The 72089-nt window shown below is 43.3% G+C and overlaps 1 protein-coding gene across 2 annotated transcripts; it reads right to left on the bottom strand.

The window, feature by feature from the left end:
* Nucleotides 1-46485: 46485 nt before the first annotated feature.
* On the bottom strand, nucleotides 46486-70231 carry LOC123028510 (ubiquitin-conjugating enzyme E2 variant 1). 2 transcript variants are annotated; one of them, XM_044440388.1, is made up of 4 exons: nucleotides 70125-70231; nucleotides 53820-53968; nucleotides 49555-49680; nucleotides 46486-48557 (listed from the first exon to the last, which is right to left on the bottom strand). In XM_044440388.1, the coding sequence occupies exons 1-4, from the start codon at nucleotides 70144-70146 to the stop codon at nucleotides 48411-48413; spliced, it is 444 nt and encodes a 147-aa protein (XP_044296323.1). In that variant the 5' UTR covers nucleotides 70147-70231; the 3' UTR covers nucleotides 46486-48410. The 2 variants fall into 2 exon arrangements, with proteins under 2 accessions (XP_044296323.1, XP_044296324.1); XM_044440389.1 differs by lacking the exon at nucleotides 70125-70231 and adding an exon at nucleotides 58292-58394.
* Nucleotides 70232-72089: the final 1858 nt, after the last annotated feature.

Below are 72089 nucleotides of genomic sequence, written 5' to 3'. Positions count from 1 at the left end.
AGCTTTCTTCAAGCTGCCACCTTCCAGATCTGCTGGATTGCAGTGGCCAACTCCTTCAGCAAATGTGCTATAGACTGGAGAACTTCCTTCCCCGTAGACCCCCCCCCCCCCGCAGATTTATTTTGTAGTTCTGGACAGCTCAGGAATCCCTCAAGCTACCTGATACCTCCCTGTTGTGTGCTGGTCACACCATTTTGCTACATAAGGAAGAGAACTCAGAGAAGGAGTTTGCTATGAATAAAAATTATATAGAACTTCAAGACGGAAGAGGGGATTGTTTCATCACACTAGAGACATTGCATTCAACATGTTTTAAGACCCTCTCATGGGGCAAAATCTCTGAACGAAACTAACTCAACAGGGAGAAAGTGCCTGGCCTATCCCACTCTGCATTGTGCTCATTTCAACTTTCAGAGAGGTTTTAGCTAATCCTTTTTTAATATAGGGAAGCATCCAGAAAAGTGGTTCTCCACCTACAACATGAGGTAAGACAATCCATTCTATCTACCCCCTGAAGTGGTACAGTCCGTTCTACTGCTGGGCCATTTCCAAGACTGGACCAGTCCAGGCATCAGGCAGTTGCTTTGTCCCAATGCCTGTGCTGTCTGGCCTGAGTCTGCCCCTGGCAACTCCCGTTTTTGCATCCTCCACTGGCTGCCCTTTACCCTCATTTGTGACCGATTGCCCTGGTCAAGACCTCATCTTTTGCCAGCTTGAGCATAGTAATCCCAAAGAAACCCACGCCAGGTGGACTCTGTGCATCAAACTCACACAGGTGACCGTGTTAGAAGGGGGAAATGGGTGCTCACCCTCAGAACTGCTCCTTGCTCACCCTACAGGTACAAGAACACCATTTAACCAACAGCTTACAGAAACCCCTGAACTGCTCGGTCCTTCTCATTGAGTTACTGTCAATTGAACCAGCAGGTCTTGGGCCCACACCAGGATCTTCAGCAAGGATGTGCGTTCAGTTCTTTTTGTTCATTCAGCTGGTTATCGGATTAGAGGCAGGCTTCCCTTCACTGTACAACTGCAACAATCATACCTTTATAAACAACAGTTTTCGTAACTACTAGCACAAGAGGTTGGTCCCACGACCAAGTGTGGCACGAGGACATCCTTGCTGCAGGATGAAATTGCAGTTCCCTGTGAGGATCACCTCTTTCCCGTCCTTTAAAACAGGCATGCAGAACAGCTTTTCAGAATGGAGCAAGGACTGCATAAAACCCAGGGCTCAGCCACCCTTCCTGGAGTCACCAGCTGACCCATTGCCCAGGCCACTCTCTTTCCTCACCCTGACCACTGACCATTTGGTGGTTTCCCAGGTTTTATGCAGTCCTTGCCCCATTCTGAAAAGCTGAAACGTGTCTCTAAGGGTTAGCTACTGGCAGTAAATGCCCTAAGCTGGAATGCAGCCCCCAAGAACGCATCCAAATTGGAATTTGTCCCTTGGGCTGAAAGGGGTTCTGTACCTCTGCTTTAAGATACAGCTAGGGCCTGGCACCGGTACCTGGCATGCTAGGGCAGCTGCTGAGGCTCCAAGGCTCCCCAGTACTGCAGCCGGCCCCCAAACCATGCAGATGGGCCTGCAAACAGCCACAGTTGCCCAGACGGGCTCCCTGTAGCATCAGGCATCGGATAGCATGGTGGCAAATTACAGGGGTGGCTTCCAGCTGCCCTTTGTCTGCTTCCTGTGCCAGCTAAATCTGAAGAACATCCTGCCCTAGGAGGGGGTGCCTCAGTCAGGATCCCCTTAAACCTGGAGCCAGACCTCAAAAGGGAAAGTGCCAGCCTAAATCTTATGCAAAAGCAGGGCACACGGTAGTGCGGCAGGATAATGAAGAAGTCTTTAAAAGTTTCCCAAAGTTTGACGTAGGTTTTGCACTTTGAAAAGTGACAGCAGTAACTCTCACTACATACGTCCTAGCCAGCATGGTTAATAGTCAGGAATGATGGGTGTTGTAGTTTGATAATACTTGCAAGGCCATGGGTTCTCCTCCCTTGGTATAAAGCTATGAAGAGCCCCATTGAATTGTGCCAGTGTTGTCCAGCACCATTTGCAATAGTGAGTTGTGCATAAGCAGTGTGTGCAAACCCCGCTGCACCATTTCCTTCACCTCAGAACCTCACATCCAACAACCACTAACCGTCTCTGAATGTGGCCGTTCCATTACCCGAACAAGGCGTTCCTGTCCTCTGAAAATCTGTCACTCCCCTGTTTTATTCCTCTGGCAAAACTGCTGCCCACACCAAGCCTCTCTTCTGCGATGGGCAACTAATCCAAATACCGAAGCAACATGTTTCAAAGAGGAGAGCAAAGTGCAGCTCTTTGCCATGAGAAAGAACCTGCTTCTCCCCCCCCCCCCCGACCCCGCATACATCTCGAGTGCATAAACAAGACGGATTTCTCAGTACATAAGGAGCATTGAGTTCCATCCGCACTGGCCTTCTCTCCCTCATTTTCCCTGCCTGCCCACCCACCCCTTCCCCCCAAATCCCTTCACATGAGCTTTTGATAAAGCAGCTCTGTCAAACAAGGGCTGAATAAATCACGATGTGTTACCAAGAAACATTACAGCTTTTAAAACAACCACCATGGCATTCTACCCCACAGACCGATGAGCCGGGGGATGCCAGATCCCTGACGCTCCGCAGCCACACTGGAGCCAGCGCACATCTGGAGTGCAGTAAACGTACCCAGAAGCAAGAAAGCAGCTCTGTCAGGGTCAGGAGTACAGAGAGCGGCTGCTGACACCAGGCGCCACCCCAAAACCCACATGCATTTCCTTATGTAAACACATGTGGGCCAAGAGGCATCCACAGCCACCTTTCTCCAAAGCAAGCCCCATAAAACCGCCAGCAAAGTGAGGAACAATGTCACTATTATTGTTTTAGAGGAATTCCTCCGAAAGCAGAAAAGCAAAGCTGGGCTGCCTACAAGTGTGTCTTTTTGAAAAGAAAAGAAAAGAAAAAAGAAAAGAAAGAAAAGAAAAGAAAAGAAAAGGGAGAAAAGGGCAGGCATGGAGACAAAGAGAGAGAGAGAGAGAAATAGGAGGGAGGGAGGGAGGGAGGAAAGGCAAGCGAGCGAGTGAGCATGGAAGGGCAGTTGACTCCAGAGATAAGGAAAAGCATCATTTTCTTGCTGCTTTGCCCTTTGCATTTCCCAAATTTCAAAATCTGAGAGAGGGATAGGAATAGGACTTTGCTGTTTTATTTGCATACAACACACTGCACTTTCAGCATGACAACTTTCTATTCTCTATTTAGCTCTCTCTCAAAAGTGCAGCATTCTAAACTGCAGGCGTTCTTGACAGTCCCTATAGCTGAGTCCCTATCAAGAATCCAAAAGTACAGACAGCTGTGTTAATCCATCTCTCTCCCCCGCCCCCACGCCCCCTTGGTGTATTCCTATGTCTTTTCCAAAGCAAATGTGTTGAATTGCCCATACAGTATCAAATCATCCCAAATATTTTGCACTGAAACAGGGTGACTTGCTTCAAGTTTCTGTTCAAGGTATAAAGGCAAAGCAGTCATCAACTGCCCTCTGGGAAGGAAGGAGGAGTGAGGGAGACTAAAGGATGCAGGAGGAACATCCAGGCCTACTTCAGTTGGATGCTGTTCCCATAGGAGATGAGAATCAAAGCAGGGCCCTTCCTCCAGTCTGCTGAAAACCTACTCAATCTGGCCCTCTCCTCTCCTCTTTTTCCTTGCGAGTTGTGTATTTTTAGCTAGGCAGCCTATGGGCAGGGACTGCAGCATTTACTGTCTTTTTCCTGAGAAGCAGGATGGAAATGCATAAGATAAAATAATAGAATAAAATAAAACAAGTGTTATCCCATAGCAATATGTCTTTGCTGGACAAATCCATTTCCCCTTCACTACTGTGAGGAAGTTCAGGGAGAATCCGGAATCCGGAGAGGGCTATCAGATGACATCATTGTCCCTGCTTAGCAAAACAAAAGCAAAAAACGAAAAAACTTGGTGCTTCGGCCCTGTGAGCCCTGGAGTCACTACACCACTGCTCTCTCACGTCTTTACATCTCCATACATGGTCATTGTTGCAACTCCTCACTTCCTTGAGTGGCAGGACATTCTAAGGTGGCCTTCTGCACGGTCCGTTTCATGGTGAGGAGAGACCAAGCATTCGTTCCCCAGCGCTTACCATGTGCTGAAAAAGCAGCCTGTCCTAGCACTAGGTCCTCCAGTGTGCTCATTCTACAGCTCACAGTTTTGCTGACACGGTTTACTGGGAATGGGAATCCAACTACATCTGGGGACCCAATGGAAACAGGAAGGGGTGGCTTAGGACCATCAGCTGGCTGCAGCGCTCACACTTTTATCTTCATGAAAGTGGGATGTGTCCTAACAGTTAGCCATCTGCCCTCACTAGTGACGCAAAATAAGTCTTTTGTTTGGCTATTTAGCCAAGAGGCTAAATAGCCAAACAAAAAACTTATTTTGGGACAAGATCACAATATGGACCCACCAGCTTCATGTCTGGCTGCTATTATTCGGCTGGAGGACCAAGGGGGCAAGAGCAGGAGGCAGTGCTCTGGGGCCTCCCTTTCCCCCATGCATTAGTTGGGTGCAGCTGGGCATCCCTGGCAGCTTTGGACCAGGCCTAACAGGTCATGCAAACCCACCCCTGAAACAACAAACCATTATAATAACCCAAAAGCAACCAGAAGCCTATCTGACCTTCACACTGAAAATGCTGAAGCAAAAAACACACTTTCTGCCTGCATCTGAAAGGATTGCACACCATGCTGGCTCCAGGTGTTTTGGGGGGCTCTAGCCAAGACACCCTCAGTGAATCTACCTGGGCTTCCTCCCCTGGTGAATCCACCTTCTCCGTGCTGCTTTCACACACTGCCCTCCCTTCTCTTCCTCATCCTCGCTACACTTGCTTGCTCGACAGCCAGAGAGCCATGGATGAGCATGTGCTGCACCTCCTGCCCTCCTCCTCCTCCTCATCACCCCCATGGTCTGGGTCAGGGAAAGAGGCAGGTGAGCAAGCAGGTCCCCAGGTTGCAGAGTTCTTGTCAGTCAGCCCCTGCTCAGGTGTCGGCCCCGGTAGATCACAACCCTGTCTCCTCTGATGCTGCATACACACCGCACAAAAGCCGTCTGACTTAGTCCCTTGCCAGAGCAAAAGTTTTGGGAGAAACACCTGGGAATAGAGAAGTGACAGCAGGAAAGAGGGGGCATAAACCTTTCCCTGGGAGCCACTTATTTGCCCCACATCATGCCTGCCAAGAATCCCCCTTTCTCCTTATGTTTCCAATGTAATAGTGTATTTACTATCACAAAACCATCTTTGAAGGATGAAGAAGTAGCAGGTATGGGAAGGGATGGTTAAGCACCCATTCCTCACTTTAAGTTTCTGCCTTCCAGTCCATTGGAAATAAAAGGCATTGGATAAGTCTCTCAGAAGTAAGGCAGCCGCTGACTCCAAAGCTGCAGGGCCACCGCGAAGAAAGCCCTGCCCGATTCCTGCAAGGTTAAACTGCTTGCAATGCAGAGGCTGCTCCAACCGATCTCAGCACAGGGAGGCTCACATCGGTGGAGGTGTTCCCACAAATATTCACAGAGGTGGTTGCTGGCACCATGAAGGGGGTGTTTGTGTTTCTGTTAACCATGACACCTGGAAAATCAAAGACAGATAGGCTTTGAAAGAGCTTAGGCTGCAGTCTTTTGTGGGATGATTCACAAAAGGCTTTCTGCTCCTTGTGGACACTGCTGAGAAGGCCTCAGAAGATGAAGAACCAGTTGTGTGATTGCCCCGATCAGTTTCCAGACTGTAAATGTATAACTCCCCTTATAACACACAATCCCTCTGGCATGGCCCCAAAGCACGCACACCTCTGCTGTTGTGTCCTTAAAAAGGCAAACAGGAATACAACTATCTGCGCACAACAAGGCTGCCCATCGAATTCTATTATGTGAGGACAGGATATCCTGCTAGTGATGTTAAATCTTTGCTACCAGGATATCATGCAAAGAGGGGAAATGCCATTTCTGAAGCCACTGGAAACCTCCTTTGGGAGGCACAGGCAACTGAAGGCTTCTGGCAGTGCCAGCAGGAATGGGGAATCTGACCCATGAAGACTCTCCTCCTGTTCCCAGCCTCGGAAGAATTCACACTCCCCTTTGACTTTTCAGCACTTTGTTATGTTGCCGCCTGGAACTGAAATGACGCTTATTGGCCTTGTTACTGTTTGATGTGCCCAATATATTCAACACTATGAAGGTGCAAAGCATTGTTGTTGTGCACAGAAAACACTGTTATTGTGTGTGTTATCAGCAGAAACAAACTGACACTTGTTGACTGCGTAAGTATTTACCCTCTTTTCTGTGGCATCCCTATATCAACTGTGGTGCAATCCACTACCTCCAGAAGTCACATAAGTACGATAAGTAGTTAAATGGAGACCTGCTGCATGCAATTCCAGTGCTACATGATCTCAGATTAAATATACTTTTTCCTGGAGGACCCCAGAGTTTGTAGGAGGGCCTATCTAAAAAAGTAGCATCATGAAGATCAAGGGACTTTCAGCACAACACTGGATAAAGTTGTATAGAAGCGACCATCAGTGTAGGGTCATAAAAAAATCTCAAACTATGAACATCCCTAGAGTGCTGTTAAACCTGTTATTACAAAATGGAAAGAAAATGGGTCAACTGTAACTCTGGCTGAAGAAGGCCATCCGCCAAAACTCAGCGATTGAGTAAGGAGGGCATTAGTCAAAGAAGCAACCCAGAGGCCAATAATAACTCTGAAGGAGCTGGAGAGATCTGCAGCAGTGATGGAAGAAACTGTCCATCATCCAGGCACTCCACAAAGCGGGGTTTCTGGAAGACTGACAAGGGGGGAAATGGTGCTGAAACAAAGCCATATCAAAGCCTGTTTGGCATTGCAAACAGCATGTAGGGGGCACGGTAAACATGTGGGGAACGGTTCTCTGATCTGATGAGATCAAAACTGAATTTGGGGGCATTGCTGCAAGACACTGTGTGTCCCAAAGCCAACAGTGCTTATTGCCATAAGAACACCGTCCCTACAGTGCAGCACAGTGCTGGAAACATCATGTTGTGGGAATGCTTTTCCTTTGCAGGGACTGGGAAGCTGGCCAGAGCTGAGGCCCGATGGATGGAACCAGCACTGATGGAAAAGAGAGAGTTAACCTTGTGGAAATCCGAGTCCCCCAGCACTCTGTTGCTCTTAGCCTTAGGGAGAAAGCCTTCTGTAGTCCCGATGAAAATTGTGCGACCACATCTATGACTTACTTATTACTTTTTTAAAGATGTGAATGTGCTTCCAAGTGACACTTGTCATTTAGCCCTTAGTGGGCAGAACCAGTGTTCTAGGTCAAGATATATTTCATCATATTTTCCAGTGAGGGCCCTGTGCCCTAAGGCAATGAGGGGAGACTTCAGGCTTGTGGGATCTACTTTGATATTTTACCAGATCTTGGAGAACTACCCAGAACAAAATGCTTAGAATTAAAGACCTCTGAGCTCAGGCATTTGTGGGCTGGATGTCTGCATGTTTCCTTTGAGTGCCAGAACTGAAGGGGCTTCCACCCAAAAGTCCACTATTACCAACCTACTATGACTGCTTTGCTTTCTTTATTTCAGCTGAATGATTCAGACTAGAAGGAGTCATTTTGTTGTTAGCAACTGGGACCGAAAGATCCTTAGCAATCTACTGCTACCCACCCAGGGATCTGCCAGGGGATGATGGTCTTCCTTCTGCCTACCCCTGCCCTGGGTGACATGCTTTAAGAATGTGCCTCTTGTCCTTCCCTGTCTCTCCCACTCCAAGCCAGTTCCCTCCAGATGTGGTCACTGGTTTGGGAAAGTCTTTTCTAATCTCTGCCTGCTTTACCTGCCACATTTTTATGGTCCGTTTCCTGCCTCTTCTGGTGTCCTTTTCATGATGTCCTTATCTCAGAATGGAGGCTTTCCACAAGGCCTGTTTTGTGTCACACCTTGAATCTTTGTTGTCCGAAATGGGGCGCTCCTAGCATGGGGAGATGTACAAATGAAGAGAGGACAGTCCTTCCTTTGAAGGAATCCTCTGTTCGAAGGGCTGGCTAACCACCTGAAGCTGATGAGCGCATGGGCACCGTCCGAGGGAACAGAGGACGCTTTCTCCCCAGAATTCCCTGTCCAGTCCGTGTGGCTTGCAGAAGACATTTTCACAATGTAAATGGACCCTCTGGAGCAGATGTATTCCCCCTGCCCCATCAGACAAGCTATTCTCAGGCTCTTGGGAAGAACAGCTATCCTTTTCCTAACCCCCTCCAGCCAGCATATCTAACCTAGGATCTTAGATTATTTCTATATTCTTGTGATATATCTTACATTAAAAAAAACAAGACACAACACTTGGTTTTCCATTAATCAGGGGACATTGTTTCAGTTGATCAAAAGATATTTAATGGACTCATTAAATGGTGAAATGTAACACCCTTACCTTAAAACCCAGTGCAAAAGCAGATTTATTGTAGAAAATAATGCTAAGAAGCCCAATGCAGTTGAAGCTGCATCCAGTTCTTCACATCAGTTCAAGGTTCCCTACATGATCTCTGGCTCAAAGGTCTGTAGACTTCATAATCCACATAGGAAGTGTTTGAATAATGAAGATGGGACATCTTATAATATTACATTTTAGAGCTGGTGGGGCATAGCAGTTAGAGCTTTAGACTAGGACTTTGGAGATCTGACTCTAATCCCCATTTGGCCATGAAGCTCACTGGTAACTTTGGGCTGGTCACAGATTCTTGGCTTAACCTACCTTGCAGGGTTGTGATGATAAAATGGAGAGAAAAAGGAGGGTTATGTTCCTTTCAGGAAAAAAAGTAGCTATAAATGGAACAAATAAATAACTTCTACATCAGATATGCTGTTCTTGTAGTAATGCCAACACAACAGGAAGAATAATCTAAGTGGCAATCTTTCCTGAGATGCTAGCTTTTTATATATAATAATGACAGAGAAGGAACTTTGAATGTGCCATTCCCCCTCTTGCATTCTTAACCTGGTATGGATGGGGTATCCCACTTGCTTTTTGGGAAAGTTGGAACTGGCCTTTAGATACAATGCAGAAAAGAAGAGGAGATTTGGGTTGAATCCAGGATCTGCTTTTCATGAAAGGAAGAGCTCTGCTTACAGAAAATTCCCCTGCCCAGTTTTGGGGGATCCCCCTCTTTCCATAGATCCATGGAAGCCTGTTTTCCAGCATTTTCAGTGCTCACATTCTAGACACACAAGATGCCCTCCTCTGGGCCGCACAGCTGATGGAAAAACAACTGGCCAGTTCCTACAGCAGGCTTCCTGCAGCCAGGGGTGCCCTGGAAGGAGACAACCTGACACTTCCTAGGCTTTTGGTTGTGCAGAGCTCTGACCTGTCACCCAGACCTGCCCTTGGGGCCTGCTCCAACATAACAGCTAGCAGCAAAAGAATTGTCTCTGTGGACTGATTTTTGCAGCTGAAGCATCCACATCAAAAACAACGATGCCAGTGACTCATCCACAGAAATTGCTCCTGTGATGCATATAGAACAGCAGTTCACAGAATTCATCCACAACCCACAGGACAATCACATAAATAAGCCATTTGCATGAAACATTTTCATGGATATGTGGCCACGGGAATGTTTCCAAGCATCATCCTATAGCCGTGCAAGACTTGAAAGGAGCTCTTTTGAATAGGAGAATTAAATGTCAGCTATACTCTCATAACAGACAAGGATGGGTCACAGAGCTGCTATTTTTATTGCACAGGGTACAAAGACACCTAGATCAGAGAGTTGGCCACCTAGAGATCCCCACCTTGTACCTTTTGCTGAAGAATTAGGACACAACACAACTGCAGCACCTCCCTCTGCTCCAGCAGTGATACTTATCTGCTCCTTTGCACCCAATGAGGGGCAGGGAAGAAAGCTATAGCCAATGTGTGTGACAGATCTTGAAAAGTGCTACCCTCCTTTAAGGCTCTCACAACTCAGAGTTTTTCTTGCCTATTAAATTCCCCACTTCAAAAGGGGAACCAGGTGGCAATTTTCAATTTGGGATTGAAATGTTGGTTGATGCATTGCACCAACTGATTTGGGATGCAGTCCTATGCATACGTAGTTTTCTTGTCGAAACACAAAGAGGGGTGTTCCTGCAGAATACACAGGGGTCTAAAAAGAAGAAGTACAGGGTTGTTGACGGGCCAGGGGAGAACAGACCCAGGTTGCTTATATGGCTTTAGCAGTAATTTGATCTATAGTCTCCAGGAAGGTAATTTTAAAAAATGCATGGAGATCATGGAAGTGTACCTGATCATCCGCTGATGTTTTCCGACTGGAGATGTTTTTAAAAGCACAGCTGCATCAGTTCTAAGTACAGGAGTTCTAAATGCAGGTGTTCTATAACATTGTATTTCTACTGCCTCCTCCTGTATGAATCTGTCCATGGCTTGCAGTCATCCCTTGATAACCCACCATCCAGAGACAGTAGGTTGCTGGGTACTCTTGACTGGGCCTTTTTGGTAGCAGCACCCCTTCTCTGTGTTTTAAACGGCCCATGGGCAAGCTTTTAATGCTGTTTGAGGTTGCTCTATCTTACTCTCTAACTTCAATTTTAAGTGCAGCTGTCAGATTTTATTTTATCTTATGTGTGGCTGTGCTCGTGCAGTCACTGTTTTATGAAGTGAAGTTTTTAATGGGATTTTAACTGTAGATCATCTGAGACAATATTTTTAGCTATAATCTCATTTCCTGTCTTAGATTTCTCTCTCAGTGCAGAAGGAAAAGGCACTCTTTGCATGCTCAGAGTATTCCAGCTGCCCAGGTTGCACACTGTTCCACTGAACTCTGCTGCCCTATCACTAATATTAACACGCTCTGTAGATGTTAGGAAGTGATTGTGGCTCCCTCCACACTGTGGAAGCCATGATTTTCCAATCCACTGCTGAGCTTTGAAAATCATACTGAAGATTTTAAGAGCCGAAGAGTGGACCAGGCGCGTATTTGCTAATCAGTTGGGACCCTCGTTTGCAATGCGTGAGATCAGAATCTAGCCCAGTGCCTTCATGGATCTCACAAGCTTTTACTCTGCAGCTGTGTTCAGCTTGTACATTTATGATGTTGTTTTCCTTGCTGACTTCAAGTGTTATTCTCATGGGCGAGGACGGATTCAGGAATCTTTACCCAGGATTACAAATGAGCCTTCCGCAACTTTTATCACAATAGGAGCGGAGTGGGGGAATGATGAAACAGGAGATACAAAGGAAATGGGGGTGGGGGGGCAATTTTATCTGGGTCAGGATCTCACACTAGCTAGTTCACTTCACAGTTTAAGTAAATAATTCTCATCTCCAAGTCTTCTTTGAGGGGGGGCGGTGTTCACATAAATGCACATTTTTGCCTGGAACAGACTATTTGGATAGTAGTTGGATGTCCAAGGAATCTGTGACTTTCCCAAACCACGGGTGTCGAGAACTCTTACTTTAATTTTCACAGGGAGATATAAAAGCCTCTCAATTAATCTAGCCTTTATTGTACCTCTGGGGCATGAGGAAGATGTTATTTAAACAAATGGTTTCTATTACCTTCAATTATTGCATAAAACGTTTGTGCACTGATTTATGGGCTTCTATTAAACGGATGGTGTACTTCTGTGCTCCTCAAGGGGGTAAACAGTTATCCCAAAGTTTCCCTGCTATGCTGTTGTTTTGTGGAAGCTTTGCCCATATGTTCAAATGATGTTGCTATTTAATTAGAGAGACGAGTTGTGGGAGCGACTGAGCCAGAGAAAAGCAGCCAGATACTTCTGGCTGAGATGTTGCACTTTTGATCCTGGGGACAGCTCGATTAGATTAGAAGGACCCTCATGAAAGTGCTTGTTATGCCTCCGATAAGAGAGGCACATTACACACATGAGCTCCATCGTGGGCAGAGGTAGCAGACAACCACTTATGAAGGTGTAAGCCACCACCAGGTGGTGGCCACCTGTTTTCTGTTCAGAAGAGATTAATACAGGCAAACATTTACAAAAGGAGAGTTTGCCAAATAGTCTCAGGTATACTGTGGTAAGACGTCAGCCATACAGTCCATGCAAATTGTAAAGAATTGTTAACCAATTTTAATTTCAGAGACAAGCAAACCTAACGCAGAATAAAAGTGGATTGTATATTATTAGAGCCTGTACAGGAAAATAAGCTGGAAACTTGCAGCATGGGCAATAAATTCAGTATCATATACACAGTTAAATAAAACTGGCTGAAGACATGACCTGGGGAATATTTTTATTGCCCTTCATTTTAAGTACATTCACCCTCAAATCTCATAGAAAAAGAAAGAAAGGTGTCACCAAAAGGAGGGCAGAAATGGGCACAGTTCTTAAAATTTTCACACGTATAGAAATAGGTGTATTTTTGTGGGGAAGAAAGTTACCAGATGAGCTGCATGCCTACTTAGTCTGTTGTCCATGGGTTAAGTTCATGTGCAGCTTCAAGATACCTCTGATGGTTCTTGATCTTTAAATGGTTTTGGCCCTTCAAATTAGTGGTTGCACTGTGTAAAGAAAGACTACCCTACCATGCCTTTAGCAGAGACAATTTTGCTTTGTCCAAGATCCCCAAATCCATGGTACACACACTGGGATTTGTGAAATCACACTTCCCACATCTCCCATATCCCTTGCATCTTCTGGAGAACTACTTCTAAACTTCCAAAACTTGGGATTTTGGAAGCATGAAGCACCTGGCAAAACTGGACTTTTCCTTTTCTATTCGAGGAAAAGATCTAGGGCAGCTCTATGCCTAATACGCAATGCCTGGACTTGACCTCAGAGGAGCACAGAAGCTGCCGTATGCTGAGTCCAACTCTTGGACTAGTTAGCTCAGTACTGCTGACACTCCCTGGCAGTGAAGGTTCTCCAGGATCTGTGGCAGGAATTTTCCCATTCCTACCTGGGATCAAGGTTGGGAGCTTCTGCATGCAACGCTGCTGGGCTACAGCACCTCTCGCTATGGAACCTCTCCAAATACCCGTTCTCTTAGTGCACAACATATTTGGGAGGGGGGCATTTTGAAGAGGAAAGTAGTAGGAAAACCATATCTAATTTTCCCCCACCGGCCAAATGCCCACCTGCTTGTCCTCCAAACCGTTTTTTCTAGCCATTAACCTGGAATCACCACCAGCAGTTTGGTAGGGAAGACTTGTGGCAGTAAAGACAAAAAAGAACATTGTCCTGCCCCTTCTTCTCAGCTCCATGTCTCCCCCGTGAAGTCAAGTAGAAATGATGGGTAATTCCACAGTCACAAGAATCCTTTCTGAGCACTCAGTCCCTTATCTAGGCAGAGGGTGGCCATGTGCCTTCTTTCATGGAGAACAGTCCTCTATGGAAGGGCTACTAGAAGACCATCCTTAATTTGAAAAGCTGTCCTATCCCATTGCAGGTTAAAAACTCAAAAGCTGTACAAATTGTCACCATCAACGGTTCATACCTGAACCCCAGCCTGGACAGGCAAGCACTTAGGTCACCTGGCCACAGTCACCCACCCTATGGTGAGATGCGCTGGATTTTTATTTAGATCATACCATTTTATTCTAAAATTCTAATCTAAATTAGCATGTGCACATGTTATGCAAATCACTGTCCTCTTTTGTACTCTTTTTGGCAATCCATACGTGACCAACGACAGTCTGGCCACATCCCAATCTGTTTGCTATTCCATTTTATTTGAATCAGAGCCTTTGAGAAACAGAACCGCCGCCACCAGCCCACGGAGGTCTAGCGTCAAAGCAAGCTTATTTATTATTGTTTTTGTAACTCTAATCCACCGACTATTAAATCTTGGCTAATACAGTGAACTGCCCAGAAATTCAATTTCTTCTGGTGTTATTAATTTGTCTGGGATTCCCTGGGATTTAAAATTATTCCCCCCTCATATACAAAAAGACAGAGAAAAAGTAAGTAAGAAAGAAAAAATACATTCCTGGAGGGGTTTTTTGCAGTGCTTACAAAGGCAATCTGAATGTGCTTAATGAATTTGTCATGGATGGTCCATCTAATGGCATGAGAGGTAAACACCAGGTTCTTGAAGGGGCAGGCCCTTTCCATGCTGATATTACTTTGTGGGAAAAGGACTGAGTACCTCTTCTCACTTCTCACAGTCGCAGGAAGCTCCACATTTATCTTGGGGTTGGAGATGAAACCAACTCAGAAATCGATAAGGCAGAGCAGCCTTACTAGGAAGAGTTATTCCAGAGGACCTGCATTTGAGTGTGCACTTAGAGGGTCTTTATAGCTTTATGACCAAAGATTTACCTTTCCTCTTCTAGGTGACCTGACTGGCTTGGCCTGGTGCTTGCATGCCTTTAACAGCAGCTTGACCTGCAGAAATCACTGTGTGAAGTTTTTTATGCCATGGACATAAACTTGATCACCAGCTAATCTCTACGGCAGATCAAACTGCTCTTTAAAGGTAGAGTTTACAGGGCTGGATTAGAATATGGCAGGCTGAACAAAGGATGGGTAGATTTGTTTGTGCAGAAGGATTCTGCACAAAAGAAAGAAAAAAAGAAAGAACTAGCTTCCCATCCACCATAACTCCATAATCACCTCTCAAGATAGTGCATGTTTCAGAATGAATGTTGCGTTCCAGTAATAAGTCCAATGAGATCCATCATGAGATTAAACATGATTAAGCTTTAAAAGAAGGAAAACTCTTGTGGTCTGTTTGGTAACTCACTTGCTTCAGAAGTCAGTACAAGACCAGCAGAAAAAATGAATGCAGCATATCACAGGCAGAGAATGTTTACAGTGATGGTAGAGTGGTCACGGATGCACTGCCAAAAAGAGGAAATACATCGCCCCAAAAAGAGCATGGGCTTACATAAAATGTGTGCATGTACAGTTTGGGACTGTCCAGAAATGTATAGTTCAGGAACGGAGAACATGAGGTTCTCCAGATGCTGTTGGATGATATTTCCCACCATCCTTCACCACTGGCCATCCTGACTAGGGCTGGTGGGAGTTGCACTCCAGCAACATCTAAAGAACAACATATTCTCCAATCCTGGTGTAGGTGCACATTTAGAATGGTTAGCATAATTCAAATGGACAGCCGATACATCGCTCGGGGAAGACTGTGGCCAGGTGAGACATGTGCTATCCAGGTGCTGACTGCTCGCATTTCCTTTTTAAAGCTGAACAGCCCTTCAGATGGTGGAGGGCTTCCAAAAGATGGTTGTCCTCTGAGAGTGCTCCAAATGGTTGCCTTCTGTAATGCAGGACACATGGCCCCATGTTGTGCTCATGCGTGCGCAGAAGCGTTGGCTCAGCTACTGTGGGAATCAGAATTCTGGACTGGCAGGACCTCTGCTCCGGCCTATGAGAGCTCCTCCCGGAGTGCATGAATGCAGCGCAATGACATTCCCATATGCAGCAAACAGTAGCATGGCAGCCTCTGTGACTGCTGCACATGGTCATTGGTTCATGAGTGTTCTACAGAAATATAGGTTTATGTTACCACTCAGAAGCCTGGAGAAAGGAAGCTCGACTGGCACTGGGAATGTCAGGGGGAACAGACATGGCAATTTATTTTTATTACTATTAACTAATTGTTTTCATTTTTTGCAATGTATTTTTTTATTCCACTCCTCAGCCAAAAAGGCTCCTGGGACAGCTTACATATAATCATTAAGAAGATGCAATAAAATGCTTTCCCAGCTTCAGAGAGCAATTAGTGTGGTTCTTTCTGCACAGGCTGTGAGGAGGCAGTGGGTTCAGAGCCCCCATTTCCAGCTCCAAGGTCAGAATGCTGTCTCTCAGCAACTTTACGCAGGCTATGGGAACTTACTTCAGGCACGGTGTCTTTGAACCCTTGGTGAGGAATACAGGCAGCTGTAGAACTCAAGTTCTTCCTTCTCAAGGAGCATTTCTTTCCAGTGAAGTGGCTCAAGTGTTATTCGGAGGATAAATTCCACTAGATACTTCAGTGGCAGTTTTCCAGTTCGGGGTGCTCAGCACAACACGCTTTGAAAAAGTATGACTCATTTCTTATTGAGTCTGGAAATGGGCAGGATTCCTGGGCCAGACCAAGCAATATGGCTGAACTCTTGAACCCAGTGACAGGTCCAGACACTGGTGTGGTAACAAAAGCAACAAAAATCCAACCTCTGTGCAGTGTGCACATTCCATCAGCTCTTGTCTCTGCTGGCTAATATGCTGATACATACTTTCCCCCCTAGATAATATGCACATAGCATTTGGCAACCGGCAGAAACTCGCTCTGCTGGTTTCTGAGTGGATGAGGTGCTTTCCAGGTCCCCAGCTGCTCCACTCCACAGTCTGCTCTCTCAAGATGCATGTCTCAGTGTCTGGGCCTGCAGATAGACTACCACAAGCCCTCTGTTACTGGCCATGCTGACATTCCCTCGCTAAATGGTGCTGACCAGCTTCGGCGGACTGTGTCATAAAGCTTGACTGCTGTAGCAGTGCCTCTGCCGGCTACCTCCTGGTTACCAAAGACATGAAGGCCTATTGTGTTCATCCTACAGGCTAGAGGCCTGCTATAGCCCTGGCGGATGCATGATCGGCCTCTGAAGGGGGCTTGTGTTGTGGCCAGAGTTCCTCCCTTTGTGGTAACCCCAGGCACTAATGCACTCCTGCCATCTTCCTTGGCACCTGCCTTTCACTAAATAAATAAATAACACATGAAGTAGGTGTCTTTTGGTCCTGAAACCTGTGGGCTCAAAGGGATGGGCTCAGCCTCCACCTCTGCCTTGTGCATAGTCTTTTTGGGGAGGTAGCTTGTTCTTTGCCACAGTCCCCACGGCAGCCATCTTGTGAGGATGCACAAGAGAGTGCCCCCAGGACCCCGTTAGTTTGCTTAGCCCTGTTCTTGGCAAATTGGCTGGGCAGCAGGGGGAAGCTAAGCACTTTGATAGGTTTATTTGATAAGACTGCATCTACCTCAATCAAAGTTACAAGATTTTATTTTCACAGTCAAGGTATTTTTTTAATGTTAATATTTTGGTGACAGTACAAAATGGAAATGGAAATGAAGTGGGTGTTTTAAGGAGAAGGCACATCAGACTTCAGGATGGTTCTATGTACACAGCCAACATGCACTGAGCCATCATATCCCCTGCAGAGGTCCTGGATGCATTTTCCTGTCCCATTGTGCAAGCAAGGGACCATCTATGGAGAGCCCTTACTGGGTGCATGGATATATTCATATTTTGCCACAGTCTGGGGGACTGTGGGTGTTGTAGTCCAAAGAATTGAGGGGGGGGGGTGCACCAGGTTGAAGGCAGCTGCATTAGGGCCTCTTTCATGCTGAACTTTGATACTCCCAGTGAATGTGCCAGTCTGGGGGTTTGACTTGAGCCGAGTCAAAATTCCCCTTTTGCACAGGGGTGGAATGATTATTCTCTTCCCGTGTGGAGCTGAATGATTGTGGGGGAGAGAAAGAGAGGCAGGAATGGTGTAGCACAAAGGTAATCACTAGAAGGAGACAGCGATGAGGACTGGCCCAGAGCACTTATCTCTCAAGGGTCACCCGGGGACATGGCTGCTGGAGCAGTGACCTCGGCCTGTCATTCCATCACAGGACCTCATCCATCTCCCGTGCCAGCACTTTCGCCTGTTCACCCTCAGTGCTGGCCATGCTGACAGACCCGACAGCGATTAAGTGCTTGCCGCTCTCGCTCACTTGGGGCTGTCTACATTTCAAATGGCTTTGAAGAGTGGCGTCTTGTTGGGAAACCTTTTCCGGTTTACTCTTCTTTGGAGAAGGCTTTGCTTTCATTGCAGTAAGATGGGAGCCTGGTGCCCAGCCCTGTGGGCTGCCTGGACACACAGCGAGCGGCACCCGGTTTGGCATTCTGCGAGTCTCCCTCTCCACTCTTTCAAAGAAGAGAGCAAAGCAAAACATGCATTTTTAGCCCATGGGCTTACAGGAAAAGGGGCTGGGGGTCCTGGGAAAGAGAGCTAGGGAGTTTTGCAAAAAATGACAGGTAAGGTGTCACCCCTAAAGAGGGCAAACAAGAGACAGAGTTCCATAAAAGGGCCACTCAATAGTGTACATGTATAAATCTACCTTTAGAAATGATTAGTGCAACTTCAAAAGAAATACTGTGCATCTCCCCATAGTGAGATGAACCATGATCAGGGGAATTGCCTGCTTGCCCAATATGCTGTTCAGGGCCAAACGGTAGGTGGTCATTTTCAAGGCCTTGTTTCCCCTCTTAATGCTTCTTTATCTTTCAGTAGGACTTGGACCAGACAACCCTTCAAACAGAGGACCATCCTCTGCAAAGAAGAACACGTGGCCACCCTACAACCATGCAGCAGTTGCCTGGTTCTTTCTGCCCCAGCTCACAGTTCCGTGTGTCCCTTTGACGCAATGCTGGCCAGGCCACAGTTCTTACTTTGCCCTGTGCCCTGGAGTAAGAGAACATGCTATAGCACTGGATAGACACAGGGCAGATAGAAATGTGTGTCAGGGAGACAATGTTTCATATACATTATTGCATGATTTCTAATTTATAAATAGAAATCATGCAATAATGTTATGCAATAATTACAAATAAATGGCACAAAGAAAGGCACAGGCACTGAACGCTGCTCAAAGCTGCTGCTTGGTGGCTGCTCTTTTTCTGCCGTCACCTCTTCCTCTTGGAACCTGAGGCAGCTCACACAGCCAGAGCCAGCAAAGGAAATAGGGACATCGCATGACCATGCCTCTTGTTCTTTCTCCAAGTGGGCTAGAAACTTTCATTCTTTTAAGTATAGAAATGGGACTCTAGGGATGCTAGATTTTTATTTTTATTTATTTATCTTAATATTTATATACTGCCATATTCTCATAGGATCTGGGCAATTTGCAAGACATTGAAGCCAACAGTGACTAATATTGACTAAGGCAACATATTTCATAAAACTGACATGAGAACTGATCTGGAAGAGCCTGTCAGAACTCCTTCTTGAAGGTGGGAATTTGGGAAATCAGATGCATCCCTTCTGGCAGACCATTCCACGGCTTGGGGGCAACCACTGAAAACGTCCTCTGGGTAGTTGACATTTATCTTACAGAAGATACGATTATCATCAGAGAACCTTAACGGCAAGGCAGAATATATGGGCAAAGGCTCTCCTGAAGAACCTTTGGATCCAAGCCATGAAGGGCTTTAAACACCTTGCACTGTGTCCAGAAATGGATTGGCAACCAGTCCAAAGACTTTAAAATAGGTGATATGTAGTCTCTCCCTCATGTCTCAGAGATTGGCTGGCTGACGTATTTTCTACTAGCTGCAGGTTCTGGAGTGGGCCAAAGGGTAGTCCTGTGTAGGATGCATTGCAGAAATCAAGCCCAGGAGTTGCCAATGAGTACATTACTGTTTTCAGGTCATTCTCCTCCAGGAAGGTCTCTGCTGGTGAATCAGCTGCAGCTGAAGGCAGACGCTCTTGACCACAGCTTCTGTCTGAGCTGACATCTGAAGGGTTGGCTCAAATAGCACCCCCAGCCTGCAAATGCAATTTGCTAGCTTGAAGGGTGGTTGTTCTGTATGATGGTAGCTAACTGTACGTCAGAATTACTCTATTGTTACAATAAAAGTAAAGGCCTCTCCTGCAAAACACACAATTAATTGAACAGGTACTACTTCTCAAAGCTTTTTGTGTGGGAATATGCTTCTTGTCTTGACAATTAAGAAATCAGTAAAAATTGAACATTGCCAAATTGTTTAGAATGGGATACCATCTGCCACGGGGGAGCATTTAAGAAAGCAAATAGAAGCAATGGGAATCCATGTCCCTTTGAAATCAGAATATAAACCGGGGTGAATTTGCAAGATTGACTCAATGTTCATCATTAAAAGAGATGAGACTATTACAGACCGGACACCTCCAAGCTCGGAGATGTTCCCAATTCATGACTACGTATAAATGACATGTTCTCTGCCTGTTCCTATGGCTGCTCCGATATGGAGTCTATTGGGTCCTATACCAGGTGGCAGTCTGTGGAGGAGAGCAATAAAACTGTCTGACAGAATGACAAGCAAAGCCCGAAGCATGGTAAATCACGTGGCAGAAAACCGCCCACCCCACCCTTAAGCAAGTGAGATGCACATTAGGAAAAGCATGGTGCCTAGAATCATAGAATGGTAGAGTCGGAGGGGGCCATGCAGCCCATCAGGTCCAACCCCCTGCTGGTGCAGGACACCAGTTTACACCATCCCCAAAAATGATCCTCTGCCCATTCAGATAACTGCTGGGCATATCTTCCTGTGCGACAGCGTCCTCCTTTATGGGGACAGTCCTCCAGTTCAGACTTCTTCACCATGGTGCTGATGGGCCCTTTGCACAGTGACTCAGAGGGCTCCTCAGTGCAGAGCCCATGGAAACCCATTTTTTTCTTTGAAAAATGGTTTCCTTTTTCCAGTACAAAATGTATTGTGCAATAGCCACATGAGAAAGGAGCAGCTTCTGGACTTTGCCAAAGCATGTTTAGAAAAAGCATTAGCTGTGTTGCAATGCCAACAAGTAGCCAAATTAAACAATCATATATTAAAGAGACATTGCCCTGCCCAGTAAAAAATAAATAAATCCAAGTTTTTGCAGAATGTAACACAACCTAACATTCACAGGCACGAAATGTTGATGTCAAAGAGGCACTTTGCGATGATGCTCACTGCAGGGGCTGAGACTCCTTTACATGCTCACGGGGCCAAAAAGGCTGGGGAGCCCTGATCCATCTGAAGGCATGTGATATTCGAGGCTGTTGAACCACTGTCAGCCCAAAAGCAAAATTCAGTTTTGGAGAAGTTCTTGGGAGCAACATTCCAGTGCTGGGCAAAATGGGGCAGGAAAAAAAAGCCGGCCTATTTTAGCTTAAAGCTCTCATTGCTGGCAGCGGAAGCATAGGAGAAACACTGGAATTGTTTAGAATCAAGGGACTGCACAAAAGCCAGGAAACCACCAAACACTTGGTTGCGGAGGAAGGAGCAAAGCTGTCAGAAGAGCCATGGGGGCTGGAGTTGGCCAGTATGCCTGAGGTTCAGCACATCTGTTCTGTTTGAAGGCTTGCCACCTCCAAGTCAGCTTTAAAGGTAATGTCATAACAGGGAAGACCAGGAGCCTTGGAGTTGCCCCATCAAGAATCAACTGCACCTGGACAACAGGCCAAGAAGACAACAGAGGTCACCTGGTTAGGCATCATGACCAGGGGAGAGGTACCTTATGTCTGTTGAAAGCATAGTAACTTTTTCCAGGTTTGTATCCATAGAGATACATAAACACCACAATGTTTTAATATACAGCTGCATCCTCTTTCGTCCTTTTTTGGATATGCAATTCCTCTTTTGAGGTGTTGTATAAGTAGTCATCCTAGATGACAGATAAACCAGCATCCAATTTATGCGAAGTCTGTTGTCATGTAAAGATGTACCCTCTAATTAAAACGGAAAGGGGAAAGTGAGGGAGACAAGTGGCCGAAGCTAAAGCCAAAATGGATCTTCTGCAATTACGTATGTAGTGCCTCTGTTTCATACCCTTAAAACCTGATTCCCAACCAAAGGAAGGAATGTAATCAAATCCTCTCACATTTCTCATTTGCCATTCATGCCTTTCCTTTTCTTATTCTTTCTCTGTTATCTCTCTTACTGTTAACACTTACATTGTAAGCTCCTCGGGGCAGGAACACTATTATTTTGCTTATATTATAAAAGGTTTGAGTGCATTGATCGTGCTGTATAGATGTAATGTTAATAATAATGTAGGTTGCAATTCCATGCATGTTTGGATAGAAAGAAATCCTACACCTTCCAGAATTTTTCAGCCAGCCTGGGGAATACAAGACATTGTAAGACTTTTCTGCTGTCTGGGTATGCATGGGATTGAGACCTAAGAAGAGCCCTGCTGGATCAGACCAAACGTAGGCCCATCTAGTTCAGCACTCTGTTCACAGGGTGGCCAACCAGCTGCCTGTCCCCCAAGTTAAAGGGGATAAAAAGGAGACTTTTGGCCCCAGCAGAACTGCACTGGTCACAGTACAACTGATCTTCATTGCATTGGACAAAGTCTGCAAACACTTGTGCTGTAATCTGTTTGTTAGACCTTTAGGTGCCAAAAAAAAGACTCTTTTGTCATTTGTGCTGTGATAGACTAACACAGCTACCCCTCAGGAAATGATATAATTGATGGTTTATGCTGCATCCGAAGAGCTGCGGGAAAGCCAGAGCATTGATGCTTGGGGGCATCTATGAAATTCCCAAACTAGTACAAAGATTCTTTTAAGCGGTTGCACAAGCTGTACAATGTTCACAGGTTGGAATGGAACATTTCTTTTTCAGGGGGTGTTAATTTCCAGGTTGCATTCATGAAGGAACTAAAGCATTCTCTCTCTCTGTCTTCCCAAAGAGGTACTCCTAATCTTGGGATCTGGATAAAAGACACGTTGTCCTTTAATTTGCTGGAAGGTCTGTGACCCTTATCCCAGCACAGTGGGAACTCAGGAGACTGACTCCTGCTGACCAGCCCTTTCGCACTGTTTAAACCAGCTTGCAAAATCAGTCACACAGCAAGGAGCTAATCCATTCATGACTGAGAGAGGAAAGTCAGGAAACTTGTGAGGCTTTCTGATGACTACAGGTCAGGTCTAACTTTCAGGCTGATGGTTGCTGTCAAGTATAAATCATTCATTTAGTTGGAGTTGAAAAGTCAGGTCTGAAAATTAAGGTCTGTAGAATGTGAATGTAGCTTCAATGGTAGCAAAAAGAAGGAAGGAAAGTTAATCAAGATATCAGAAACTGTCCCCCAGATACCACACTGCTGAATTCTCCATCGAGAGGCCAGGGAGGGAAAACCTGCTCGCCTTGGTCTAATTTTGTGTGCCCCTCAGCCCTGTGCCAAGAGACCTCTGTACACAATCAGTTCAGATCTCTCACCAGAGCAGTTGGTTCCTTCCCTAACAACCTGAATTGGCTGAAGGAATAGGGGGGGAGAAAGAAAAGAGAGTAGCAGGAAGAGAAAGAGGAAATGGTTTGCCCACAAGGACATGTGGTCCTCTACAGACAAAAGGATGCCTGCAAACCGAAAGTTGATCCTGCAAGACTGAAGCCTTCCCACTCCTGCTGCAGAGTTCTGCTATTTCTCAGGATGTTGCCCTTAACCCAGCTTCATATGTAAAACCAACTTACATTCTTTTAGACATCCAGATGGCTGCTCACTCTATCCTGCCACCGCTCAGGTGTTGAAACATCTGACGGGGCATTTAGGAAGCCAGATTCCTCTTTCAGGATGCCACCTTTCCCATACTGGGAAACCAGCCATGCCAGTGTGAATGTAGGGCTACATCTCTGGTTTGTGGCCATCAGACAATGAAGCTTCACACAGCCATCGATGGAGTGTGAGCCAGCTGTGATAGACCAGGAAAGAGATCCAGGGTGGTGATGGTGGCCTCCATGAAAACATCACTCAGGATGGGGCAGCTGTGAGAAAGGGAAGAGATCAAATGTGGTGTAGTGGTTAAGAGCATGGGCTGGGACTCAGAGGATGTGGGTTCTAGTCCCCACTCAGCCATGGAGCCACCTGGGTGACTTTGGGCCAGTCACAGACTCTCAGCCCAACCTACCTCACAGGGTTGTTGTTGTGGGGACAAGATGGAGGAGGAGAACGATGTAAGCTGCCTTGAGCCCTTTGTAGGAAAAAGGCAGGATATAAATCGAAAAATAAACAAACACTAAACTGCCAGTGTTGTGATGCCCTTATACAAATCCATGGTGTGACTGCACTTGGAATATTATATACATTTCCAATCAGTGTCACCATATCTCAAATAGGATATTGTAGAGTTGGAAAAACTATGGGAATGGGCAACCTGGACTGGAACTGAGGAGAGTTACAATATTTGGGTGCTTTTGACTTAAACAAAAAGCTAGGATGGGGGAGGGTATGATAGAAGTGTATACAAGTCTTTATTTTATTTCAATACTTTTCTATTGTTTATTACATTTCTGTACCACCTAACAGCCAAAGTTCTGTGGATAGTTCACAAAAAGTAAAACAATAAAATACAAGATAGTGAAATTCAAGTTTAAACCTTTCAAAGTTTGAAACAGAATAAAGCAGCAGAATGAAATATTCATAATATGGAAAATGATGTAGCCAATAAAATCAAAGGGTGGGGAACTGATGACAGATAAGTGTATGACATTGACTACTACAAGGTGTAGCAATGGGTGCTAGCTTGGATGGCTTTAAACAAATTCATGGAAGCTAAAGCTACCAGTGGTTACTACTCATTATGAAACCCCACTGGGACCCCAGGCAGGCCAGATTAGATCTCCAGGCCTGAGGTTTTGCACCCCTGAAATTGAGTACACTTTCAAATAGAGGGCTCTTCTCTGAGGTCTTTTTAAACAGAGGACTGTTCTAGATAAAGGAAGCTACATGGCCACCCTAAGCATCCTTTCTACTTTATGGTAGCCATTTTTTGAAATTCAAATGAGATTAGCTCTGTAACACTTCCTCTTCTTTTCCCCACACAGTCTCTTTTAAGTGTTTCACTTAGTTAAGCCAATAATATTATGTCTTCAACCTACCACCTTGCTTTTTGTTTGTCTTCAGCCAGGTTAAAGCTGGAAGGCAAAAAAAAAGTCTTGCTGCATGGAAATCGGAGCAAGGCACCGTACAAAGGCGAGGCTTGTCTCAAGAAGTTGGCAAAGAGTCAAAGCAATGTAATGCTAGCTATCTCAAACCATGTTTTGACAGCAGCAAAACCAGAAATCATATTTCTTTGGAGCAGGAGATACTCTTCATTGTGTTTCTCCAGATTTAGGTGGATTTATTCTTTTCTTTTTCTTTTGCGGTGAAGTTGTTGAAGAAGAAGAAGATGGAGAGGAGGAGGAGGAAACTTGAAACTGTTTCATTGTGTCCCTGGGCTAGCTATTTATTATTATAAACGAGGGTGTCAGGACCATTAAAAATAAATTGGAAAGCAAACAAGAGCGTACAAGGAGAGAGTGGCTGATTGAAAACATGCAGTGCAGTGTCCACAGCAGAATTCTCTGCTTTGGAATAATGCTTCGTCTGTAGTGAGGTAAGGAAAAAGGATTGAGGAGTGAGGGGATCTAAAAACTTGGCTCTGCAGAAGTCACTGACAGACCTTCCACTGACTTTGATAAGATTGGTCAAGAGATCAGCCAGGATCAAAGGTGTCACTAAACCCACCTAAGCTACCCACGCTGGCTTTTGCAGGTGCAATGCTGGGTAAGGTAGAGGTCCGTGAGCTTTTTGGGTCAGCAGGCACATTTGGAGTTTTGTGAGCATGTCATGGGCACCTTCACAAGGTGGCTTGTCCATCCATGAAGTGTCAGCCATGCTGGGCATGCTCATCCAAAAACATTCATCTCCCAGGAGACAAACTGGTTAGACTCAAAATGATGTTCTTGATGAGGATGGTGATGATGATTTCCCAAGAACCTAAATACCAAACAGAGGTCAAGTCTGTGCTCCAAAACACAAAATTACTCCTTTGTACTCAAATAAACATGGTGCTGGGGGACAGAACTTTCCCAGTTAAAAATAATTATGCCTTTATAATGGTACAAAATAAAATTAAAACCAGGAAAGGCAGAATGCCTGGCAGGCATCCAGGTATCTGTGGGTACATTGCTGTCCAAGTGGGCTGTGTTGCTGACCCCAGGGTAGGCATAGGGAAGCTTAGGGAGAAAGAAACGTCTAGGCAAGAGCACCAAAAAGCTCAGGTGTGGAAGCTTTTTCACATTCATGCACTCCGTATTTTGCCTAGATGGCTGTTTTCCACCGTCTAGCCATGCTGTTTCATAAAGCCTGGTATTCTGTAGACTCTGTTCTCCTCTCCTCTCACAAAATGCCCTTTCAATCCTCTCTGAGACCTCTATAATTTTTTCCATGCTGGCCACAAGGGGAACAGGCTAAACCTCAAACTCCCACCTCTGAACTGGAGTGCTTTCTCCTGCTTCCGAGTAGGGAATATGAACTATTGTACAGCCCCTTGGACAAAAGGGCAACATCTAGGGTCTGTATGATTGCTCCTCCCGTTGTGAAAAAGACATAAAGTACATCTGTTTAAAGCAATAAACTGCAGCACAATGAAGACGGGTCATTAAGACCCAATTTGGTGTAGTAGTTGGAGTGTTGCTTGAGACGCAGATCTGGGTTCTAGTCCCTGCTTGGCCATTAAGCTCACTGGGTGAATTTGGGCCAGTTGTTCTCAGCCTAACCTACTTCACAGGGTTGTTGTTTGTGAAGGTAACATAGAGTGAATGAAGATTATGTAAGCCACGGTGGGTTATTTGCTGAAGCAGAAATGTGGGGTATACATGTAATAATAAACAAATAAAAAGAAGAAAACATGACAACAGCTTTATGATTTAAAAGACCAGATTAAAAACACCAAGCATGAGGGCCGATCATAGTTCTTGAAGGAGCATGTTCCACTGTTCTGGAGGGACAGAGTAGAATGCCCTTTCCAGAACGCCCAATGGATGGGCCTCTGCAGGTAGTGATGTCCTCAAGATGGCGTCCCAATCTTGTGCACCATTAAAGAGTCCAGCTGGCAGATTTGAAGCTTTCAGTTGCTCTTTGGGGTGACCCTATGTAGTGCACAGCGCATTCAAAACATGGATAACTCTTGCCAAGTTGGACCAGCTCAGGAAGAGTCACAGTCAATGCACCAAAAATGATCATGCAAACACAATTCCTTACCACTGGACTGTCAGGCACAGCAATGATCAAGGAGCACAACTCTGTCCAGAACGTGTTGAATCCCAATCCGTCAGGACCACATGCTAGCTGTGAGTCGGCGCCGAGTCAAAAGCAGGCTCCCTCACCAATCTCTCTCTCTCTCTCTCTCTCTCTCTCTCCGTCTGTATTTCTGCCACCCCTTCCCTCTCACCTCCTCTCTCTCCTTTTCTGCCACCTTATATCCCAAATCCTCTGTTTCTTCCTCCCTCTTCCTTGCACCTTCCTCTTTCTTTCCCCTCTCCCTCCTTCCTAAACTTCTGCAACCTGCCCTACCATTTTTGGTGGAAATTCCTCAGGTGGGAATATAAAGTGACTGCAGGCACTGCTGAAGCTGGTCCTTTTACAGACAGAGCATGCTAGTCATTTCAAGATTTAACTTGGAGTTCTCTTCCTCCTCTTGAAGTCAGTGAGTTTGTTCTGCCATTGTAATGAAACATCTGGAAAAAGATGTTTGTGGGTTTCCCAATTTAGGCAGAAGACAATCTTTAACAACAGCCAAGAGCAAGGAATCCCCCATATGGGTTGCTGGAAAGGGACTGCATCTTCCTTCCCCAACCTGGTGTCTTCCAGATGTGTTGGACTGCAACTTCCAGGATCTCCCAGCCAGGCTGGCTGGGGGATGCTGGGAGCTGTAGTCCAGCACATCTGGAAAACATCAGGCTGGCAAAGCTGGATTATACTGACACAGCATCCTCTTGACTTCTTCAATGTTCAGTGGGCTCCCAAGGAATAATGCAAGATACGACATGCCAAAACTTGGTTGTTATTGCTTTCCATCAATACAGAAGGGCAACTCCAAGTTCCTGGGTAATCAACACAAGGGAGATGTGGGACTATAAAGAAATGCTTGGGGAGCTTTGTACAAGCATGAAGCTCAAACATTCCTTTATGGGGCTGCAATCAATTAAAGCAAATATAACCACAGGAGCTACAGAAATGGAACCTTGGCAAAGGCAGGGAGCCGCATGCTGGTCCTGGTATGAAAATGGCTAGAAGGACTCCATGTGATAAAATGAGCCTTCTCTGAAAATGAGAAGTTGCAGGGTGGGGCTGCGAGCAGGGAAATGCAGAGAGGCCGGGCTTCCCCCCATCGCCAGATCCTCGGATCAGTCACCCCAAAGCAGGAAGGCCATGCCAAGCCCAACCCGCTCTGAAGGCGACCCTCACGCTTGGAAGACCTTGGGAAGGCTGCATCACAGTGCTAATGATAGAAATACCTCTGCTGCCATTTCAGTGCAGTGCTTTAACCAATCTGGCTAATACTCTTTTTTCATGGGTGCACATAGTTCTTTCTTGCCGGAGGCAAGCACTGGGGGAGGCCCCCTAGGGCTGGAGGAGCTGTAAAACTTTATTTGGAGCCCCACATCTCTGGGAGGCCACCTGCCCCACAACACTGCTGTGCACGGGCACCTGCTGCACTAAAGGTCCAAGGGCCCTGTTGATTCTCTTGCTTCTGATCCCATGAGATTAGTGGGCTTTTTGAATGCGTGCCTCACCTCCTGCTGGCCCACACCGGAATCGTGTGGCTTGAGGGTTTCCCCTGCCCTGAAAGGTACAAAGATGGGAACCTGCAGGAGACAGGCTCCTTTAAGGACACACAGAGACACAGACTTTAGAGCATATGTAAATTAGCATATGCACATTTGCACGCGTATTTATTATCCTAAGGGACTGGGTCACTTTGGTAGCTCGCAAATCCCTGTTTCCCACCCCACCCCTTTATCTTTTATGCCCCTCGCAGCACTACTATAGCATGGCAGCACCCAAGTCTCTCTGTCCCCCAGTTCTGCTGCAGCCTTCCCTTTCCATTTCCACACCCCTGATATCTTATGCAGCTCCACATCTCTGTTTCCACCGTTTTCTCTCCCTCTACCTTGTCATGTTTGGAGGATATCAGAGCTCAGTGGTAACTAAATAAATGATAATAATTTTAATAATAGATCACCATATTTCAGGAAATCTTCCTTGATTGACCAGCCGCTGTTTTTGTTTACCTGATTAATTCTGTTTTACTGTAGTGTCTCACTCTTCTCTGTTCACTGCTCCAGAATCTGCTTAGATGTTGAACAGTGTGTAACCCTAACCCTAGCCAGATGAATGGATGGATGCATAGCTTAGGAAAACCTGAAATCTGAGCATAGTAGGAAAGACCAGGACTAATTGACTGGTCAGGTATATGTAGAGTCCCTTCCTCCTTCCTCAGGACATTGCTAGCGCAATGTGGTTAGCTGTGTAGAGGAGTTATTTTGGTATCTGGTGGAAAAACACATTTAAGCACCTCTCCCTTTCCCAAAATGCCACACTAAAAAATGGAATGTCCATCCATTTTGCTAACCTTTGGGATAATTCAAATCAGCTGCTAGAGACAACTGCCTCACCTGCTTATTAGCAGGGCTGGCCCTTCTTCCCTTCTGCTTGAAGGCCAACCTAATCAGCAGGTGGAATCTCACCCCGAAGAGCATCCATGAACAAGACAGATATCTCCATTGGAAGATGAGACTGACCTCACTGAAAGTGCACTATGGAGAGGAAGAAACACACCATAGTCTAGCTGGCTCTGCCGCTACACACCTTAGTGAAGCAATCTTCCCACGCATTTAACAGTGTGGCAACCTCAGGCCTGGTGGCCAAATCCAGCCAGCTGAGGTCCCAGTGTGGCCCTCCAGGTGCCCAGATGGTGCTTCCCCTTCCCCTGACCACTGACCCTTTAGTGTTTTGCTGGCTTTTGTGGAGTTTCCCCCACTTCTCAAAGGCTGACATGTCTCGCCTAAACCTCTGCAACAATCCAAAGAAGGCCTGCATTGTGGCTTGTGCTTCCTGGAGGAACCAAGAAGTGGGTGAAAGCAACCCCTGCTGCTTCTGGCCTTAGCAGAGAGAAGCCACTGCCCCAAAGCTCTGTGGGAAAGGCTTTGTTTGACTAAGACTTGAGGTAGCTTTGGAGACAGGGTCTGTCTGAATCTGCGGGGTGCAGTTCTCCAACCCTGAGATCATTGCTGGCAGAAAGAATTTTAAACAACAAAATGTTGGCATCTGAGGAATTCTAACCTCACCCAGTCTGCCTTTGGTCCTGCTCACCACTGGAAAATGGCTTGAGAACTTCCCAGAACTGGTGCTGGTTTGCAGGCTGAACAAGTTTTCCCACTCATAGTGCACTCAAAGGCAGACATGTTCACAGATGCAGATTTAGCACATCCACACTGGGCAAAGCCATATTACAGTTCACATCTTTGGTAGGCCAATTCAAAGGAGGGACACACACACACACCCTTTGGGAATTTTGACTTGTCACAATAAAGGTACTACCCCAGTATGGATTTTAGAACTTTTCATATGGCCAGTGCAAAAGTTATAGCCTTTTGTGTGACTGGGAGAGAGGCACCTTTTGAATTTCTTGCCCGTCCTAAAATATCTTCATCAGAAAATGCCAACCATCACAGATTTCACCTTCCTACTCCTTCTTCAGCCCAAGTCAGGAGGTTTGAGAATTCATTCTTTATTCTACAGTCTTGCTGGTGCATGTGACCGCAGCATTTCAAATAGAAAGAAAATATTTGTAAGGAAAAATGATGAACACAGAAGGGAACAAAATGAGCGAATGAAAGTCTAGTGCACAAATGGGATCCTTTCTGTATACAAAAGATTTAAGTAAAGCCTTCATTTGCTAGCAGTTCAGTTCATAAAGCATGGCACCGCTTTATAATCCCGCAACAGACAGGAAGGAATTCTGTATTATTTACTTCATTTCAGAAAGATCTCTAAAGCACACAATTTTCAAATACTGGGGTATTGCATTCTTTTTTTTCCTTTTTTTTAAATTTGGCCTATAAACAGAGATCATTGTTTCAGTGTCCATATTTCAACTGACTGATCTACAAACCAATTGGCAAATGTGCCTTAAGAATTCCCTCTTTTCAAATGCTCTTCCTCCCCCCAGTATTTATGGTTTAACAGGAAATGTTCACCCATGTAAAAATGTCACAGGGCTATCAAACTGATGGATTCAATCTGCAGATCAAGCCCAGACTATGTAAACAAGCTGGAAAACAAAATCCCATAGCAACATGCAAAATTATATCCTATTCCCAAGAAGGGAATCATAAAAACGGAGACCACTTAAGAGCAAAACTAATTGAAGGGACGCCTACCTGGGGGAAACAGATTTCATTAATTAAAATCACCGTTTGGCACTCTACCACACTTACAGCAATAGTAGCAGCATTCAGAGGAAGAATTTATGGAGGAGGAGGAGGAGGAGGAGGAGGAGGCTCAAGGAACCACAACTTACTTAGGCTATTTCACTTGATCATCTTTGCCAATCAATTTGCATCAACCGTCTCCAATCAAGTGCCCTCCAGTTGGATTGGATTACAACTCCCATCACCTTCAGCCTGCACAGGACAATAGGAGTTGTCGTGGGGGGTGCACCAGACTGGGAAAGGCTGAAGGTCCTTAGCATTCAACTGGAGAAGAATGAGGCAGGAATTCAAATTTGCAGACAGAATATTACGTTTTGTAATAAAAACAGGCTGTCAATCTCAAGATGCATTTTACGTAGCACAAGAGCCATTCTGTCAAGGCTGATTCCACATATTAAGATGAATGTAGTATAGCAGGGCAGAGAAAGCCAAAGACATGCATCTGAACTGCAAAAGTAAGCCCGTTTGGGGAAAGCTTTTGCAAGATACATTGTGCAATTGCACAGGGGCTGTAGCTTATTGGCATTTTGCATGTAGGAATTCTTCAGATTGCAGGGCTGCGGGGAAGAAACTTCCCTGAGAACCTGTAGTGTGGTTGTCAGTCAGAGTTAACAATACTGGACTATGTAGACCAATACCTCATGGAGTGTAAGAAAGTTTTGTATGCCTCTTGAATCCTAACCATTATTCTTTCCCCTTTGTATATCAGGAGAGCCAAGGCCAGCTCCAGGTTTTGGAGGGCCTTTGACAAACACCTCCAGGGACGCCCCCCCCCCCCCCCCCAAGTCTACCTTCCCCCTGCCCTTGTCCCCACTTGCTTTCTTGCAGGCAGCGAGCCAGGAGGCAAGTCGGCCAGGACATCTCCTGCTCTTCCTCTTTACCCTCACCATTGTCTGGGCCACAGGGAGTGGTATTAGTGGACCCCTGCATGGGCATGGGCTCTCTACAAGGGCCCAGCTACTCCTGTCCTTAAGGGCCACTCCAATTAGAGCTTCAGGGGAGAAAAATATCACTGCAACCATGCACCTAGATACCTTATTAGTGCCTGTATAGCCTGAAGTCCCTGGTCCTGCCTATTCTTGGAAGCTAAGCAGGGTTGGGCCTGGTTGAAATCTGGATGGGTGACTTAAAAGTGAATCGCCCAGAGAGCTTTGACTAGGGGTGGTATAGAAATGTAATATAATAATTCAGAGTGCTTGCCTATGCATGTCTACTCAGTTCAGCTTAAAAGTTTATTGTATTGGCCAAAGGCCATGACAAATACATCAAATGAATGTGCGTAAACAATAAAATGAAGAATTTCAGCAATATACATATAAATTAATTAAAATATACTATGAGCAGAAATTCACTTTTAATTTTACTCTGAATCTCCAATGCAAGTTTATAGCAATTTTGTCTAGTTCTCCCTTCCTAATAGTTTTTTCTGCCAAGATAAACAAAGCAACTTTATGTGTCACATAACTATTACTGTTACTTAAAAGAAAATGAACTGTTTCTGCCAAGGCATTCCTGTATCCATATGATAGCAAGGGTTTCAAGAATCTTTCTCTGTGGTCAGTATATACAGGACAGATTAACATGTAATGAACAATGTCTTCAACTTGATATAAACCACAAATATATAATCTGCATTCAAGAGGCACCTTGTTATATTATCCCATCCAAAACTGTGGTTTATATAACTTGAAATCACAACTCAATAAAGGCATTTCTTAAAGAGGATGGCCTCAATCTGGGCAGATAGCTAGCCCTATAATGTTCTGTTTTCAAAAGAGGAAACCACTGAGATAATTTAGAGTTTTTAATTAATTACCAGTCTTTTCTAGAGTCTATCCAAAATAACCAGTCCCTTAATTGTCTCTTATCCAGAGTAAAGATGGTATTCAGATCAGAAATGTAATACTTACTTGCCACATTAGGAAGTCTTGACTTCCAAGTATGGTTTTCATTCATGTCCAAATGGCACAAAGCTGGAAAATGTTCATTAGGGAAAAGAGCAATTCATTCAAGGGACTCTAGTTGAGCACAATCTATTCTTGTCCTGATGGATGTCCATCCTGATTTTGTGCACCAGAAGCATGTAGTGGTTGTGGGAGGGAGACAATAAAGTTTGTGAAAGAAATTGGTTGCCTACTCAGAAGTCCTGTTGAGTGCAATGGAATTTACTCCTAACAAAGTACATTTAAGGGTAGCAGCCTTAATCTGCTTTTTTAAAGCATCTGGTGCATTGGTCAGTGTTTATATAATTGTTCTAATTCAGCATTTATTAAAGAAAACATTTAACTCTTAAAATACCCCTCAGATTATAATCCTAGGTAGGTATGCTTACATGCAAGGAAAATCTAACTAAATTTAATTTAGTTGGGCTTGCTTCCAGGAATGATTAGGCTGTAAATTCTGCAATTTCATGTGGAGACAGTCCTGAAAGAGCAGGGTACTAAAAATGATAATGAGATTAAATGCAGCAGTGTTGCGGCTATACCCTGGAACTAGCTCTTTGGACAATTCAGGACATTCAAGTTACGTTTCTTTAAAATCCTGTAACTCCAAAGTGTTTCAACATTTCTAGACCTTGTGACTGTAGACTACCCATCCTCAAACCAGTTGCCTCCAGATGTTTGGGGATACAGCTGCCATCCTACCTGACCATTGGCTATGGTGGCTTGGGGTGAGAATTTTGGTCCAAAACATCTGGAGAGTACCAGGTTGGGAAGTGCTGCAGTAAGCAATCATGAATGTGTCACTTATCTGAATGTTTTCAAAGGTGTAGGAGGATTTGTAAATTTGGAGGGTAACTAAGTGCAAACCTTTGGATTAAGAAGAAAGAAAGAAAAAGAGGCAACAAGACCGGAACTGGAAGAAGTGCAATCGCTGGCAGTAGTAGGCATATGGCAAATGAGAAGGGAATCTCAGAGGAGAGACTTTCCAGTACAACTCACAGCACAAGATGGAGGTGGGGAGGCTGGTGGCCCCAGTAACAGTAGGGGTGGTGTATCCTTTGGGTTTCAGTCTGAACTTTAAAGGAGCTATCCGTGGGGCTGAGCATATTTGGGGGTCTGGGTCAGAGTACGTTGGATAGCTCCTTAAATGGTTGGGCTGGACCCCAAACTGCATGCAATGCCCCACTGAATGGAGGGATGTGGTGAGCTACAGGAAAGCATAACATGGACCTTAGGCTGCGATCCCCTTGTCCGAGGAAGCTCCAGTGTGAAAAGGCTTCTCTGTGAGGCTATGGAAAAGTCCTCAGCTGGTGCTCCACTGATGTAGGGTGGGTTCTTATACATGGCAAAATGACACTTATTTGCACAAATATTTGCATATGCTAATTTATATGACCAAGAGGCACACTCAGAATTCATGATTTGAAATTAAATAGAAACACAATACATCTCCCCACAGCGCCAGATGGGTTGAACAGATCACCAAGTGCTTGTCTGCTCGGTCCAATGGGCAACAGCTCTTTTGGTTCTTCATCTTCACATCAGAATTGAACAAGGGAGTCCTTCAAATAGAGGACGATTGCCTGGCAGGCCTTCAGACAGAGGACTATCCTCTATAAAAGAGGGCACATGGCTGCGCTAGATCAGGGAGGGCAGGAGGAGGCATTCTGGGGGTGTACTGGCAAAGACTGTGGATCTGCTGGAGTTGAAGCCCTCTCATCCCCCCTCCAAAACCCCCCAGAATGGCAAAATATGTCAGCCAGGGAGCTGCTGTAGTTTCTTCCCCTCTCCCTGGAATCAAAGGGATGGAAACAATCGTGCAAAACAGAACAAAAACTCCCAAAACATGAAACAAAAAAGAAACTATCCCCACCACCCAGTTTCTGCTCTGCTGCATGAGCCTGGTGGAACACAGAGGAAAACTGGTTCCTTCGCCTTGGCTTCTCCCTCTCCTGCCCCTGCAGAATTTCAAATGTGCCCTGGGATCTCATGCTATGGAATTTTATGCCCACAGAAGTGAGCACAGGTGCTGTAACCTCATGCTGAAGTTGTAAGCAATATTGATCAGGAAGTAAATCCCATCAAACTCTGTTAGGATTCAGAGAAAACATGTTTCAGGTCCAAGCACTGGACCAGAGCACAGGAAGATGTTTTATATGGAGTTTTCCGCAGCCCTGCCTGGAGATGCCAGGGACCAAAAGAGTGTCTGCTTGCAGAGTGTAGGTGCTCTCCTGCTAAAACATGTCCCTTTTTGATTTTGCATTCTTGAATGTGCTCTCTTTACATTCAGCTGGCCTTGTCGGCTAGTTAATCTATTGAGGATTAAGGCACAGGGAATTTAGGAGTCTGTTGACTGGGAGAGTTACAGTTGTTCACAATAATCAACATTTCTGTGTTTGTCCTATCCTCTCTTCCATCACGCACAGCACCAGCACAGGTTTCCTTGGTTTTACAGCTCAGGAATATGCCTTTTCAGGAAGGAAAGGAGACCAGAGAGTGAGGTAAAGCATGCAACAAATCATTTGATGATACCCTCTTTTTATTCTGATCATTGTGCAAAACTAGCTTCACCCATTTGAAAGGAGCCTGGCCATTTTTAATTTAAAGGCCTTTTGCAGTATTTTGTGGTGAACTGTGGGGAAGGAGATGGCTGTGTCTTGTGTTGCTGGGAAGCGTGACGACAGCCAATGGATGAAGAGAGCGCTCTAAGCCTTCTGGCCTAAATTATCTGCTAACACAAATAATCAAATTCCAGGGACCACACGGCTCTGGCGCCACTAAACCAAGGGGGAGGCTTGGCCCCGGCGTTACATTAGCAGGTGGCAGTTCAAGCTTGAACCACACAAGATATTCAAGCACAGCACACACAACTCTGGATGGGTCTCTAAGGAAGCCGGCATCCCTCACAGTATCGTGGGAAGTTTTTAATGGCTTGCTTCAGGCTAGGCCTCTGCAATGTTTATATTAATACTTGCTTGCTGGATAGCCACTCATTTGGGTCTCAGCTGGAAATCTGTCCAGCAGCTGAGAGACATCTGGTCATTAACCTTAGACAACATCTAATCTGGTAGCCCAGGATTGAAGATCTCTCCAGAGGCAATGAAATTTGGCAAGTTTTCCAGAGGAGATCTCTGCTTCCAACCACAGTTTGTTCTAAAGCACCAATCACCTCTATAAACATTTGCAATTTTTGCTGTTGAATGTAAGTGTGGCATGTTGTATCTGTTACCATCAATTAACATTTTAAACACGCACATGCACACTAGGGATGGGGTAGAAATTTGTTCAGGGTGAATTTTAAAAACAGACTTACCTAACATTTGCACTTTTGAAGCACTGTGCAAACCAAACCTTTGGCACCCTTCTAAATTCACACTGCACAATTTTGGACTGCATTTCTCCTATGAAATATATATACAAAAATCCATATACTAGGGAGCAGTCCTACTCCCTTCATGACAGACATGTGTAAGCACCCAATCTCAGAGGCTGATGAGTATCCAATGAATGGTGTAGCAATGTGCTTTCCACCACGCCATGCTTCACACCCTGCCCTTTGCCTAGATGTCCATATTTGGCCATCTAAACTTAGGACCAGGAAGGAGGAGGGAAGGAGGCTGGGGGACCAGTTGAAATCAGTGTAACGCTGCAGCCTCAGCCTCTCCAGTCCCTGCTCCCTGACATGCCCCTCTGCTCCCTCTCAGAGGTCCAGTTGCAACCTTGGGGCTGCTGGGGCCTCAGACTCTGAAAGGTGCTATAGTTTCCCAGACAATGTTGGGAGATTGTATCCTTGGAGAAAATAAGATTTAAATGCATTGTACTACTTGGAAAAGGGTATACTGTGCAAAATGCATACAAAAATGAATATATTAGAAGAAATATGCACAAAAAATGCATTCTTTTAAAAAAAAGAAGTTCAGGACAAACTGAATTTGACTAGATAAATTTTAAAAGTTTGAGATTAATTGAATTTAACATTGGAAATGAAAAACTGAGAGAAGTCAAAATTAAAAGATTCACCCATTCCTCTCACACACACACAAACGTGGAGTGTGCTCAGAACAGAAGTGTGGTGTAGTTCTAGAAGCCTTGTGTTCAAATCTTTCCTAAACCATGAAGTCCATTACATGGTAGCCCCTGCTGCACTGTCTTAAGGCACAGTTGTTTTCTTCATTTCATTACAATTTGTTATCAATGAGCTTTTAAAATACTGTAAGAAATATATGTTCCTCGCAAGATGATGTTTAAATGCAGGGTTTGATATGTTTGAATTGCCAAGCACTTGTATGAGAATGCATCAAGTAATTCTGTATAGGGATTTGATTTCTTCACACTAGTCTTTTATGGAGAGAGGATGGGGAGGTCATGTATTGGGTTGTTGTTTAGTGCAAAGGTCCCCAACCCCTGGGCTGAGGACCAGTACCAGTCTGTGGCCTGTTAGGAATAGGGCCATGCAGGAGGAGGTGATTGGGAGGCAAGCAAGTGAAGCTTCATCTGTATTCACAACCCAACATCGCAGAGGAGCGGCTGCAAATACAGATGATCATTACAGCCCTTTTGGGTCTTGGGCCTTGAAAGGAGGGAGCAGCGGCAGCAGTAGCCGCCAGTGGCCCAGAAACACTGGGAAGGGTGCATGTGAGCACTGAGGGAACCGGGAAGCAGGTAAGAGCAGGGGTGCAGGTCAGGGGGAGGTTCCTGATTCTGCATTATGGTGAATTGTAAAATTATTTCATTATATATGACACTATAATAATAGTAGAAATAAAGTGCACAATGGAATGTACTTGAATCATGCCAAAACCATCCCCCCAACCCTGGTCCATGGAAAAAATGTCTTCCACAAAACTGGTCCCTCGTGTCAAGAAGGTTGGGGACCACTGACTTAATGCAACTATCTATGATTCTCTGCAACCATCCGTTTCATCTGAACACAAGAGGGACCTCTGGTTTTCAGGCAGCATTCTCCCTCTTTGCACCAATCCCTTGCAAGACAAACTTTTGAAACTTGGGAGAGCTTCAAAAGTAGTTCCTGATATAGCATGGCAGACAAGGCAAAAACCTCCCACCAAAAGGACACATGTCACTAGGGAGGGAGTGGGCAATGTGGCCTTCAGCTGCATGTGGCCCTGGAACTAAATTCTAACCTCCCTGGGAGTGACCGGTTCTGGTTTCTTGCACTGATGATCCGTCCCTGCTTTCGCATCCTTCCTGACAGGGGAAAGGAGGGGAGGAGAAGTAGGTGGCAGAAAGAGAGATGGTGAGACAAAGGGTGGCAAAACAGAGAAAGCGGGATGACGGAAAAAGCAGTGGGTCCCTCTACTTTTGGCACTGGTGCCAGCCACCATGGACTTGCAACAGAGAAAACAGCCTTCCATCCTTGCCTTAGATGTCCTAAAAGCAGTTCTTTGGCTTGTTCGCTGGCCAGTAGACTTAATGATAGTTGAAGTGCTACAAGAACTGTCAGTTGATTAAAGTTGTGTTAACTGTAAGTGTTTTAGCAGACTACACAATCAATTGGTTAAGAACGATCCATTAAATTGTTCTTAACGAATGGAACTTATAATCGGTTAAGACAGTTACAGTTAACAAATTCGATTTTGAAGATTTAGGCTACATGATTTTGACAAAACTGTAAATGCTGAAGAATGTGACAGATGCATGCAGATTGGTTGAAACTCAGCAGTACAGAAATCCTTTCACAGGGGATTGTTTGACAGAATTAGGGTCGAATTACACTTCTCTTTTATATGCAAGTAATGAATTTGATCATGAAAGGAAAGCTTAAGGCCTGAGGATAAAACAAATCTGGAAGAAGTATCTCCTCAGTTTAAAAATCAAAAGACATATGCCCCAGGTCATTGGATTTTCTTCCTTTCTGTGAGGAGGAGGCTTTCTTCTTAAAGAGAGGGGAACGTGCACTCATACAGGAGAGCAGCAATGAACAATCAAGGGCATTGTAACAGTGAATTTCTGGCAGCAATAAGCAGTTGGACTGGATGACCTTTCAGGTTACATGTGACATCATGATTCTAAGGGCATAATCATATTCCTGTTGAGACAGAAAGTCCTACAACTCAACATGGCTCTTATTTTGATTTAGATTCACACACACACACGTTGGCATAAATCAAGGATAAGTGCTCCACACTTGCCTAGAGTCCCCTTAAACATTGCATGAAATTAGCATATGTTAATTCATATGCATAAATACACATTTTGAAAGAATTACTATTCTTTGAGTAGAAACACAGTGCATTGCACCAGAGAAAGGCTGTGAGCAAGTGATCTGTGCTTGCTTAGTCTGCTGCCAGGGACTACCTGCGGATGCCAATTTCCAGGTCTCCATTGCTTTCTCTTCCTGGGGTTCTATGTCTTTGAACTGCAGCTGGACTGGACAGCCCTTCAAATGGAAGATGCATTCAACAGAACTTGTCCTCAGTAATCTAGGACATCTGGCCAGCCTAAACTCCCAACTCAGAGATTGTACAGATTAAAGAAATGAAAATTAAGAGGAAGAATAATATGATTTATAGGAGGCAGATTCATTACTACAACCATGGGATTATGCTGGACAGGTCTGCTGAAACAACAAGTTTTCAAAAGGCAAGAGTTGCAGAAAAGATCTAACATGTTTCTCTGGATTTTTCTTTTTTTAATGGCAGGAAGCATTACCTGCTCAGAATTTTAGATAAGCTTGAGTGCTTCTCTGTCCTGAAACTGTCTTTAAAAAGTGAGAAACTCATTGAATCTCTCTACCAGCTTCTTGCAGAGATACATTATTCAGTGTCAGGTGGGTGGCAAGAGACAAACTTAAACTGGTTTAACAGATATCCCCTCCCCACAGATGGAATTCAGAGCGCTCAAACCATGAATATCCATCGTTTGTGTTACAAACAAGTCCTAGCAGCTTACACGTGATTCTTTGGCATGGGGACTCGATCCTCAGCATAGGAAATGGCCTTACACTGGGCCTGACCCTTAGTCAGTATTGTTGACACTGCTCGGGAGCAACAACTCTCCAAGCTTTCTGGAAGGGTTTGTTCCATCCTTAGCTGGAGATGCCAGAGACTGAACCTGGGACCTTCCACGTGCAAAGGACGTGCTGTGCCCCCAGGCGACTGCCCTGCCCTTATCTTCAAAGACTACTGTGGTAATGGTGACAAGATCTCTCCACCATGAACTGCACAGCAAGGATCTTCAAAAGGCCTTGAAGTAGCATTTGGTCAGATTCATGATGTGTCTTCCCCTGCTTGTACTTTTGCAGTTGTCCCGAGGCTTTGTTGTCGATTGCTCCTCTGAACCCCTTCCCCCACAATGCTTATCAAACTTTGGCCAGTGGGAGAAAAGTTTGTTTGAGGGCAAATGTAGCTTCGGCCTACCTGGGATATGCTGGATTAAAACTCCCTTGGGCTGTGCTGGCTAGGCATCATGGGACTGGTAGTCCATAACATCCACAAGGCACAAAATTGGGGAAGTCTGAGGTGGCATGTCAGTACAAGCCCCTCTTCCAGCTCAGCCCTTCTTTACTTGCCCTTAGACTCAAAAACCGCAGATAGTCTCTTTGCAATGCAGATCTTTATTGGCATGTTACAGCTACATGACAAAGTAATTGTAGAAACCCTCTAATAAGCTGAGAGAGAAGTCTCTGCTCATGGAGTGTTGAACCCAAACTGGGAACTTCTCACCAAAATCCTTCCCTTTCAGTAACTCTGTGGGCTCCACCCTCAGATGGTTCCTGCTTGTGAAGGGTCAACTAGCAAGACATGCACAAGCCCTCTAACTGGGTAGCTCATCACTCCTGATGCTTCATCATGGGGTCAGAGACCAGGCAATGCAATGGCTTTCCCTCCTTTCTCACCTCTCCCACCTCTGCAGTCCTGGTCAGCCTGGGAACCTGCAGGCAATGACCCTGAGGGTATATCAAAGGCCTCTGCCTCTCCCTGCATTTCCACAACTCACATCACTAAATCTTCAACGTCTCCTTCAGAATCTAAGGCATGACAACTCTGGGATGCCCGCCAAGAGTGGTGGTTGGGTTCACTCACTAGAGTAAGGTCTGGAGATAATGGTGAGTTAAGGACCAACCAGAACTCTATTGTGCATGCGAGTTTCTGGAGGCAGATCACTTACCTGGTTCCCTGCACCTGCGAAGGCTGAGCCCCTCATAGTCAGCTCTTTATCAGGAAATATAACAGGCTCTTCACCCAGTTCACGGTCTGTACAAAGCACTGATTCGATCGTGTGACCTGCAGTATGTAGGCTAGGCCAGGTCTAACGCTATGATGGAGGGGACCATGAATATTTGAGCTGTGCCTGACAAAGGAGCCTTGACATGGAAATTGAGGCCAAGACAGCTAGAACCACTACTTAAAATGGCAAGGAAGGGGGACTATAATATCATCCTCTCCACATGTAAGAATTGTTTCTGCCTTCAAGTCAAGCGTCTAAGGCAGGTGTGGGTCTAGCTCAAGGTTTAGAAGTAAAGCTGTATGATTTGTAGGAGTCCTCCAAAGAGATTCCACTCACAACTTTATAGTCAAGAGCAATAACGAAATGACTCCCTCCTATTCTCAGTTATATTGATGAAATGAAAAGCCTGGGGCAACCAGAAGCAAGCTTTTGTGTGGAAGGACTACAGAGTGCCATTTAGTTCTGAAATGCAAAATAAAATTTTAGGCTCAGCATTACTTCGTGGCAAGCACATGTGTTTTGCAAAAGGTTCACAGAGTTCTAATACAAAACAAAGCAGATGCTACAAGAAAGTCTGTTCCTTTGTGCAAAGATCCATATGTGAAAGATTCTCCCTGCTGGGATTGCAAAAGATTTCTGTATAAATGAGCTTGTATGCTGTCTTTTACTACACAATCCACTTTGAGAAGTTGTGAGAAGTGCTACCCAGTCTAAAAAATGGGACAGAGCAGGGATGGACAACTTGGCTCCTTCTAGACAACAATTCCATCATCCCCTGCCATAGGCTATGGTGGCTGAGACTGATGAGAACTGGGCATTCGATGTCGAGGAATTCAGAAGTGGCTCACCCCTGACTGAGGCTATTTCCAAGTCTGACAATGAGACTCTGTATTGTATCCAATGTTAAATGAATTGAAGTTCCATTCATTTCAATAGGTCTACTCTAAATAGGCTTAATATTGGTGCTAGTTCAGTCAATGTGGTGGGACAAAAATAATTCCCTGGGAATAATGGCACATCTTGAAGGTACCAGGATGGGGAATGCTGCTTTATCCTGTCAGCAGATATCAATGCACAGTACAGAGACTTGACTTGGGATGAAGGGCCCGATCTGGTGAGGATTAGAAACAATACTAACATCTGCAAAGACTTACAAATTTTACCCTCAAAAGGACAAGCAACTAAATATGGGAAAGCTTAATTTGACAAATGAGGGTTTTGCATTTCCCTCAATGCAGGTTTCTTTTAAAGCAGAAGGAGAGGGGGTGATTCAACCCCCTCAACTTGAGAGTAGTGTTGAAATTGCTAAAACTGATTAAATCAGAAAATGTTGCTTTACTCAGAGAAGTGGACTGCAGTGACAAAACTTTGGCAAGTCTTGAGAGCATTTGCTGTAAAGTTCTCTAGCACCCTCTACTGGTGAGGAATGCAAAGCTTAGGTTCCCAATACAGGTTTACGGCTTCATTTGTTTCAACCACAACAGGGTGTGCATTCTTAACTCCATGTCAAGAATGCACACCCAACCAGGTATTGGCAGTTTTCCACTTGTAACTACCATGGTGCATGGAAAAGGACCACATTGTTCTTGCATTCCACTGATAAAGCAAATTTTAGTATATGCCAATCAATGATGTGTTTATTTTTATTTATTTAAAGTGGGTGTTCTGTTATACCAGTTTATTTAAAAAATGCAAATCAAGAAAATTTGCATTTCTCTATTTTCAACAAGGCTTCATGTTTCTGGCTCTCATGCTTCTAGTGGGAAGCATGGGAGTGCAGAAGATGTCAGATTGGAGAGAACAGCAAGGATGTTCTTCTTCTTCAGAGGGTCTCTTTCCCAGTGTTCTGTGCTGCTGCTCGTCTACAAAACCAGAATATGGCAAAAGGTAATCTCATGTTGAAATGACGTGCTAAACCTTGAAACAAATTGCATTTAGGTTTCTGGAAGCTTCAGCTTTGTTTCTCAGTGATCATTTATATTAAGACTCCTGTTTATGCAGTGCAAAACATGCCTAATGTGGTATTTAGGGTTTTCTGTGGTTGGATAAGTACTTTTGTACAGCAATACCTATCTGAAAAGACAGGGTAATACCCTAGTTTACTAGGTTGGCACAGACATTTTCCATCTTTCATAATCGATATCCTAAAGTCAGCACAAACATATGTAACACATAACTACTCCCATACAGTGGTACCTTGGTTCACATACACCTCAGTTCACAACCAAATCGGGTCGCGAACAGAAATTTCAGAAAAAAATTGCCTCAGGTCACGAACCCCACATCCACACGATCACGGCCATCTTCCCCGCTTGTGGTGGCACACGGACTTGTAGTCATTTGCTGTGAAGCTTATTGAATAGTGGCTCCAAATAAAGTGCAGAGCAAGCACGGTGGTAAAAAGAACATGCAAAGGTGACAAAACATGCAGATTTTTCACCCAAATTGACCCTGCAGCTAAGAGACAAAGAAGAGAGGAAACCCCTGAAAGAGATCTTCCCGGTGTCCTAATGGAGTCTCTCCCTCCAAACAATAACCTCCCCCCCCCTCCAGGTTAGTGTTCTCTACTGTACTGTACTTTTTTGTTCTTTGTTACTTTGTTTCAAATTTTGTGATTAAAAAAAATATTTACCAAACAGATTACCCTTATTTACATTGAACCTTATGCGGAAATCTGACTTGGCTCGTGACCAAAATTGGCTTGCGACCACATTCGTAGGGGTCAGAACGGATTGACCTTATTTACATAGAACATCAAATTTGACTTGGAATGGATTAAGTTCGTGAGCCGAGGTACCACTGTATACAGATTTAGAACAATCTTCCTGCAATTCTGCAGGACGTGATAGCACAAGCTGCTCATAGCTTTCTTCACTCTGAACATGCTAAAATGGAAAATTCATCAGAAGCATCAGACAGCATTTGAAAACAGTGGGTCAAACTAGGAAATAACAGGTATGCAAAATACTCCCCCATCTCGGAATACTGCACTATTCACAGAGTTGCTAGGAAAACTTATTTTGGGGTTTCCAGAGAAGACTGTAGCCAAGACAACCTATCAAAACTGCCCAATGTTACTATCTATACAATGTTGGACCACTCATTGTCAAACTGGAATTCACAGAAATCTAAATTCAGACCCCAAACACTGAAATGGTAATAGAGGCATCTTGCTGGCTGTTCATTCCAACATGACACAACCCATCGAACACAGAATTATCAATACTCATTATTATTGGGAACGAAAGGCATTTGGTGCTGCAGCAGAGGAGGACAACAATGACACCCATGCCTGGAGGCCACTGCTTCTGCTGCAGAGGCCTTTGTCCTCAAGTCCTTTCCAGCTGCACTGCCACCACCATCATGGCACAGGACAACTAGAGGACCATCTCTGTGCAGCTTTCCAGCAAAATTAGTAATTCTGCTGGAAAACTGGGTGTGCACTAGGATCATTATGGTGGTGATAGTGCTCGGAAAAAGGCCTTTCACTTTCTCCACCACCATGATCCTAAATTAAGACATCACTTCCCTGCTACTATGCCACCCACTCAGCGACAGTGAGAAGGAGTACCTGTGTTACAGAGATGATGGACAGATGGATAGTCCCTACAGCAAAGGCAGACGTCCAGTTTTGAGTGGACCCTCTGCTGGCTCCCTGCTGTCACTGCCCACTGATAGCATTGCCCTAAGATGCGCAGAAAAGGGATTCTGAGCACTGCTGGAAGGCACAGTTGTTCCTCGTAGCACCATCTGAGTCACTGGTTGGAGGCAGCATGCACTGCATGAATGCTTATGTCCAGCAGTGGGAAGGGCAGCTTGTCCTTCCACTGCCTGCCAAGTCACTCACTGCTTGTCGCCAAAGAGTGGGGTTTGGAGGAACATCTTTGGCTGATAGAAGTATGGTTCAATCTGTTCTAGGCCTGCAAGAAGAATAGGAAACAAGTCACATATCCAGGAACTGAATTTTCTCTCTTGTGCGCTAAGCACTCCTACTTCTGTGCAGCAAGTTAAGAACCACGTTTTTACTAATCACAACAAGGCTTCCCCAGCCACTTAAAATGCAAGGATTATAGCAAAGTCAAATTGGCCTATTAGAAAGGCCAACAGTATGCTACTATCTGCATTAAGAGCAAAGAAATTATCACATCTGAGCAAGCCTCCCAGTTCTTCAGAATTCTGACATCAGATGGGATTCTAAGCAAAGTAAGGCTGAGAAAGGTACAGCTGGGCATGATGCTGCTGCCCCCAAATCTGTACTTTGTAGCTTTCTTAAGATGGAGTGAACTGGATTTAGCCTCACTAGGAGCAGAGCAGATTGTAGGATGCACCCAGGATGGATTGTAGAAAGACCTTGGTGGGAGACTCATTAACCAATAAAAAACCCTCTAACTGTTACTTGTTTCTGCCTGCAACCCTACTGGAACACACATCTCCCTTGGAAGGCAGAGTGCTGAAGTAAAAAAGAAACATAATTATTTTTAAATCAGCAAAGATGGAAATTAATTTTAAGTAGCACATTAGGTACAGAGTCAACAGAAGCAAAATTGTGTACTATTCTTTAGCAGCTGGAGGTCATATAGCCCCTAAAGTTTATGTCCTATGTTCAGGTAGCATGAGTTGGAAAGATTCTTGTAACTTTTCCCATTACTTATGGGTGACTTATTTTATATTGTTAACTTGTTTTATATTGTTATAGTATTTTAATTGATTTATTTGTGAGCCACCCCGAGGCTTCGGCGAATGGGGCGGCATAGAAATTTTATAAATAAATAAATAAAATAAATAAATTTACTCAAAGCATTTCCTTAAAAAGAACAGCCCAGAAAATTGTCTGACATAGTTCTAACTAGAGACCTAATACAGGCTTAATCAATACCTGGATGGGAGACTATGGGGAAACCTCATCTAACAGTGGAAGTCTTTATGTACTCACTCTAAAATAACTGCTCTAGAACTTACTCCAGGCAAATATGTAGAAGACTGCAGGCTAAGACGATTGGAAGGAAAGATGGCATACACATGGAATAAAAAGTAAATTAAAATCTAGAATCACTAAATTCCAGTCATTTTGCTGCTGTGACATCTTCCACCAACTCATACATGTTCCTTCTTCAAACAGGCTCTGAAGTCATGCCTAAATTATAGATATTATAATTCCATTATTTTCTGAAGTCTACAGCTAAGTAAAATTTAGTAGCAATAATAAAAATCAGAGGGGAAATGAATTCCACCAAAATGCATGGAGGTTGCTACACTGTTCCACAGGTTTCAGTAATGATTCCAATTGGGCTCCCACAGGGGAGCTTCCCTCATGCCCAGCATTATCAGGGATTCCCACTCTAAACACAAATACGATTACAGCACAATAATATTAATGCACACTTTTTATTATATTAAAATCAGGCAATGGTCTGATACAATAAAAAGGCTGCTTATGGAATACTGTTATGTTAAATCTTTTAATTACACAGGATGTTAAATCCTTACAACTAGTATTTTTCCTTGAAAGAGTTAATGGAAACATCAATTATTCATTGACTTGATAGCTTCTGCTTTTAAACGTGACTTTTGTCTTTTCTTTTTTACACAAACACTGAATTTTTTATTTCATAAAACTTAAGAGGACACACTAGATTGTTTGCAGGTAAGCTTGCATCCACATTTCAGCAGTCAGTGGTCCAAAAGAAGAAGTCTGAAAAGGAAGTGATTTGCCAGGAAGCCTTGCCAATCATGGCCCCTAAATGATTAGGCATGGCATTGCCATCCTGTTCTCTAGGAAGGAGTCCTCCTGTCTGCAAAGTGTCAAAACAAAATCTCTTCTTTACAGAGTGGATTAGTCTCAGCATTGGCAGGCTGTTACAGGGCCAAACGTTACACGCACCGATGAGTAGTTAACATGGCATTCGAGCGGAGGTAGTGACCTTCAGCTCAAAGAGCTGGAGTATTTGTTTCAAATTTCTACATGGATATTTTTCCACAATATTTGGCCATTCTTAATGGCTTAAGCATTCCTGGTAAATTACTGCTCTTTTCACCATATCAAAAGCCTATCTAATAACATCAGCCATGGCCAGCTTGGCGGTGTGGAAGCAGCGCTACAGGGCAGGAGGGAAAGGATACTTCCGAGCAAAAACGGACAGTCTTATTTTTTCAGCTGGTGAAGACTACAGTTATAGTCTCCACCTGCAAACAAAAAAGGTTGACAAGCATGAAGCAAAAATAATAATAATAACAATAACAATAATAATAAAAAATCAGGCGGTTTGCCAGTCACTTACCTCTTTTGGCCAGGTGTAAAGGAAAGCATCATAGAAGGGGCAAAAGGAAAGCAGCACCCCAACTATGACCAAAGGAAGAGAGGAAAGACTGAAAGACCCCCAGTTCTATTGTCCCAAGGCCCACATATTGGGGAAGGGATGGTGCAGAATACAATCTATGCCTTAGCCAATGCTTATCAGGAGAAAGAATTTGCCCCAAATTACTATTAGCATTCTTTAAAAAATCAGAAAATAAAAACCAACCCCAGACACATTCAGCATTTTACTAGAGCCTGCACAAAGGGAGGGATGACTGAGGATACCAACACATCCCATTAGTAGTCCATACAGCCCAGCCTAGGACTGGGAATTGAAACCTTTGGGCACAATCCTTTTGGGACATTATCCTGAGCATGCCCTACTGGAATTAATGAGAGCTAGGCAAAAGCATGACAATACTCTTGCAGTCCCAGTTCTTTTTTGGGGGAGGGGGCTTGTACAAGAGAACTTCCCCATGGATTATGCCCTTCATGTCTACTCTAATAAATAGCCCTGAGCATCAAACTCTATTGCAAACACACACACAACACACACACACACATGAGAGAGAAAGAGGGGGGGAGGAGGGGGGGAGAGAGAAGGGAAAATGGGAGGAGAGACGGGGGGAAGATATAAACCCAGGCCAAACACACAGCAATGTGATTGTGTGATGTATGTTTTTTATGCTTTTCACAGTTGAGTTCAATGTGCCACACTGGTCTTGACAGTAATAAATTTAAATAGACTTTTCTTGATACCAGAAGTTCAACTATGTGGACAGTGGTTACACATGACAGCATTATTTGTTATAGCACAACTTAATTTCAAATGGAAAAAATTAGTATCATGTACAGTATCTCAAGATAGACTTTCCTTTGCATGGGAACTTCCTTTCCAGTACTTGGAGGTCTACAAGATGCATCTAGAAAATTTACTACTGTGAAAAATGAAGAGCGCTTAAATTGAATGAAGGGGCATGATTTTTCTGTTTTTCATTAATTACTGTAACATTGTCCTTCAGGTGGTTGAGGGAGTTTCATATTTTCTTTAGACATCATTAGACGCCGGAGCTCTTGCAGAACAACTTTGATACTATAAGAATTCTGCCATTTTGCTAGGACTGATATGGCTCTTGGATCCACCTAGGAACAAATAGAAAACCACAACCATCAGACTCAAAGAGCTTCTTCTTCCCTACCTACTTAAACACTGAAAGGGGTCAGGACCAGGATTTAAAATAGTACACAATTTACAGAAGGAGGCTTCTGATATGTGTTTCTGGAATACAAGGACAACATCAATGCTATATAGTGCAATTCCTTTGCAACTGTGAGGATACTGAACGCCAGTTTTAGATATAGCATGGAGAGTTCGAAGCAGAAAAGATAAACAAAGATCATATTAGGTATGCCCAAGCCTTTGTACATGCCTGAAGAAGCTCTTTGCATGTTTGCCTAAGGCCACATGCTTTTTTAGTCAGGAGACTAATCAACTAAAGAGTTAAACAGCCTTCCTCAACCTGGTGCTGTCCATTTGTTTTGGACTATTCCTTCCATATCATCTCCAGCCACAGTCATGCTGAGTGAAGCTGAGGTCCAGCGTATATGGAGGGTACCAGGCTGTGGAAAGTTTGTTCAGAAAATCAATTAGTGGAAGCCAAGATAAATGGGTAACAACTGAAAAGTAGAGACATATTTGCTTTTTATGCTATGTTGGTCCTTGTTTCCTACCATCATCTGGTCTTAGGAAGAAAGAGTCTTTTCTATAAGCAGCTTTTATTAAACTGAATGTTCGCAAACTTCTTTCTGTTCCTAAAGAAGGTACCTATGCTGAAGTTCTGGCATGCACCGAATCAGCTTAAACTGTAATAGTTAAAAGATGGACAAACTAAAATTCTTCTATCAGTAAACATCTGTGGAATTTTTCTTTGGCTTTACACTAAAAAATGTTCCATGGAGATTTAACTAACAAACAGCTGTGGGTAAAATCCAATAGAGGAGTAGATCCATTAAATTAGTGGAACTTAACCTACTTTGTCTGGTAGATACAAAGCAGATGTATTATTCTCTCCCCAAAACTGACAATAAAACAGTATTTGTTTTAAGCAATGCTAGGATAGTGAAAGAGTAAAAAACTTACCACTCCATTAGAACTATTTACTCCATTCATATTAATTTTTGTTACAAATCTTACAAATGGAGGTGCTTCTGGATATTTAGGCCCACATTCTATTTTAAGGCTGTATATTCTGTTTTCATAAATTGTCTATGGAGAAAACAAAGAAATATCTGTGTCAAGTAATCTATCACTGAAGGAAGGCCACATTTGCTGGATCTGCAGAAAGACCAACTATGCATAAGCAAAACTACATTTCCTTTCTCTTACCCACATTCTTTTTATGCACTGATTTCATGATAACCCTTCCCTCCACCCAAAAAAAAAAAATTGGGCAGAACAGATGGAAATGCATGTCTAATACAATGGTCAAATGTTCCATTTCATCTCTTAAGTCATTGAGCACTTTGTCTCCTCTTTTTAACCTATCATTAAAGTCCCCACGCAAGCTTCCACCCACTTCTGAACATGCTTTGCTTTTTTGGTGAACAGAAGTCAAAACATGAGGGAGCAATGGGTACAGCTGGGAATGAGGGAGCTGCAAGTTGGCTCTCTGCTAAATCACTGACTGAATCCAAAGATTCTGTGGCTGGAGCAGAAGATACTGCACCTGCACGTCTTTGAGTGAGTTACCCATTTCCTCCCTTTAGCACCTTCTCCTGCCAAAACACTGCCCTGTATCAATTTCCCACCATTCAGAAGCCTTTTCAAGGGAACATGGAGGGTTTCAGACAGGTGACAGCGGCGAGAATCCGCAGTCCTCCCTACTCAAACAAACATATATTCTGCTTGCACGGTGGGATGAAGCAGATGCAAGCTCATGTGTGTTCTAAATAATGATGAATTAGAGGCCAAATCCAGACCAAGCCTCTTCAGGAACACAGAAAAGTTAAGACGCCTAGTGAACAACTTGGGGTGAGATAGAGTGGAACCATGCTGAATTTGCAGCACCTTGCAAAGCATTCTTTAAAGGTATTTGGAGCAGGGGAGGTATGCCTCATAATCACCCTTTGCAGTTCACAGAGTTCTATGTGCCCTTGAGTTGTCTCTAAAGGTACAGCTGAGGCTCCTTGGGAGAGAGAGGGGCAGTTTTCAGATGGCCAAAAACAGGTAGTTCACAGGCAGCTTTTGTGATTTTCAAAAACAAGAATTTAAAAATAAAATGACAAACCATAGCGAGCATGGAACAGCTTGTAGCAGCTCCAGGGGAAAAACTGAGCGCTCCCAAGGTGTCCCTCAGATACCTGTGGAAGAACCAAGGTTGGAGGAGATGACTCAGGACCCCCAGCTGTGCCCAACTGCTACTCCTGTGGTTCTTGTGTGAAACCTAATAAGTAGAATTTACCTAAACACCATTTGGATTTTTTTTTAAGTGACAGGGAAAATAAGAAAATGGGTAGAAGAGGATGATTTGGGATACATTATTTTGGTGCTTGGCCCAGGTAATAGGCTGGATGAGAGCCAATAAATTGAGTCTCAATCCAGATAAGATGGAAGTCCTGTTGGTGGGCCATTCGGGTTTTCAGATTTTGACCTTGTCCTGGACGGGGTAGCACCCCCTCTGAAGGACAGGGTCCACAGCTTGGGGTTACTCTTTGATCTGGAGCTGTCACTAGAGACCCAGGTGGTGGGAGCGACAAGGAGTGCTTTCCTACAGCTTCAGCTTGTCCATCAGCTGCGTCCTTACCTGGACGAGCACTGCCTAGCAACAGTGATTCATGCTCTGGTAACTTCCCGGTTGGATTACTGTAACGTGCTCTATGTGGGGCTGCCCTTGAAAACAGTCCGGATACTTCAACTGGTACAAAATATTGCTGCCAGGCTGCTGACAGGGACCGGCTGTTACTTTCACATAACTCCGGTCCTCTACCAGCTCCACTGGCTTCCAGTTGAAGTCTGGGCCCAATTCAAGGTGCTCGTTTTAACCTATAAAGCCCTAAACGGCTTGGGACCAGGATACCTAAAGGAACGTCTCCTTCCTTATATGCCCTCACACACCTTAAGATCTGCGGGAGAGGCCCTGCTCCAGGAACGCTCCCTGAAGGAGGTAAAAAGGACATCTACTCAGAGTAGGGCCTTCTCTGTGGTGGCGCCCAGATTGTGGAATGTGCTCCCCAGAGGTTTGCCTGGTGCTAAACCTATATTCTTTTTGGTGCCAGGTTAAAAGCTTTTTATTTAAACGTTATTTTAAAATTTAGTAATTTTAATAACAGTCACTTTGATTTATTTTATTGGTTATATATTATTTTCTTGTATTGTTTTATACAACAAACATATGTATTATTCTGTTGATTGTTTTTATTTGCTGTAAGCCGTCCTGAGATGATTGTCGTAAAGGACAGCATACAAATGTTTTAAATAAATAAGTTAACCTGCCTGAGAAAGGATGCTGAAGGAGCAAGAGACCAAGGCAAGAGCACCTGCATGCATTATATGGTATCTTGTGTGTAAATGTGTGGGTGATTTGTGTCTATGGTGGATGATCATGGCTCAGCTATAGCTGTTCAGTTGTATAGTCAACAGATGTGGGCAAGGGCAAAGGGCGAGGGCGGTACCTGAGAACACTGTTACCATCACCTGCCCTAAATTTTGAGACTGAAATTTAGTGTGTGTGCAAGTGGGAGGGAATTATATGGGATTTTACTACATTACTATTTAGCTTAGCAGAGAATTTAGTGATGTTTCTATGATGCAAAGGGGTGCCATTTCCTTATAACATAACAACCATGTTGGATCAGGTGAAAGGTTAATCTAGTCCAGTGGTTTTCAACAATCAGTCCATGGGGTGGGGGGGTTAGCTGGTCCATGGGAGGGCCACATCCTGCTCACTGCAGACCAGCGCAGGGGCTGGCTATGATCCACGACCACTTCCTCAGTGGTGTCATATTTGTGTATGCCAGTGCCACCGGGGGGGGGGGGGGGGGCAGGGTGGAAGCCAGCTGGGAGCCACACTGTGCCAAATTTGGTATTTTGTTCTTTTGTAGGCATTTTTTGTTGCTTGGTTTCTGGTTGGAAAATTTTCAGGGGGTTTTGTTGGAATTGTGTCTAGAAACTAATGCACAGGATACTGTATTATGTTTACAGTGCTTTTTGTTCCTCCCTGAGGTGGTTTTCCTGTTTTCTCTGGTCCCCAGCTGTGGAAAGGTTGAAAACCACTGATCTAGTCCACCATTCTGTTCATATAGCTGACTGTATGAAATTTACAGGTAAGGCATGAGTGCAAGAGTATCCTCCTACTCCTGTTTCTCAGTAACTGTGATGCAGAGTTGTACTGCCTCTGATATGGGGGGCACATCATCACTGGGACTAGCAGGCATTAATCATCTTATTCTTCTAGACACGGTACAAGAGAGTCAGGTATTTTATTGTTGTGGAGGCTATCACTAAAGGGATGTACTGCATCCCTAAAAATTTGTACAGTACATAATGCTAAGCAAAAAGGAGCCCATATGAACTGCCAGACCAATATACTTTTCCAGCAGCTCTTCTTTTTCCTCTCAAGTAGCCAGAAGGAGAAATAAACCAGAATTTAGTCTCATGTTCGCAGCATCCTCATTTATTGTTATGCAGTATCATGGAACTGTAGAATAATAAAACTCTAGTTTATTAAACAAGCCAGCAAAACAACGCAGGGGTTGTTGGTAGTTTATTGTTGGGCGTTCAGATTTAGCAACAACTCACGAATCCAGTAAAATGAAATTGATTTCTGGTTTATATATTGTCCTAGTCATGCAGAAAGAAAAGAGAAGGACAAGGCAAGTGTAGAGCATCACTTTGCCACTTTTTGTGTCCAAGTCCCTTTTTATTTTTGCATGCAGAGCTAAACCATGGTTTGGCATTGTGTGGGACTGTTTCCAATATATCAAAAAGCTAATATATTAGGCAAGGATAAATACAAGTTGTATACTGGGCAGAGGAAAATTCTGGCAATGTCCAGTAAGAAGTTGCATTAGGTTTTACCAGCAAATTTATCACTATACTTTAAATCTGCACATTACATGGCTATACCAATGGGAGGGAAAGAATGTGAGAGACTGTGAGACAGACAGACTGAGAGAGAAACATGGGTTAACATCAATCTACTTTCAATATCAAACAAAAGTCCTACATGTACAACATTCTATACTACACAGTTCACACTATTAGACTAAAACCTATACAACAAAATCAGAAGCAGAAAAAAGAATCAATCCAATCACGCTGGTATTAATATAGATGGAATATGCATTTTGTAAGGGCAGCATGGATTTACAGAGCAGTGGTTTTCATAACTTTAATCTGATGCTTACTCTTGGAGGCCCAATAATCATGCCTGTCCATCTTGTAAGTGTCATATCTTCATCATCTTCAAGACCCCAACTAACTGTCCCATCTCCTACTCCTTTCTGACCTTCTTCAAGTTCTTCCAACAGTCGAAAATTGCGAGGAACCTTTACTCCTGAAAATAATACCAGAATAAAGTTCTGAGATGAGAACGGCTGGTGACATAATAAGTTTGGTTAACTGAACTGATTCTTTTGACCAGTACGACAAATATTTAACAAGGCAATCCTAGGCATATTTACTCAGACTGTATCACACAAGTTCAATGTTTCTAACTCCCATAGACATGAGGATAAGATTGTAGCCTGTAAATGAGAACAGTGGAAGGGTGCATATAACAAAAAGAGGTTAAAAAGCAAGTAAAATGGTAAAAGCAAGAGCAATATAACAAGTCCTGTACTATAGGACCCAAGTTACTCATTTATAGACTCAATAAACAAAACAATGAAAAGACGCGAAGCTGATATCCACACATCCCAGGAAGTGTCCTCATCCACACTGTGCAAAAGTTAAAAAAGCACATGCATAATTTCTCTCTCAAGCAGGCCAATTACCCAGTGTCACAATACACCCAGTGTCCCAGTTACAAATGTCCAAGTTAAGAACAACCCCTACTTATGAACAAGCAAACCTGGAAGTCCTGCCTTGTCCCTGAGCGGCAAGTGGGTACCTGTGGGTGGTGGGCAGTGAGTGGCAAGCACCCACAGGCACCAGGCATCAAGGAGAAGAAGGAAGGAGGGAAGGGGAAGGAGGAGGGAAAAAGCAGCAAGCAGCAAAGTCAGAACTAGTGTAAATCCAATGCAAGTGCAGGTGATGCATCAAAGAAAAGAAAAACAATCATGATTGAAACTAACATGAAAATAATAAAGTGATCAGAGAAAGGTGAGATGCCATCAGTCATTGGGAAAGCATAAGGTTTTACTTGTTCAAAACTGGATTCTCTTTCTTCAGTACCTGTACTTTATTCCTACTCTATTATTATCATCATTAAAATGCTGTATTGTGTTTAAGTTGTTTAGTACATATGTTAAGTGTTTTATATGCTTTTTATATATGTGATCTGACTTATATACAAATTTGACTTCTCAGGAACAGAACTCATTCTTAACCCGGGGACTGGATTTATCTTGTATCACACAACAGACAAGATGCTATGCTAAGAATTTTTGTGTACTACAGAATGACAGCTACCCAACAACTGGAACATGTCGAAATTAGAAGACATTTGAGTTTTGATCCAAGAGGGATGAGAGTAGCAAGAAACAAAAGCTGAGTAATATTATTTGACAAGTGTGATGACAAGAAAAAAATCCCAATGGAATTTTTTTATAAACATCAGAAGACACTAAGAAAAGCTCAGGTCAGTTTAGCATGTACTACAGGTATTACAATGAGTCCCTTAGATCCTTACTTTAATTAAATAATGGCAAACATTAACCTTCCAGATTCAGAGGTCTGGGGCTTTGACTAAATGTATTAATTTATTTTAAATATTTTGGAACCATCTTTCATATAATGTATTCATATAGGTGGTATAGAAAAGAACAAATACAGGTAAACATGCCATTATAAATGTAATTTTCTAAATCTATTTCTAGACGTGGTACTATCCTCATATCTCCAATAACACCTGACACACCAGCTGCTCCTCTTTCCAGGAGAGCAAGAACTTAACAAACATCATCCATGTCTCTTGGCAACTCTTTACGACATCTGAGGCTAGCCTGGAAGTCTTTACAAAAACAGCAGATAATGGTGGGTAGATTATGGTCTACCTGAAGGGCTGCATTAATCTGTGGCACCTGTTCTACTGTTTTGTATTCTATTTGATATTGCTTGTTATATATTAATTGAGTTTGTTATATATTGTTATATATTGAGTGCTTAAATGTTGGAAGGACACAGTAGGATATAAATGAAATTGCCACAACCTCACATCCTGAGAGTTGGCCACACATTTCCTTCCTGATTAAATTTAAATGACTACACATGATCAATAATGCTTATGTGATCTCACTGAATCACAAGTGAGGGAACACATTCCCCAATAAATTCTGCAGGCCATTTCCACCATGAATTGTTGGGACTGGGAACAGGGTCTTTGGGGTAGGAACATACTAACTATGGAATTTACACCATTACAATGGCAGGCCTACAAGAGCGGACCTGCTTTTTTAGGAAGCAGGTCAAAACATTTTTGTTTAGGCTAGTGCTTATTATTTTACTTTCTGTAAAGTGTTCCAATTGTATAATGTAACATATGTATCACTTTTACTGTCATCTGTATTATCTTGTAGATTTTGTTAGCCATCCTAGCTTTCATCTTTGCAAAGCAGTAAAGGTAATGTGTTTAAAAATAAATATTGCCAGCAACAGCTTTTTCCTGGGTAAAGCTTTTTGCTATAACTGTCCTAGAGTTCAAGCACTTTCAAAGGGTCTATAAAAGGACTCCTTGACAAAGTAATTGATAATGGTGATGAGCTTTGTGAACATGTTGTTCTCTATTATTACTGTCTTATTACCAAAAAACAGGACTGGTCATTTCCTCAAATGCTGCTTTACATACTAAGGGGAACAAAGATACCTACAGTAGTGGCCTTTGTACTATTTAAAAAACTGCCCTTGGTAAAAGTTTTGACAGCTAAAAATAATGGGTTGATCCAAACTGAGTTATGCTTACAGCAAACTAATTGAAATCGATGGAGCTTCAACATCACTAACTTATGTTCCACTGATTTAAATAAGTCTAACTGTGAACAAAACTGGATTTGCAGTTAATAACAACGCATGTTATTTAAAAGTGCACAAGAGATAGCACTGCCTCTTTTGTATCCTGTATGGCAAATAACCCAGTGATGCCCCATTTCGGGGCGTTTTCCTGCCATGTCTGAATTAAGGGAGTAACAACACAGGGATGTGATTTGCACAAAACAACAGCCAACAGTTCAAGGACCCATGTGCTGTCATGCGCAAGCTAGAGAAAGTAAGTATACTGCCTCCTATGCACCTGCCACTTTCACTCTTACTCAGCAACCGTTTGGAAGCTGGGTGTTTCCTGGAGGCTAAACAGCCCAGCAGTTAACATGCCAAGCAACATAAAAAGTGCTCCTTACGGATTGTTGAGTAAAAGTGGTGGGTGTGCTGGAGGCTCATTCTCAAAAGCCAATGGGGTGTATAACTCTCAGGCCATCCTGTCATGCAATCCAGCCCTGAGTTCTGGGTCATTTATTTCCTCAAAAACCTGGAGTACCAGGTTGAGATGTCACATTGAACAACCCTGAAATGGGGTGTTCCTGGGTTATCTGCAAAAATAAAACTATTAAGCAGTCTTAATCAACCATGAGATATTTGATTAATACATGATTAGTCATTACATGTTAATCAAGTCACTGAATGTCTAAATCTAGATCCAGCCCAATATCTATATTAGCATATACAATTATTGCCAAAGTTGAGCTGATAGATTTGAAGAGGATGCCTAAGTTGCATTCAGTATAAACCTACTGCTATACAGCTGTCTTACAAATTACTACTTTAATGTGCTGATTAGAATCTCTTAAGTTTGAAATGTCATAAATGGAAACCAAAGAATTAGCACCAAAGCTGTATTGACAGGACATGTGTTAACCTGTGAAAAAGAAAACACATATTAATTAGCAAAAACAAGCCAATAGCATAAAGCCTATTACTCAAAGCAAGAAGTTTTAGATCAAGTAGATTTACATGGGCAAAATAATTACATGACTAAATTTCATTGCATCCCACAGCAAATGAAGGGCTCAGTGTCTTATACATTGCTAATGGGAGATAAAAGTTATCTTCCATTCTTATCCCACCACCAATACCAAGGGAAGCTTGCCACTATCATTCCTTTTATTCTGGGAGGAACAGGACACTGAGATGTTCCTTCTGCACCACTATATCATGGTCTCTCATTTCACCCTCTGATCTGCAGCTGGCTGATTCTCTGGCAGCTTCCCAAACTAGGCGATGAGGTATATAATCCTCCCACCTGAGACTTCATATTCAGAAGGCTGGCAGGAAGCCAGCTGCAATTTTATTTCAAACAGCCTTTGGACAGGAAATTGTATTGGCTTAATTTATTATTGCTCATCTTTAACTGCTCTTGTTATGTTGTTTAAAAAACTACTTTCACTGTTTGCTGCTTCAGGAACACTTTATTCTTCTGAAGTGGAATTTAAGGTTTAAAATAAAAAATCCAAGTTCCTGGATTGTCTTGCTCAAGCAGCTTGAGAAGTTTCAAAAGCTACACACAGTTACATAATCAACCTACAAATTCTTCATGACTACCAAGAGAGAATACCCTGTGCTTTCTCTCCTGACAATAGCTCAGCACTGTAACTATTTTACTGATCTTGAGGAACAACATTGTGCAATGCGAGGAAGAACCCAGAAAGGCTTGACCACATCAGTTTACCAGAGGCAGTGACACAAAGGACATTTTTATTCCTCTAATCCAGGAGGTGGGACAAGCTGCAGCCTTGGCCTACTGTTGACATCCTTCAGCAAGCTATTAGTTCAGGCCAGGTCCACCTGTCTGTCTCTCCTCTGGCAGGCACAGGCTAGGGAAGAAATGTAAGAGAAGAGTTGACCTGCCCACTTTTGTTCTAGCCACACTCACCCATGATGGAGCCTCTGAAAAATGCAGTCCTTGACCCTGCTCCCCAGTGTGGAGAACAGGGGTTTTTTAGACAGGGAGGGCAAGGATTGTATTTTTCAGTGGCTCCGACATGGCTGAATTTATGCAAACAGCCAAGATATGTTCTTCGTATCAACCCTGTCTCTCTGCAAGAGGAAAGTGTCCTAACTATAAGGCAACATTGCACCTAGGGGGAATTCCAAATTTCTTAAAGATTCAGTATAACCATCTTCATCCCCCAGAACCAACTTGATCAAGAGATGAGCTCTCTTTCCTATTGTGTTGAGTCTCAGAAAACATCAAGACAACTTACTATTTTCCAAACCAATATAGGGCTCAAGTGTGAGGTGCTGGGAACTCTCTCCCAGGCACACTTGCCAGCTCCCGAGAACACATACACTACTAGCAAACACACACACAGTTATATCTTCTAAGATCACAATAATATCTGAAAAGGAAAGAGCCCAAAAATAAGCCAGGTGGCACTGACTTGAAAATGACAGAGGAAATGGCTTGCTTCTGCATTAGAAGGTACGCCCAAGTGGGCTTAAAGCAGAATAGGTTTACTCACTCCTACATTGACTGATGACTGTTTCACATTTCAGAGCGTTTACTGGAACAGTCTATCAGTAAGAGAAAACAAACTTTCCAACTTGCACACGTGCACAACAAATAGGGGAAGGCCAATGCCTAACTTGCATTTCTGTGGCATCAGATACTGGGAGAACAGCTACAATATTAAAACCAGGAACAGCAATTAAATGTTTAACATTTAATTAAACTGTCCAAAGCCGAATTAAAATATTAATTTTCATTATTTGTATGTACAGTATGCACGGTCTGAAGCACGAGTGGGAACATACGCTTGGTTTTAACCCCAAATGCCCAAGCTAGACCTTCCCCCATCATCCATGCACTGAGCATGGATGCATACACAGGAAGGACTATCCTTGCACACAAGTGTTCCATGTCATCAGGACGCCCATATGGACATAAGAGGTGAACACCCTGGAGGAAAGAATGGAGCACAGCCTTCTTCCTGCTTCAAACCTTGAGTACACATGCATAGCCATGGGTGAACAAACAGACATATGGGTGAGCAGGAGTAGTATCTTTCATCATCCACAAAGGGTCATTCCTTTCTTCTGTAACATCTTCAAGAGTCATCATTTGATTTTGCCAATATTTACTCCTTGTGTACACATGGGCACTCTTCAACCATCATATGAGAAAACTGATTACAAGAGGCACATAGTGACTGTTATCCATGTTTCATTCCCCTTCTTTGCAGCAATGCATAGTTCAGTGTTCCTCAACCTAGCACACTCCTAATCTTTTGGACCAACTCCTATCAGCTTCAGCCAGCATGGCAAATTGTCAGGAATTCTGGGAACTGTAGTCCAAAACAACCAGAGGGTACCAGGTTTTGGAAAATTGGCACAGTGCAACCAACTATGGGAAATGATGTCACCATGCATCAAATTTCCATGCCATTATTTGTGAAAATATTTCACGGATTTTTTTTCCATAACAGAAACCATAAAAACACTTAAGGGTATTCAAGATAGACTTACCAACAGCCATTTTTCATGGTAGCTATGGGATCTATATTTTCACAGGCCATATATAGCTATTCCTATAATGCATGGTTCCAGAATTTCACAGGGTAACTGGCTAGTCACTGTTGGCAACAAAATACTATATCAACTATTACACTCGTGTCCTGCTTGTGGGCTTCCTACAAGCATTTGGTTGGTCACTGTGGGAACAGAATGCTGGCCTTGGTAAGCCTTTGGCCTAATCCAGCACAGCTCTTATGTTCTTAAGTCTAGAAAATCAATTCTTTTGAATTGAATTAAAAAAACCTTTTGAATATTGTTTCCTATGATATTAGCATTCATAAGCATTCAGTGGCTGACATATATTGCAGTCCACCAACTCCTATTCCTAGTTTATGATTACTTATTCAAGATCATAAGAAATGGAAGCAAGAAAAGGAGCAAATTATAATGAGTGGCAGAATAGTCAAGGTTTCATTCTACTCACAAAGAAATAAATTCGTCTGAAACTTTGTAAGTTTTAATAACTCTGTCAATGAACATATGGAATATGCCAAAATGCAAAATTATGCAACAATGTTAATACTTTAATTTAGCTTGCAAATAATAAAAGTGTGCAAAATATCTATCTTTAGGAAAGTGCACATAAAATACACATATTAGGGAAATATGCACACAAATTTAATTTCTGTGAAAACTTTTAAAAAATCACAAACTGATGCAGAAATAGGATGGAGAAAAATTAATGTAAGAAAAAGTGAGAAAATGAGTGGCACTGAGTTTGTCAGATTCATGCAGCCCAACTAGCACCAATCTGTGGTCTCTGGTTTTCAGTACGTTATGAATAAACTTAAAATAATTCTATTAACATTTTAGAGTATATGTCATTACTTTTTAATTATCTGCAATCTCAATGACTGACAGTTCAAAAGCAAAAGCAAAACAATGATGCCTAATTATCTGAAACTGTTACTTTTAACCAAAGACAATATTCCTGCCAATGCTATTACACTGTTGTATTTCATAACCTCTGCTCAAACTCACATAAATGTAACTTAAACCATATACTTTCACTTTGCCCATTGTTCTCATAGATTAGGAACCTAAGAGCATAAAAATCTCCATTTCTCAAAGGCTTCTCAGCATGACTTTCTGGGTATTTATTATTCCTTCATTATTTTTCAAATAGAGTAGGCTTTTAAGACACTCCCCTGCAATGCAATGGCCTTCAGCCATTTCAGGCCTAAGACCCATGTTTAATCCAACATTACAATTTTTGATTGGTCCTGCTACCTGAAAGACATCCAGGCAGAGAGCATGTGCCGTTAAGCAGCTATAAACCAATGGACTTTGGGGCTCTTAGCCACACAGTTGTCAAACTATCCCACCATTCCATGCCACCAATAGAGGCTCTTTTGAAGCCTGATTGCTGTCAGGGAGGAATGATATGCGAGTCCAAATCTATGATTGAGAACAAAAGCATGAGTGGACTGGGCAATCATGATGGTCCCACATGCCAGCACTAGGGTGGTCCCATCCGTTTTGGGGTGGGACCCTCAACACACTTGCTTGACCTAAAAAAGGTTCACCACCCATGTTCACCACTAAGGTAATTAGTACCTGAAACAGTCATCCTTCACCCTATTAATTAAACAGGTGAATTTTGATATAAGCTCTCCAAGTTGTACCTGTTCAAAGTAACTTCCAAATTATAAATGTTATCTTGAGTAAGATACCTTGGTATCACAAATATATAACTGAAAAACCTGAGTACCAAAGGTTTTTTCATTGCTAAAAAGTGAATTTTTCCCACTTCATTTTTTGGAAAAGTTCTAAATAGCTGTCCAAAGCCATTTTGGGAATTAGCCTGAGAAAACCTGGAAGATACAAGACAGAAGCTCTACTAAGTAATAAAGGCAGGAAGATCTGGAGATCTAAGGGTATATATGCATCAAATGTTTTTGCCAAGCCACATTCCAGGATATAAAGGAAAGATCCAGAACAATTTGCACTTCAAGATGTGTGCTGTCTCACATTTGTGTTCCATTTCTAGGTTTTGGCACAGAAGCTCTGTACTCTCACTGACAAGTTATTCAATGAATAGCATTTTTCACGATATTTGGGTGAGCATCACAATGCATGGTATGCTGCTCCATTCCCACTTAAAGCAATGGCACGGAGAGGATTCCCAGCTCATTCAAAGAAAGGACCAATTTCTTCAGGTTGAAAATAACAACCTGAGGGGCTGCTTGAGCTCTTCTTGCCTCAAGTCTGGTTTTGTTTCATAACCCAGAGTGAAAAGAGAATCCAGAACCAGCAATGAAAAGGCAGCAATGACTCTACTCTGTCTGAAAAATGCTTGTGCTCTCAAGGAATCAAAATGAGGATGATTCTAGGTTTGGCATCTCGTTGAAAGGATCTCAAGCAGAAGAGCTGAGAAAGGTTACTCTCTGACTGAAAATTGGGTAACTTTGGTAAATCTGAGCAGAGGGTGACCAGGAAAGACCAGACTGGCCTGATGTAACAGTTTTCTCCATGTACATGCCATATATACACAGTGGTTATAGCAGAAAACATTTGCCATGCTAACAGGAAAAAAAAAACAACGAAAAGCATTTGAGTAATACAGCAACAATAAAAAAGCAAAACATGGAAAAATACAAACTACAATTATTGTGTAGTTGCACCTCAATCTCAAATGCTGTCAGAATATTTGCAACCCTTTACCCCCAAAACATCTTTGCATGAGCTACATTACTTACTTTTGAATTGCAGGTGATACAAGTAGCAGTGTCAATGAGCTCATGAATGCTTCCATAATCAAAACTGGAAGGCCTATGTCATTACTCCTAACTTTGCAAAAGTCATGGGCAGACAGGCAAGCACTATAGACAATACTGTTTGAACAGTAACTGGCACATTCTGCTTTACCACACAGCTATCCTGCCCTGTGGAAGCCATTCCCCCAAGTGGAAACTCTGTTTCCTTGAGAAATCATAGCTCAATTTCTATAGAATCCTGAAAAAAAGAAATGAAAAAAATGCTTTGCCCTGTTCTTGTTCCAGTCAACTTGAAACTCTAAAATCAGCAGCTGCAGAGGATTGAAGGCCCATAGCCTGGACAAAATGGAAGAACATGAGGTCTCTATGTCAGCATCACATTTTATACAAACAGTCCAACCCTAGAACTTATTTGAGAGTAACTGCTCCTGAAGTGGAACTGCACAAAACATGGTGTTCAGCTGGTGCCACAGTGATATTACACCAAGGGTACAGGCTGATAAGCCAGTGCAAGCAAGGGGCCAGCATTTCAAATTTGGTTCCTGAAAGAGATTGCATTTGTATGAGGAAGAGAGAATATATCTGTACAATTCAAGCCTCAGGGGAAGTTAAACAATAAGCTGACATTTTTCAAAATATTGTTAACCATACTTCTGTCTGAAGCAGCTAAAATGTGAGGCTGATACTAATGTGAGCAGACTTACAGGTAAAATATTATTTTTGATTTCCTTAATTTAATAATTTCCTCTATAGTACATTTTAAAACTTGGGTTCAAGTATGCCTTTGTACTAGCATTTCAAACCAGAACTTGAAAGCAGAACTACTGTATTTTTTTACCTGAACTAACAAGTTGGAATATGCTACTACTGAGAACTGAATATTGTTAAGTTTTCTGCTTTAAAACTGTTTCTTTAAATTATACAGACACAATAATGAGCAGATAGGTTAAACCTGACAACTAGCTTTTGCCCAGCATGTTCAGCAAACATATTTTAAATCTCAGAACTACTTTTCCAGAAGACGAAGTGTTAAGAAACTGTGTGGTACAGTGTGTTAGGACTAGTGGGATCTGTAGGACCTAGTAAGCTAGGTTCACTTACTAAATGCCTGTCATATATCCCAACCTAATTACCCACTTAACAGGGCTGTTGCAAAAACAGAAAAACTCTCCATATATGCCACCTTAAGATCCACAGAGAAGAGCAGAGATACAGATGTGAGAAATAAATAACTACATGACCATGCAAACCCACTTATTTTTCAGTTATTTTAATACTAAAGGTTAAAAAAAACCCTCAAGGCTGTCCAAAATAAGTGAATTTACAACACACAATATCTCAGTGTTAGCATAAACCAACATCAATGCAACATCATTAGCACTTGCTAAACAAAGAGGCAAAGCAGTGATTTGCCCCCAAAATTTGGCAGAGCAGTTTGCTGCTGAAACTAGTAATTAGCACTAATGTAACAGTGCTATAACAGCACCGGGTACTGCCAAATGCAATTAACCAAAGCAGCTATGCTAAAATATCATTCCAGTACATATTAAAAAATCAACAATATATAGAAGAATACATAACAGAATCAATTAATGCCAATTTAAAATAATCAGGAAGAGAGTTAAGCATACCTCTTACATCAATTCTGTAACAACAGGGCCACCAAAGAAAAGGCCATGCCTCTTGTGCCCACCAACCTGATAGATCTTGCTGGATGGCATATGAGCAAGGTCTCTGAGGCTGACCTCAGGGCCCAAGTAGGTTCATACAGGTTCAACACATTACCTTTGTCAATTTTTGTAAAAATGCTTTGTTCCTATCTGATTTTGTAGCAACAACCAGAAAAAGAAAGATATGAATATACTGTTGGTAATCCTTGAGAAGTATATTGTATCACTTAAGTATAATAAAGATGTATCTGCTTTGGCATTTTATCATGTAACATTTCAAGTCATTTTAAACTTAAGTTATACATTACCTTGGGCATTAAAATTCAGTCTAAATATGGAATAATTAAAGTTTCTTAAAATAAACATGTCACTATACCAGCATAATCTTGTAACAAAATTGTCAGAACTCCCCTACTCCCTTTCATTCATCCCTAAGATACATTAAAGAGAAACTCCTGGCTCCTTTCATATCAGTGGAAAAGAGCTAAATTGTCTCTGTTCTAGCTCCAGAATGATGATAAAATGCTCACATCATAAATATAAATGGTTTCACTGTCTTATTTCTAGTCACAATTCTGTCAAGACAATTTTTATACTCCAAAGAGAAATCCCACAAACCAAGACAACTATCAACTGCACTCAGTTTCACAATGTAATGGGGGGGGGGGGGCTTGAAAGGTAAAATGAAGTGAAGCTGGGAAGAGAAAACTGTCTTCCTGCACCCCCAAAATTGATTGCATAGAGTTAGAGGAATGTCTGGGACAGATTTTAGAGGAGAGGGGCTACCGGAGGAAGAAAATACGCAAGGGGGTTTCCTCACATACTATACTGGATTTCACCCATTATTCTGTTCCAAAATTACTTTGGAAAGATAGCAGCATTCCTTCATCACCTCCCCTCTGTAGTCCCAGAATCAGCTTTTTCTCTCTAGAAGATTGCCATCCTAGACTTCTGTCATGCTGTCTCCTCTTGGTAGCTCCAGCTAAAAATATCAGGGAATAAAAGATAGGAAAAAGTTTCTGCCTTGTCACCTGAAGATTGTCTGCCAGTCAGAGTAGACAACACTGGCCTAGACTGACAAATAATCTGTGACCTAGTATGAAGCAGTTTTCTATAGTAATATTCTGCAATCAAAATGTAATTTTTAGGCTGTAATAGTACACACAATACCTGGGAGTAAGCCTAAATAGGAGTTCCTTCTGAGTAGGCAACTGCTGGACTGCAATGTTTGTTAGCATCCCTAATTACTTCAAGTTATATAGGCTTCAGGACAAAGATGCTGCGGAGTCACAGAACTTTTATTAATTTCTATGTATATCTTAGAGGCTTCCCATCTACATGTTCTCTTCTTCAAGCCCATAATCATCTGTATCTCAACACATTCTTCCCATAAAGGTCCTGAGTCTCAGGTGGTATCAATTTAGCACAGAAAAAAAATCATTAGCCCTACCAACAATGGTCTAAAACAAGCCCTTGAACATGCTATCTTGCCCTTAATCCCTTTTCTGAAAGAACAATTTACTGGCAGAGACCCCAAAAAATTCATAGCACCTTATGATCTAAAAATGTAGACAGAGCAATTCTGTCCAGAAAAACCATGAGAGGCATCTTAGAGGTGCAGCACAATGCAAACCTTATATAACTGAATAAACTAGTGAAATGTTGCCACCTTTGTTTTAAAAACCCCTCATGGATAAGCTTATTGCCATCTAATGCACTTTTATTTTGAAGGAAATTAGGTGGGTGAGTACCCGGAGGAGGGCCTTCTCTGCGGTGGCGCCCCATCTGTGGAATGCGCTCCCCAGAGAGGTCCGCCTGGTGCCGTCATTATTTGCTTTTCGGCGCCAGGACAAGACCTTTTTATTTAAATGTTATTTTAATTGATTGTTAAATTATTTATTGCTTTTCTCTAACTCTGAGATGTTTCCAATTCTGTATATTTTTGTATATTGTTATTTATTTGTTGGAAGCCGCCCCGAGGCTTATGCGAATGGGGCAGCATACAAGCACTCCAAATAAATAAATAGATAGATAGGTAAATATTTTCAAGGTGCCTGGATCCTGTAAGTAGTATTCAGCTATCATGATTAGAAAGCATTGAAAGAATTATCCTCCATGAATTTTGTGCTACCATTTTAAGCTAAGTTAGAGGCCACCACCACATCTTGGGGTAATATGTTCCAATACTTAATTATCTACTGTATAAACTACAGATGAGCAATCTGTGGCCTCCGGATACATTTGGCTTACAACTTCCATCATCCATCACCATTGGTTATGCTCTGGTTAGAGGTAATGAGAGTTGTAAAACATCCAGAGAGTCACAAATTTCTTACCTCTGATCTATGGAACATAATACGGTGCATTATATTGTGTCCAACATTTGTTCCATCTAGCCCAGTATTGTTAACACTAAACAGCCACTGGAGTTTGGGCAGGAATTGTTCCAGCTCTATCCAGATACCTTCTGCATGCAAATTATGTGTTCTACCACTGATCAACCACCCTTCCCAGCATTTCTTCTTGTGTGCCTTCAATCTAGTATTACAAGAAAGGATAACAATTCTCTCTTTACCCAGATTCTTCACCCTGCACAACCACAGCCCTTTTTTATAGGAACAAGTTAGTGGTTTACTAAAACTCATACAACTAATCCAAGGAATAAGTGGAGCTTGAATTCGTGTTCCTTAGTTTTAACTATCAATCCAGTAAATCACACTGGTTTGCCTAGAGGACCATCCACCGGGATTTCAGAGTGTTTATCATACACTGAAGAGGTGAAGTGTGTGCGGTGGGGAGGGGGACAAAACCCTCAATTGTTTGGATTATGGAACTCTGTTGTGGAGTGGGGTGGAGCAGTGACCTTCTTTGAAGGTTTACTTTTTTTAAAAAGCTCTTCAAGAAACAATAGTTGAGCATATGAAATTACCCAGAAGTATAAAGGATCCTGCACTTGATGGGGATCTCTTCTAATTTCAGTCACAGAACTCCTGAAGATTATTTCTTCAGCAATCATTGCATTTGGATTGCAGAGTACACTACTGTCAGACATTCCTTGCTGAATGGTCATGAACAACCCAACTGCTTTTGAGAAGCTAGGCATATCTCCATTTACAATTATGTAAGAAAGTAAGTTAAAGCCTTTATTAGAAATGGAAAGAATTTTGTTGCCAACCAATTCAGTTGGATTCAAGATTCAAAGGAAGAAATATAACTGATATTAACACTGCTAATGCCTTTGAACAGACTGCAAAACAAGCAGCACTTGAGATATTGAGAAGGTGTTTTCAAATAGTGCAGAATACAATACATCTTCAAGGAATGCAATCTGGACAGTCTATCCCTCCTGCAAACCTTTGTATGACACATCTCTTTATGCTTTCTTCTCACCTGCTTCAGGTCTCTCCATCTTGTATGGAAATACCACAAAACAAGAAACAGTTGAACATATAAAATAGTAGGTAAAAATATCTGTTTTCAGATTTAAATCATCAAAAAAGGTAGAAGCTGACAGCTCAGAAAATGAGGCTGACATAGCAAAATGAGCTTTTTATGAGTCTTATTTCTTTTCTCTCATCTCTTTTTCTGAATTTGAGTGCTCTCTGTGTTTGTGTAATACTGTGGAAGAAATTAAGTTCAGAATACATAATATCTTCCTTTGTTTTACTGTAAAGTTGATAGTTTCTTCTTCTTTCTGCTTTTGCCCACTTCTCATAAACTGCAGAAATTAGTATATGCTAAATTCCTGAAAGAAGCTTGTACCAATAATTGTTAAAACCACTTAAAAGTAATTTAAATTAGTAAAGTTGTCTGAATAAACTATATTTTCAAATCTAATATATCAAACACACTGATTATATGTATATAAAATTATATGTTATATGTTATAGTTATATGTAAACAAAATTTATGAACCACTGGAACTTGTCAGGTCTCATCCACTTAGCTATCTACACACAACCTACCATGCAACCCAAAGTTGTCAGTGTTTCCTAAAAACTCACCTCAGCTTAACAGATAGTTAAAACATTTGGCTTGTCACCTGACCCTAACTTGTGTTGTTATTGTTATTAATTACATATATATCCTGCATTTTTCCTTTTGCAAGGAACTGGTGGACTGTTCAGTTATAAAACTCTCCAAACATGTCACCAACCCGCAAAAGTACTTAATAAATACTTATGGATTTATATAATATGCTATCATCTAAATATGTTCATACATTACATTAGTGATCTTCACAGTAGCCTTAAGGTAGCCAGGCATTATTAGGATTGCTGGGAAAGGTGGGGGGGTGTTGAGCTCAGAACCCCCAGCAGCATGCCTAATGCCTGATATTGAGCTTACAGCATATGCATGAGTTGAATCACAGACTTCCTGGGTCACAGCTTAGTCCCTTAGCTATTATTATGTTATGCTAGTCTATCTCTTGGGGCTGTTGTAAGGCAAGAGCTGCATTCTGAAAATAGAATGAGACACAATATTAATTACAGAGGAAGTCTCCCCAAAGACCCATATCTGCTTGACTTCCTGCTAGTGAAAATCAGAACTCATTGTGGAAACATTAGCAATTTAAAATATTTATGTTCCACTTTTCCACCTGCTGACAGGCCTCCAAGACAGCTTACAATTAAAGATAACTGACATTTCTTTTCTTTAAAAAATATTTATCATACGGTGGCAGTGATGATTTAAAATGATACTGTGCTCTGATGTACTGAACCCAAGGCATGGTCTGAGAAGGCATGATTCAGCCACCTTGCTGAAACTAGGCAGGTCTGGGTCACCATCACCTGGCAAGAAATACCACCCTGGAACCCCAGATACCTTGCTTTGATTTCCACAAGGAAAGACAGAATATAAGTATACTAGAAAATTGAATTAGCTACTGTTTACCATGACAGCCCCAGCACTACCTTCGTCAAGCACACATACAACGCTCGATCCCCATAAAGCAGCTCTGCAGGGTTAGATTTCATTCCCACGTAATTCGGCACTTTGCTTCCAGTCGTGGCCTGCCCGGTCATCCAGGCAAACGGCACGCGAAGGCTACCCGCCACCCTCCCGCCGCTCTTGAGCCATCAGCAGCTGGTCTTCAGAAATGCACTGCTTCTGAACATGGAAGCTCTACTGAGCAATAATAACTCAAACACGAGGTCCTACCCATCCCAAGCAAACATCATCCTAGCCAGTTTCACTATCACATTTCCTGCGGAGTTTTCCCCACAGCCGAACCTTTACCACACGGCAGGCTCCATTACACTCCAGTCTGCCAGCCCGGACAGAGAAAGAGAAAAAAAGAGGGAGGGATCGAGGGCCAGCCTGGCCCCTTATCATCCAGGCCACAGCACAGCCTCTTCCCTAGCCCCCTCAGGGCTGCGCTCTCCGGCCTCAGCCAGTATACCCCAAAAGCCTCCCAGGCCGCTGCCGCCGCCCCACGGGCCCCAGACACACCCAACCGGCGAAACACCGGCGAGAGGGAAGCCGGCGGGTCACCTTCCCGCGGCCCTGGAGAAGGGGGTCCCCGCCGCCTCCCGCCCCTTCACCTGGCCGCCCCCTTGCCACTGGCCAGGCTGGCCTCGGTTACCCGGTCCCCGCTCACCCGAGCCCGTGGTGGCCGCCATCTTGCGCCGCTGTCGCTCGAGCCCGGCCTCCTTGCCGCCCACGTCACCTCAACGCGGGAAGTGAGTGGCGGCGGTGATAAGTGGCGCGGTTATGGGGCGGGCGGGCGCAGGATAGGAAAACGAAACGACGCCGGGTGGGGGCTGGCCAGAGTCTGTGCAACGGCAAGGGATTCTTTTTTGGGTGCATGTACTCCGTTTGGGTAGTCGATAAGATCGGGAGGGTGAAATGTAGGCTCGGTTTTCTGACGAGGTATTTGAAGGTATTAACAACAGAAAGTTCGCCAAGGAAGCCCAGGATGCGAGGTGGTAGGGTCGGGATTGTTGTTGTTATTTCTCTCCTTCATATCTTACCTTTTCTTCTTCCTGTAAGGAACTCAAAGTGCCTTGCACAGTCGTCTCCATCTTCTCCTCACAAACACCCCTATGAGGTAGGTCACACAGTGAGATGCATGGCTTGGGTTGGGACTAGGATCCACATCCTCCCCCCCAGTCTTATCCCCACAACAACCCTGTGAGGTAGGCTGAGCAGAGAGTCTGTGACTAGCCCAAAGCTCCATGGCTGACCTGGGATAAGGACTCCTGAGTCACAGGCCCATGTTGCTAAGCACTGCACCACACCGAATGTCAGCCTATTCAGAGGTTTTCTCCTGCTGGAGCATGAGGACGCTCAAGCAGCCTTTTCTGAATTCTGTCCATGACAACCAGACCGAATCCACTATTTATCACTTAAACCCTTGGAAGGACGCTTTGCCGCAGCAGAGTTAATGCTAAGCGGTAGACTGCCGTTTTGCATACAAAAGGCCTCACCCAGGGCTGAGAACGACTCCTATCAAACTCTGGAGAGATACTGCCAGTCAGTGTAGCCCAACATGGTGCTCTTAAAATGTTTTGGACTGAAACTCCATCAGCCCCAGTCAGCATGGACAATAGACAGGGCTTATGGGAGTACTAGTCCAATCATTTGAAGGTACTAGATTGCTTACCCTTGGTGTAGACAATTGTGATCTAGACCAGGGTAACCAAGAAGCCCCTACTAGTATAGTCAGAAATGTTGGGAATTGAAGTCCAAAAGCGACAGGAGATCTTCTTTTTGCTCACCACCAATCTGAAGAATTTGAATCAGTTTTAAGAAATGTCCCTGTTCCCTAATTTTTTTTTCTGCATCATGGGTAGCTACAGCATACATGCACATCCTTAGGTATGGTTTTTGGGTCTTGCTAGAATAGACTGGAACCTTGGGGAATAGCTTTTATGTAACAGGAAATGTTGCATTGCACTAGTGCCTTTTCATTGCGATTTGTAAGGCTTCATGCAAAGAATGTGATGCAATTGGGGCACCTTGCAAACTGAATCAGGAACAGCCTAATAATTTCTGGGTCCTGAATCAAACGAGTGTAACAGTAAAATCCAGTAATGCAGATTGTGCTTAATGCTGCTTTCTCTTAAGTAATCCTAAATAGGATTGCAGGCTGAACCTGGTCAAATGGGACAATTTTCAGCATTGTCATGGTGACAGCCACAAGCTCTGCAAAAACACACAGCAGTTTCTTCCCTGTCAAATGATCCTTGGTGTGCTCAAATACTGATATATTTATGGGCAGTTCCAGGCAATGGTGATATTTGGCAAACAGAGGCTGAGTAACTTCTGTTGGTTTAGATTTTTTTTATTTAGTTAGTTTTGTTATCCCTGAGCACTGCTGTGAATTCCAACTCATATGAGTAAACGTGTTACACAAGTTCCTCCTTCATTTACAGGTTCAACAACATCAATCCTATCTGCCTTATGTTATCCTCACAACCCTTCCGAACTTAATCTAAGGAGGATTGGGCCACGGCTTTGAACTTGCATATCTGCAGTTTAATTCCACTCTAACCACTATACCATACAGCCTCTCAGACTTGGGATGATGGCAGGGCATAACTGAACCTTGCCCATTTTGAAA

Source organism: Varanus komodoensis, unplaced genomic scaffold, assembly GCF_004798865.1.
Source record: "Varanus komodoensis strain SLA01 unplaced genomic scaffold, ASM479886v1 scaffold37, whole genome shotgun sequence".
Lineage (NCBI taxonomy): Eukaryota > Metazoa > Chordata > Lepidosauria > Squamata > Varanidae > Varanus > Varanus komodoensis.
The sequence above is the reverse complement of the archived record's forward strand: the minus strand, read 5'-3'. Positions and strand labels throughout refer to the sequence as shown.

Excerpts from the sequence above, each read along its gene's own strand:
- LOC123028510 (XM_044440388.1), bottom strand. The coding sequence starts at position 70,146 with ATGGCGGCCACCACGGGCTCGG. Across the intron at positions 53,969-70,124 it reads GGCGGCCACCACGGGCTCGG|GAGTAAAGGTTCCTCGCAAT; the intron begins GTGAGCGGGGAC and ends TATTATTTTCAG. Across the intron at positions 48,558-49,554 it reads TAAATAGTTCTAATGGAGTG|GTGGATCCAAGAGCCATATC; the intron begins GTAAGTTTTTTA and ends ATTTGTTCCTAG.